Source organism: Elephas maximus, chromosome 4 (genome assembly GCF_024166365.1).
Source record: "Elephas maximus indicus isolate mEleMax1 chromosome 4, mEleMax1 primary haplotype, whole genome shotgun sequence".
Classification (NCBI taxonomy): Eukaryota; Metazoa; Chordata; class Mammalia; order Proboscidea; family Elephantidae; genus Elephas; species Elephas maximus.
Window position 1 is genome coordinate 166,731,984 of NC_064822.1, and position 72,089 is coordinate 166,804,072.

The 72,089-nt window shown below is 38.0% G+C and overlaps 1 protein-coding gene across 4 annotated transcripts; it reads left to right on the forward strand.

Moving 5' to 3' along the window:
• The first annotated feature begins 358 nt into the window (after positions 1–358).
• On the forward strand, positions 359–45,226 carry GAS2L3 (growth arrest specific 2 like 3). 4 transcript variants are annotated; one of them, XM_049884144.1, is made up of 10 exons: positions 359–463; positions 12,483–12,639; positions 15,744–15,791; positions 26,110–26,278; positions 27,393–27,508; positions 29,247–29,388; positions 35,989–36,052; positions 36,706–36,844; positions 42,007–42,114; positions 43,871–45,226. In XM_049884144.1, the coding sequence occupies exons 3-10, from the start codon at positions 15,768–15,770 to the stop codon at positions 45,107–45,109; spliced, it is 2,001 nt and encodes a 666-aa protein (XP_049740101.1). In that variant the 5' UTR covers positions 359–463; positions 12,483–12,639; positions 15,744–15,767; the 3' UTR covers positions 45,110–45,226. The 4 variants fall into 4 exon arrangements, with proteins under 4 accessions (XP_049740101.1, XP_049740102.1, XP_049740103.1 ...); XM_049884145.1 differs by having other exon boundaries at positions 12,519–12,639; XM_049884146.1 differs by lacking the exons at positions 359–463; positions 12,483–12,639 and adding an exon at positions 14,199–14,233.
• The last annotated feature ends 26,863 nt before the right edge of the window (positions 45,227–72,089 follow it).

The following is a 72,089-nucleotide window of genomic DNA, read 5'->3' on the forward strand; positions in this document are numbered from 1 at the left end:
GGACCTAAGAGCTCTTTGGAACACCAGTTGGGTGGGGGCGAGATAGATTCACCTCTCCTGCCTATCGGGACCAAGAAGAGGGGCTGTCGCTGAGCGGGCAGGAGGGAGAATTTGTTCGGTGACCAAGTCGCTTTGCCTTTCAGTGAGAAGCGAGGTTTGCAGCCCGAGTTCCGAGACTCCAGACTGCAAGCTTCTGGGCGGAAACCCACGGACTCCCGCCCCCACGGGGGCCCCAGACGACTGACGCGCTCGACTCGTGCTCCGGGCGGCCGGGGGCGGGGCCTCTGGCCACGCCCCCTCCCCGGCTCCTGATTGGTCCCTTCGAACCAGGCGGCGGCGCGCCGTGGCGAACCCTGAGGCTGAGGCGGTGGCGGAGGCGGTTGGTTTGGGGTGTGACGGCCCAGCACAGATTGCGCCGTGATGCTTTCCCGCAGGGAGAAGGGACCCTCTTGCGCCAAGGCTGGTGAGTACTCCCCTGTGTGCCCTCTCTTTTCCGCGCGAACTTTTCCTCACCGTCTCGGGGCTTCAGCGCCTCAGCCGGAGGCCTGACGGAGTCCCCAGCACTCCACAGAGTTGCCGCGGTGGGTTAGTGGGGCGGGGGTCCCTTGCAGGGCGCGCTGCGATTGGCTCGCTGCTGGAGCCGCATTCTCTGATTGGTTCTTGGGGCCGTCAAGGTGATGTGCCTGCCTTCACATGCCCACCCTTGTGCGTGAAGCGGGGCGACAGGTGTGCGGGGGGCGGTAGGTGTGAGAGTGTTGGCGTGGGGAGGAGATACCGAGCCGCTACCCGCCCAGCTTTAAGACCAAAGAAGTATCAAAGTCTGAAGCTAGTTGTTTAGGGTCTCCATGAGCACCTTCATCCCCAAAGCGCCTAGCACAGATAGGGTCACTTCATTGCTCACCATCACACGCGGGAAGAATTGATGAAGTCACTGACCGTATAAGGAGAACCACACAGTCTTCTGTCCTCTAGCAGCTTCTGTTCAAAGCAAGGTTTACAGTCTCTTGCCTATTCTCTCCAGTCCACGCAGGAACCAGCTCTCCCAGACGTAAGGAACAAGGGAATATAACTGGAGGCCCTAAATGATGCTTTCCCACCCACATCCCTCAGTCTGGAAGACTGCTTAGGAATTTCGGCTTGCAAAATAAAGGGGAGACTTACAGATTTCCTGGGAAATCGGAGGAAAGTTTGGAGAGTGTGCTTCCCCGTGCAGTCACCCCTGGGTTCCTTGCTAATCTTTTGAAACCAAGGGATTGAATATGATAAACTTAGAGTGCTTTGTGGTACGAGTTGGGGGGGGGGGGAGGGGGTGTGGAGGGTAGCTGATCCAGTCAATATTAATTAAAAAAGTTGGTTTTTGCGGGCTTAGTCTAGGTCAGAAGGAGCCCTGGTGGCGCAGTGGTTAAGCGCTAGGCTGCTAACTGAAAGGTGGGAGTTTCCAACCCACCAGCTGCTCAGGAGAAGAAAGATGTGGCACTCTGCTTCCCTAAAGATTTACAGCCTTGGAAACCCTATGGGGCAGTTTATTCTATCCTTTAGGGTCCGTCTTAGTGGGAATCGACTCCAAGGCAATGGGTTTGGTTTGGTTTGGTTTGGTTTAGTTTTGGTCAGTTTGAGTTTTGCTTAGTTTGTGTGAAGAAAAAAAAAAAAAACTGCCGTTGAGTTTTCCGACTCATAGCGACCCTGTAGGACAGGGTAGAACTGTCCCATAGAGTTTCCAAGGAGCGCCTGGTGGATTCGAACTGCCGGCCTTTTGGTTAGCAGCCATAGCTCTTAACCATTATCCCACCAGCGTTTCCAGTTTGTGTGAAGCATGCTAATAATTACTCTTTGTGAAGATAAGCAGTCTGTGAACCTGTATCTGATCATCTCTTCTGGCACTTAAATGATCTGATTGTCTCTCTTGGCATTTAAATGATCTGATCATCTTTCTTGGCACTTAAATGATCTGATCATCTTTCTTGGCACTTAAATGATTTGATCATCTCTCTTGGCACTTAAATGATTAGGAATTGGAATTCTCGCCACCTCAGATTTTCTTTGGAAGGGGACTGGGAGAAAAAGTAGAAGGAAACTCTAGTGAGAATCCTCTTTCGTAGATCCTGACACATGATGCTTACCTGACTCATTTGCTTCAAACGCTCATTAAAAACCAACTGGGATTAAATAGTAGGTATCTCTGCTTTCTTTGACATTATTGAATTAAAAGTAACGTTTCTTTTTAGCAGAGTGGCTAAGCACTGGGCTCTGAAATCAGACTTTACTTGGTACGTGACTTTATTGTTAGTTGCCACTCAAGAAAGCAGATCACCAGGTCTGTCTTCCCAGGTACCTCTGGTTGGGTTCACAGTGTCAACCCTCCCAGCTTGTAGCTGAGCAGTGACCTGTTTGTGCCACCCAGGGGCTCCATGCAACCTTAGGCAAGTCTTTTAATCTTTCTAAAGCTAAATTTCCTAGTCCGTAAAAGAAGGTTCTTACTTTATTGATGTGAGAGTTGTTGTTAGGATTGGGTGAAATAATCATAATCCATGTAGCTAGTTTTGCACAGGGCCTGACATGTAGTTATTATTACTTCTATCCTGTTTAAATCAGATTAAGATTTTTGAGCTATCACCAAAGGATAGGGAGAAACAGAAGGTAAAAGCATTGCCAGAGATGATGATAGTTATCATTCATTGGTTAAGTTAATACATGTAAAGCACTTAAAACAGCACTTGGCACACAGTAAGCACTCATAATTATCTAGCACATTAGTACCTGAAATGTGCCAGGTACTGTCTTCTAGGTGCTTTACTTATATTATTGTGAAATCTTTCAATAATCCCACAATGTAGTTCGTGGTGTTTCCATTTTATAGATGGGGAGATGAAGCTCAGAGAAGGGAAATAACTTACTAAAGTCAACCTGGAATTCACTCCAAAGGGTCTCACTCCAACATGCAGACTCTTTTCTGTGAAGTGTATTAGCAGTTATAAAGGTAGCGATCATACTACCTTTGTGTTTATATTCCTAACCTTAAGCAAAGTCAGCACACAGGATTACTTGCCTGTATGGACCAGGTTCATTCCTGCTGTGGGTATGGGTTTATTTTGAATACTTTATGAATTAGCAAATAATGAGAAGTAACTTGTGAAGGTTAATCAAAGTGTGTGATAAGAGAATAATGTCAACAATATGTTGTTGTTGTTCGGTTCCGATTCATAGCAACCCTGTGTACAACAGAAGAAAACATTGCCTGGTCCTGCACCATCCTCAGTCATTGGCATGTTTGAGCCCATTGTTACAGCCACTGTGTCATTCCATCTTGTTGAGGGTCTTCTTCTCTTGCTGACCCTCTGCTTTACCAAGCATGATGCCCTTCTCCTGATAACATGCCCAAAGTATGTAACACAGAGTCTCACCATCCTCCCTCCTGAGGAACATTCTGGCTGTACTTCTTCCAAGACAGATATATAATATGAATAAAAAGCTAAATGAGTCTGATGTTTGTAGAATTGATCAGTTCAGAAGTAGTGTTTCCTAATTTATATTTTTCCGTGTAGTTTTTGCTTGTTCACTGTTAATGAGGGAAATAAAGGACTAAAGGTTGATACATATTGATATATTTTACTTCCTTATAGTAAGATGTATGTGTGTATTACTTTTTTTCTTCCTATGGTTACTTTCCATACTGTGTTATTAGGTATACCTTTAAAAAAAAAAAAAAAATTATGTACCTAAAAAGCCATGTGATGTAGCATATAGAATTTGGGAGAAGAGGAAACATGAGTCTGTCAGCCAGTTTGTCTCACACTGAGTTTCCCCATTTTTAATTGGAATTTAATTGTCATTGAGAAATGTCTCAGAAGTAATTAACATTTACAAGATATAGATAACGATTACAATTTTATTTATTTAGTATTTCTCCCTATAAATACTCAAAAAGTTTTCTCAGGTGAATATTTTGTTGTAGAGTAAGGAGTTTGGTTACCAGGAAGTTCCTATTTTATGGTAACTTTTTGTAAGTGAATTACTAAGTCATGAAGCGTTACAATGTAATAAAATATACCAGATACACTAAATGTAATTTCACTTTTGCTGCTGGAAGCATCATGGGAATTTACAGTATCGTGACCATTAATCATTGCAGATATTGCTGAAGTGCCGACTAATACAGAGACTTCTGGGTACTATTGCACAACATAAACTTTTCTGTAAGAAGGAATTAGCTGTGGTGAAGGGCTCGCTTTATTTAAAGTTTAAGTACAAGGGCTTATTTTACCTGGATGGGTAACTGATTAATATTTTTTGTTCCAAAAGTAAAATTAACTGTTGAAAAAATTATTTATGTTTGTACAGAATTTTTTTCTTTTACATATCCATAATCTAGAGAAAATGTGTTATCCTGGTAAAATAAAATAAAACAAAAGAAACCTGTTGCCATCAAGTTAATTACAACTCATTGCAAGCCTATAGGATAGAGTAGAACTGCCTCATAGGGTTTCCTAGGCTGTAATCTTTAGGGAAGCAGACAGTCACATCGTTCTCCCGCAGAGCGGCTGGTGGGTTCAAACCACCAATCTCTTGATTAGCAGCTGAGCACTTAACCACTGCACCACCAGACCTCTTCTGAAGGTTGCTTTTGTTCACAGACCAAATCAGACATATTTTCTTATCAGTAGATACAGCTTTCTCTTTTCCTTCAAGGGGCTGAGTAAATCCATTGTGTGAATGTCCTGTAAGTTATTCAAGCAGTTTCCTGTTAATGGACGTTTAGTTGTTGTTCTTACAGTTCTTTATATTAGTGTTTGTGTATGGGACTGTACACTCTTTTAGTCTCTGTTTGTAGAGGTAAACATTTTCTCAAGTTCTTTTTTAAAATTGAGACTGAAGTGTCCCACAAAATTTATGACAAACTAATTTATCTCATATAAAAATTAAGCCATTCAGGTTGAAGCTCTGCAGACATTGCATGGGGAAAATTTCAAATAAAAAAGCAAAGATTCCCAACAAATAAATAGTCTGTATTTTGCAAATAACACATGTTTTGTTACACTGTAGGAATCTTATCTCTTTCATTTGCTATGGAAGTTGCTTCTTTTCTTAAATGAATATACCATTGATTCATCTTATTGTCATTTCACACTCCCTTTAGGGATAAATACAAGCATTTATCATATTCAGGAGTAATTCCTGTACTGACTTTAGCAGTGATTTCTATAAAGAAGTAGAAGAAGTAGATCACATTACCTTCTTAAGGAGCTTATAATAACTATACCATATAGTGCAATACCAAAAAAACCAAACCTGTTGCCGTTGAGTCAATTCCAACTCATAGTGACCCTATAGAACAGAGTAGAACTGCCCATAGGGTTTCCAAGGAAAACCTGGTGGATTCAAACTGGCAACCTTTTGGTTAGTAGCTGTAGCTTTTAATCACTATGCCACCAGGGTTTCCAATAGAAGCATATTATATATTGCTGTTAACGTAGATGGGGGGGCATCGGGGAGGCATTTTGGAGGAATGGAGCATCGAGGCTTACACCTAAAGGATAGGTAGGAGTGAGGAAGAGAGGAGGAAGAAGTGTTCCATGTAGACAGGACAGCATATGTAAGATCCAGAGGTGAGAGAACATGTGCTTAAAGGGTCTAAAAGTTCAGTATGGCTGAAGGGATCCTAGAAGACAGACCTTGTTTGCTTTGTTAGGGAGTTTGGGCTTTATCCTGTAGGCAGTGGGAAATCATTAAGGGTTTTAAGTAGGGAAGTAAAATGTGGTCAGATTGGAGTTTCAGAAGGATCACTGTATGTGAAGAACAGGTTGGAGGATTGTAAGGCTGGGAAAGGGTGACTGGTTGGAAGCTATTTCAGTAAACCTGGAGAAAGATGATGATGGCTTGAACTAGAGGAGCGGCCATGAGTAATGAAAGAAATTTTGGAGGGTGAAACAGCAGGATATGGTCACTGATTGTTTTGCCTGAGGGAAGGTAGGGAGAGGAAAAAGGGCCTAGGTGTGAGCAAGGAAGGGATCAAAGATGACTTGGTAACTTGAGTGGATATTGGTGTTTCTCCCTGAGAGACTAAACACAGGAAGCCCTTGCAAATATTTAAGTGAATGAATGAATAAATGATCTCAGACACTGCTGATGATGATGGTGACGCACAGCAAACACTTGGGCTTTACCTATAAATTTTGGATCTTTTTTTTCCCTTTTGAGCATGCTATATACAGCTAATGCCCTTCTCTCTCTCTCTTTTGACATACTGGAGTCGCTGCATCTTCTAATCATTTTGGATGTATATTGCCATTTCTGGGTCAAATGGCCTGACCCTCTGGGCAAATCATCCTTTGTTCACTTAAGATATGTATTAGTTTCCTATTATTGCTATAACAAATTACCACAAATTTAGTGGCTTAAAACAAAACAAAATTATTATAGTGATTATCTCATGAGTCTTATGGGGCTAGAACCAAGGAGTTGGTAAAATAAAGGAGTCTCCTTCTGGAAGTTCCAGGGAAGAATCTGTTTCCTTGCCTTTTTCCAGCTTCTAGAGGTCACCTGTGTTCCTTGACTCATGGCACCATCCTCCGTCTTCAAAGCCAGCAGTGTAGCATCTCCAAATCTCTCTCTCTCTCTGACTCTCTGCTTCCATGATCAGATCCCCTCTTTATGCTCCCATCCTCACATACCTTCTGCCCCCATCTTTTTTTTTTTTTAACTTTTATTGAGCTTCAAGTGAACGTTTACAAATCAAGTCAGACTGTCACATATAAGTTTATATATACCTTACTCCATACTCCCACTTGCTCTCTCCCTAATGAGTCAGCCCTTCCAGTCTCTCCTTTCATGACAATTTTGCCAGCTTCCAACTCTCTCTATCCTCCCATCCCCCCTCCAGACAGGAGATGCCAACACAGTCTCAAGTGTCCACCTGATACAAATAGCTCACTCTTCATCAGCATCTCTCTCCTACCCACTGTCCAGTCCCTTCCATGTCTGATGAGTTGTCTTCGGGAATGGTTCCTGTCCTGGGCCAACAGAAGGTTTGGGGACCATGACCACCGGGATTCCTCTAGTCTCAGTCAGACCATTAAGTATGGTCTTTTTGTGAGAATTTGGGGTCTGCATCCCACTGATCTCCTGCTCCCTCAGGGGTTCTCTGTTGCGCTCCCTGTCAGGGCAGTCATCGGTTGTGGCCGGGCACCAACTAGTTCTTCTGGTCTCAGGATGATGTAAGTCACTGGTTCATGTGGCCCTTTCTGTCTCTTGCTGCCCCCATCTTTTAAGGTCTCTTGTGAGTACATGGGACTCACCTGGATAACCCAGGATAGTCTTCTCATCTCTACTTAATTGATCTGTAAAGTCTCTTTTGCCTTGTAAGTTAACATATTCACAGGTTATGGGGATTAGGACATGACCATCGTTGTTGTTGTTAGGTGCTGACTCATAGTAACCTTATGTACAACAGAATGAAACACTGCCAGGTCCTGCGCCATCCTCAAAATCATTGCCATGTTTGAGCCCATTGTTGGAGACACTGTGTCAGTTCTTCTCGTCGAGAGTCCTTCTTTTCTTGCTGACCCTGTACTTTACCAAGCATGATGTCCTTCTCCAGGGACTGGTCCCTTCTGATAACATGTCAGAGTACATGAGACAAAGTCTCGCCATCCTCACTTCTAAGGAGCATTCTGAAGATCTGAAGAAAAAATTCAAGCCCTGAGATGCAATATTGAAGGATTCTATGAGCAAAAAATTGAACAATGCTGGAAGCATCAAAAGAAGATGGAAGGAATACACAGAGTTTCTGTACCAAAAAGAGTTGGTCTACTTTCAGTCATTTCAAAAGGTAACGTATAATCAAGAACTGATGGTACCGAAGGAAGAAGTCCAGGCTGCACTGAAGGCATTGGTGAAAAACAAGGTTCCAGAAATTGACAGAATACCAATTGAGATGTTTCAACAAACGGTTGCAATGGTGGAAGTACTCACTTGTCTATGCCAAGAAATTTGGTCAGCCGACTGGAAGAGATTCATTTTTGTGCCCAAAGAAAGGTGATCCAACAGAATGCAGAAATTATTGAACAATATCATTAATATCACATGCAAGTGAAATTTGCTGAAGATAATTAAAAAACTGTTGCAATAGTACATCAACAGGGAACTGCCAGAAATTCAAGCTGAATTCAGAAGAGGACGTGAAATGAGTGATATCATTGCTGATGTCAGATGGATCTTGGCTGAAATCAGAGAATACCAGAAAGATGTTTACCTGTGTTTTATTGACTGTCATGGATTGATTTGTGTCCCCCCCAAAATATTTATCAACTTGGTTAGGCCGTGATTTCCAGTATTGTATGGTTGTCCTCCATTTTGTGATTGATGTAATTTCATATGTGCTGTAGATCCTGATCTCTGTCTGTGGCTAATGAGGCAGGATTGGGTTATGTTGAAGAGGATTAGGGGTGAGATGTAACACTCGCAGATCACATCCCTGATTTAATGTAAAGGGAGTTTCCCTGGGGTGTGGCCTGCATCACCTTTTATCTTTCAAGAGATAAAAGGAGAGAGAAGCCAGCAGAGAGTGGGGGACCTCATACCACCAAGAAAGTAATGCCAATAGCAGAGCGCATTCTTTGGACTCAAGGTTCCTATGCTGAGAAGCTCCTAGTCCAGGGGAAGACTGATGACAAGGACCTTCCTCCAGAGCCTACAGGCAGAAAACCTTCCCCTGGAGCTGATGGCCCTGAATTTGAACTTCTGGTCTCCTAGACAGTGAGAGAATAAATTTGTCTTTGTTAAAGCTGTCCACATTTGGTAGGTCTGTTATAGCAGCACTAGATAACTAAGACTTTGCAAAGGTATTCGACTGTGTGGATCATAACAAATTGTGGGTAACATTGTGAAGAATGGGAACTTCAGAACACTTAATTACGCTCATACGGAACCTGTACGTAGACCAAGCGGCGGTCTTTCGAACAGAACAAGGTTATACTGAGTGGTTTAAAATCAGGAAAGGTGTGCATTGGGGTTGTCTCTTTTCAGCATACTCATTCAATTTGTATGCTTAGCAAATAATCCGAGAAGCTGGACTATATAAAGAAAAATGCAGCATCGGGATGGAGGAAGACTCATTAACAACCTGTTCATTATGCAGATGACAGAACCTTGCTTGCTGAAAGTGAAGAGGACTTGAAGCAGTTATTGATGAAGATCAAAGACTACAGCCTTCAGTATGGATTACGTCTCACCATGAGGAAAACAAAAATCTTCACAGTTGGGTCAATAACCAACTTCAGGATAAATGAAGAAAAGACTGAAGTTGTAAAGGATTTCAGTTTACTGGGATCCACAGTCAACACCCATGGAAGCAGCAGTCAAGAAATCAAAGGACATATTGCACTGGACAGATCTGCTACAAAAGACCTCTTTAAAGTATTGAAAAGCAAAGATGTCACCTTGAGGACTAAGGTGCCCCTGACCCAAGCCATGATATTTTGAATCTCCTTATATGCATTCGAAAGCTGGATGGAAGATTTCAAAGGGCAGCTTGAAAAGACAGCATAAAGTATTATGAAATTCGCATAGACCTGGAGTTAGAAAACCAAAAGAGAAGAAAGAATACGTTTGGCATTTCTTGAACTGAAAGAAGAAAAAAAAAGACATCTTTGAGGGTCATTATTCTATCACAGATGAATTCTATTTAAGATGTAATTAAAATGTGCTTGTCCACTGGGGCAGCCGTATGAAATTCTGAGTAGCACATTGGTCAGAACTTGCCCCTTAGTACAGCTATTCCGTCCTGTTCACTTGGACCTCCTGCCTGCACACCACTCTTAGTTGTTTTTTCCTAAGTGATTCCTCTGGTACACTGACCAGTAACCACTGTACATATTTCATCTTGGACGTGTTGGTGAGAGGCAAATTCATTTATCAGTTCAGGTCATTTAATAAATAATATGAAAAGTAAAAGGTAATTGGGATGAAAGGAGAGAGAAAGAATGGCTTAAGCAAACAATAACATATCTGAGGGTCCAAGAAACAGTGGCATGAATTCTCATTCACTTCCTCTTGAGTATTGTTACCATTTAAAGCAATCTGCCTCTCCTGGAGATAAAGTCAGACAACTGTCTACTATTTGACTGCTTCCAAGCTTTACTGTCACATTTCTTCTACATTAGAAACGCTACAGAGAAGGGAGACAACTCAATTTTGTTTTCTAGGTATTTCCACATTTCTTCCACCAAAACTGTTTTCTAAACTTCAGCCTTGAATATTTCTACAATACCTTTCCCAGCAGCAATTGAGGAACTTATACTTGGCCGAACAATGTACAGGAGTAACAGAATAGTACAAGGCTCCACACAAGCAAGAGTTTGGGAGAACTTCTTCGTGAATTCAAGAGCTAAAGGTATAATCAGAATTAATTCAGGCTAATAAAAAAAAAAATTTTTTTTTTTTTTAATAGGAGCCCTGGTGGCACAGTGGGTAAGCACTCAGCTGCTAACCAAAAAGTCAATGGTTTGAACCTACCAGCCACTCCAAGGGAGAAAGTTGTGGCAGCCTGCTTCCATGAAGATTTACATCCCTGAAAAACCCTACAGGGCAGTTCTACTCTGTCCTGTAGGGTCACTGTGAGTTAGCATCAACTTGAGAGCAGTGGTTTTTTTTTTTTTTTTTTTTTTTAAATCAGGAAGGGCTTCTTGGAGGAGACAAATCAAAAGTTATAAACCTGGATTAGTTGAGATGATAGGAATCTCTCTGACTGTTCCTTCCCTGTCTCCTTTGCTGGCCTTCTCTGATGTCTAAATATTGGATTTTCATGGGACTTGTTCTTAGATTCCCTTCTAAATAATCTCATTCCTTCCAGTAGCTTTCCTTCCCAGATAAGTGCTGACAATTTCTATCTCCTCCTGAACTTTCTACTTAGCTCTAGATTAATATTTCCAATTTCCTACCTGACATTTCCACTTTAATGTATTTAAAGGCTTTTCAAATTAGACATGACCAAAACACTGTACTCTTGACCTATCTATGCTCTGTCCCCTGCTTCAATCTGTTCAGACTCCCATCATCGTTATCTCAGTAATTGCATTACTATCTATTTAGCTTAAGCCAGAAACCTAGGAGTCATTCTTAACAGTTCGTTCTGCCCTTACAACCCTCTACTTCAGCGCTTCATACCTATTACCAAGTCCCATTGATTCTAACACCAATATTTATCAGATCCTTCCACGCCTCTCCAGTGGAGTCATTTTCAGGATTCTAGCCCCATTACCATCATTTGTCACTGGACCACTGCAATGTATCCATAGCTCTTCCTCCTCCAGCCATCTCTCCACCTCATTTATTTCTTGTAGGCTGTTTGTTTTGCTGTCATTGCTTCTACCCTTCTCTGTTTCTCCTCCTCTCATTGTTCTGTTCCCCCTAGTCTCTTTTTACTGCATCTCAATCCTCTCTTTTTATTTCCTTCTTTTCTCTGTTAAGCCCATCACCGTGTTAGTCTGTCTCCCTCAGAGAACTCTTTTAAAGCTGTGAATTAGATCGTGTCATCCCCTTGGTTAAATCTGTTCAGTGGCTTCTTACTGCACTTGGAATAAAGTCTGATTTCCTTTCCATGGCCTTGCATGATGGGGCTGCTGCCCAACTCGTCAGCCCCATCCTAAGCCACACAGTCTCTGTGCTTCAGTCATACTGACGACTTCTTTCAGTTCTTGGAATGCACCAAACTCTTTCCCTATTCAGAGCTTTGCAAAAAATATTCTATATGCATAGAACTCTTCTTCCTCTCTTTGCCTGGCTAATTCCTACCATTCTTCAAATTCATGTTTTTCCTGTAGCAAAACCATTTCTAATCACTCAATCTAACATAGGCCCTTGCAGTTTTTCTTGTGGCACCGTGTTATTTCTTCAGAACATTATGTGTCCATTTATGTATCTGCTTGTTTTTAATCTTTCCAACTGATATATTAGTTCCATAGGCCATGTCTGTTTTGTTCATCATTGTGTCTCTTGACTGCAGTGCCTACCTAATTCAATAAAGGTGGTGAATAAATGCTTGTTGAATGGATGAATGTACATGGTATGAAAATAGCCTAAACTATGATATAGTCACAGATATGAGTAAAACTGATAGAAAAGAGAGTGAAGAGACAGGCTGACTGGAGTCAAGGACCTGTATTAAATGCCTGAAGACTTTTATTCTAGCAAAGAAAATTGTAAATCACTTAGAAAACTTGTATCTGAGTTGTCTCCCAATTATGACGTGGGCATTTTAAAGCTTTTATTTTCATTTGTAACTGTATTTTTATGTTAATAAAAGCTTTCCAAATTATGTTTAATGATTTCTGAGTATTATTAACCTTGATTTATTTTTTTAATTTGATAAATTATATTAAATGAACTATAATTATGTCTCATCTTAGTATTAATAACATTAAGTCATTTAAGTGCAGACTATGTGTCAGATACTTTGTATGTGTCATCTCATTTAATCTTCACAACAGCCATACCAGAGATGTGGTGATATCCCCATTTTATAGATGAGAACACTGAGGCTCAGAGGAGTTAGCCACTCCAAGGTCATACAGCTACTGTCTACTGGAGGTGGAATTCAAACCAGATGTGTCTGGATACTTTCTACTACCACAGTGTGTCTTTCTGGTAAGTTATTTTAGTACACGTTTTTTAAAAAAGAAATGTGAGATATTTTTGGTATGGATATAGCATTTCTATTTCCTCTTATTAGGCAGTTAGGAAATATTTAACTCAAAATTTTAAAGCTGAAAAACAGTTGGCTTTTTTTTCCTGAATAAATCAGAGAGGATATATTCTTCAATTATTTTCTAAATGAAGCATTAAAAGTAGTGAAATATTTCTGACATACAGAAAGGCATGAAGATTAGCATAATAAACACCTGTGTGCTCTCCACTTACCTTGAAATAAAATATTACCAGTGCAGTTGAAAGGCCCCGTACATTCCTCCCCAATTTCACCTTCCTGCCACTCCCCAGCAGTAACTGCTCTCCCACCTTTAGTATTTATCAAATTCTTGCAGCTACATGTATCATGGCAGTAATCTTGTGGCTGAGCACTGCATGTATGTGGTGTACTGTGGCAGCTTATGTTATTATTTTCTCAAAGAAACTTATTTCTTTGCTTTTTTTGTCACTGTTTTCCTTGCTTGTCCCCAGATTTGTGCAAGGATTGAGCTATGTCACCTTGAGCTCTTCCCATCATTTCCTATATGTGGGTGAGGAATAAGAAAGTACTCAGTTTCAGATTCTGCAGCAGTGGTGTAAAGGGTCAGTTCAGTAGGTTGGCTTTCTTTCCAGCATGATCTGAGGTCAAATTGGTATGAAGAGCTTCACCACGAATAATCTTGTAGACCGCATGACTGAAATTATTTTTAAAATGAGTGTGTTAGGCCTAAATCCTGGTCAGATTTCAAGTGGATGAGCACAGTCTGTGTTTCTAACATTTTCCTCAGATTTTATAACTTAAGTATAGTATTCTTAACTTATGATCTGTATGTAAGTTCGTGTCTTGTGAAAGATTCCCAGCAGGGCTAGAGTGTAGTTTGGACTTGGTCATGTGAGAGGCCTTTTTTCCCCCCCTTTCCTCACATCTAAGGGAAAAGACTTTCTCAAATTGGTGAGAGTGGAAGTAGACAGAACAAAACAACAATAAAATTTAAATTAAATTTCTAATTAAGATGCAGTTCCAAAAATGAAGTGTTGATGGTTCAGTATAATTGGTTTATATGAGACCAAGACTTTTAGGGAAAGATAGAAAAGAGGAAAATTGGCGGTAAAATGGATCAGAAGCAAGAGTTGTGATTGTGATGAAGGTCAGGGACTGGGACTATCGAAATGAAGAAGCCACTCTTGAGATTAAACGTCTGAGGCACAAAAATGATTTAGAAAGACTAGTAAATGACTAGAAAGTATCATAACCAGCTCTTACTAACTGGGATATAGTGAGTACATCTTAATTAATTGATGACTGACTGATACAGTCTTACCAGCTGGTAAAAGTTTCTCAGTAAAAGCATGTGTTTGTGTATATTATAGCTTTTCATATATGAAGATACATTATAACTTATTTGAGTACTATTTTAATAAAGAATTTCTTTTTAAAGGTAATCCAGATGGTTATATTTTTGTCATCTTAAAAGTAGTTCTTTCCATTACCACAAGAAGTATGATTTGAAAAAAATATATGAAAGACTCTTCTGCAAAATTCAAATGACCCAAGGTTGTACACAAATTTTTCATTTCTTCCATAAAACTAGTTTTGTTGAATTTTCCATAGAAAGTGCAACTACTAAACATTCTTGTGATAGCTTCTTTGTGACTATGTCACTGTTCTTGATTTGCACACGCCTTATAATTTAGGCCTTCTTTTGTTTTGGCTTGGCAGTTGCAACTGTTAAAGCTCTTGTCTGATTATGTGGGACTCCTTATTTTAATAGGAGCAGCTTCTTTGCTGCCGTTTTTTAAAAATGGTCTCGGAAGCGTCTTACTGTGGGTCTTTGTTGGGGACAAAGGATTATTTATGCTAAAAGAAAATGTATTCCCCACTGAATTAGCTCGTGGGAAGCATAACAGGCTCATTAGTAATGCTCAATTGTACTTTGGCCTTTTGCTATGGTAGAATAAGAAGGAAAAATGACATCAAAAAGGACATTCTGTTGTCCTTCGCCTTCCTGCAAAGAAAATGTGCTGTAATATTAGACTCTTCACTTAGGCTTAGCTCAGGCTCAACTTTGGTACCAGAAGAAATGTTCCTGAAAGGAAAGCGGTATGTGTAGCCTGTGCCGTTTGTAAGGTATGTCATGTATAACTTAGAAAAGAAAATAACTTTTTCCTGGAAATTTATAGCATTAAAGCCTTATAAACCATTTTATTTATTTATTTTTTCTTAGATTGTTTTAGTGGTGAGTTATAACAAAAAATAGACTATTATGCTGCTGCTAAGCAATTTTTAAGCAATTAAAAATCCTAGGTTATATAGTCTATATTATTCTAAGCTTTATTAAACTCTTTTTTTTTCCTGAAAACACGTTAAGAAATTGTATTAACCTAACTTAATTCAAGTTGTATTTTTTCCTTATAGATTTCAAGAATATTGCTTTGAAGCTAAAATTGCTATTCCTTTTGTTTTTTTGTCTTCAGCACCTCTTGCAGAAAATACTTTATGAGAAATTATTATAGAAAGGCATCGAGTAGTTTTGTTTCACAGTTAAAATTGATTATCTTTTTTGTCTTCTGGCAGAATAAGCTTACAGTTGTGAATTTATAAAAAGTCCAGATGACCATATATGATTTCTGTGTGAAGATCAGATGAGAGATATTTGATATTTAAAGTCAGTTGTTTTGATATTTACATTATATTTATACATTACATTTATATTTACATTGTGTTTGCAGGGGAAAATAAAATTCTGGGGGATTTTATGCGAGCTAAGTTTTATTGTTAATTTTATTTTACTAAGCCAACTGCTTCAAGAATGAATTTGGTAATAGTGCCAGAAACTGCATATTTAAGTGTGTTTCAAGTTTTCCTCTTTCATGTGAGAAATACTTTTATAAAGTAAAAAGCAAGGAATGATTATTGATTTCTCGTATAGTCATACTATTCAACTAGAAGAAAAAGTTTTAGGTTTTTCCTTCAAATAGGGCACTAAAGCAGATTCTAAATTTTGTAATTTGGGGGATGGGGTGGTTGTCATTGTCAGCATATTAAGGTTTTGTTCTGTTTTCAGAAAACCAACTTCATTCCAATATAGATGACTATGCAGCCTGCAATTCAAGTAAGTGTTTCTGTTGGACAAATATTTCCTTAAATTATGAAATGAATATAATTGAATTATAGTAATTAGAAAATGCCAAAATCATCGCAATATGCTTTTATTCCACTAGTTTCTTTAAGCAACAAATTTTAATAATAGGAATAATATATTTTGACTTTCTAGTTTATTCTGAAAAGGATTCGAAGCTTTTGTTTGTACTGAATATTAGCAGTAATAAAGAAAACCTTAGAGGTGGTGGGTCCATCTTATTTATACCACACTTAGAAGAGAATTGAAGTATTTTGTAGCTTTCCCCCATTACAATTTAGTATGTATTTGCAGTTAAAAGAGCTTGCAGTGAAATAAATATTTGTATTTTAGATAAATCTGTGTGTGATTTGTACATGCCTGTACATGACTAGGCATTAAAAATTAAAATTTTAAGGAGGAGTTTTTAAAAATTTATTTGTCTTTTTTTTGGGGGGAGGGTCAGGTTGGGGTTATTGAGACAAATCAAAATAATTTTATATTTGAATAATTTCCAGAGTTGGTATTTGCTATGTTAGTCTTAAATCCTTTTACGTTTCCTTTCTTTTGAATATATATATATAAAAATATGTATATATGACATAATTATTAACTTAAAGATAAAAATTACATTGAAGATCTCCCTAGAAATATTCAAGTAGCTGATGATAAAATTTGCCTTTGAAAGTGACTTTAGAGTCAGTCAGATTTGAATTCTGATCTAGTTCTGCCACTCTGACTGTGAGGCTGTGTCAAGTTACTTTACCTCTCTAAGTCTCTGCTTCCTTGTCTGTATGTGGAGGATAGCAGTACTTATTTTGCAGGGAAGTTGTGAAGAATAAATGAGATAGCATGTGCAAAGTGCCTAACAGAATGTGGCTTGCATGGTAGGCACTTCAGAAGGTTGATGGTACCACTGGTACAACAAAATTATCCAGATGTAAAACTGGAGATTATAATAGTGTCATGGAAACCTTTCTTTTTTTAAGACGGCTTATCAAGATATTGGGAGACCTGGTGGAGAAATGGTTAAGTGCTTGACTGCTAACCAAAAGTCAACAGTTCGAATCTACCAGCTGCACCTTGGAAACCCTATGGGGCAGTTCTACTCTGTCCTGTAGGGTCACTATGAGTTGGAATCGGCTCGATGGCAATGGATTTGCTTATTTATTTATTTGGTTTTATCAAGATAATGAGCCCTGGTGGCACAATGGTTAAGCGCCCAGCTGCTAACCAAAAGGTCAGTGGTTCACACCCACCAGTCACTCTGTGGGAGAAAAGACCTGGCGACCTGCTTCCGTAAAGATTACAACCTAGGAAAACTTAAGGGGCAGTTCTACCTGTTATATGGGATCACAATAAGTCAAAATCAACTCCATAGCACACAACAATAATCAAGATAACAGTAAATGACAGCCTAGGGAATAGAATTTATTTATCAGAAGGCTAAGAACAACCCTGAATGTGATCCTGCTTGTACTGCCTATCAGCTATATTTTTCTACTCTAGTAATAAAGAATTCCGTTGTACTGCTTTCTTTTTGGGACTTGGGAGTCCATGGCAGTCTTTCATAAGGTTGTATCCTCTCACATTCACACTCACTAGATTTGGAACTCCTTCATACTCAAAACCATTTTTGATCTGTTTACTTCTATTTATTCCCTGTTCATCCAGGTCTCAGAAATGTCATCTGTTTGCTGTCAATTATATTTTCTTGATTCCTTATAGAATGCTTTCTTTCCTCACTGCATTGAGAATGTTTTTCTGCTTACCACACTAAAAAAAAAAAATCTTTTTTTTTTTTTTTTTTACACTAGTGGTCATTAATGTTTTCTTACCTTGTTGCTTTTTTCATAGTTTTGTTGTTCCCTGAAACTTTCTCTGATCTAGATTCCACAGATCCATCTCTACAGATTCTTCTCCAAGAGCCCCTTGACATCTCTTATGGAGGTTTTGTTTCTCTCCCTGTTGAATGTGAGATCTTTCTAGGATTTTCAGCTTTTTCTTGCAGAGAGTAGACATTCAATACATAGCTGTTATGAGTTGATTTCTTACTCGTTTAGTACATTAAGATCTTCCTTGCCCTTCTTTTCTGTCCTTCTTTCTGATTAGGGAATCAACATATAGTCTAGAAATCAATGGATAATAGTTCCTAACCTGTTTTTAATCATAGGATCTTTGAGACTGTGACAAAAGCTATGAACTCTCTCTTTAGGAAAAGGCACATAGGTACTTAGACATACATTTTTTTCCTAAATATAAGCAAGTTCGTGCCCTTTTCAAGTTGATCTATGTATCTGTGGATTAAGAATTTCTACAGTATGACAACTTCCTGTGTGTCTGAGAACAACTTTTATGCATATAGCTTGAATCATTAACATCTAGTTTTTAACAATGTTAATACTCTACTGATTGGCCCATGTCTTTTGGTTGCAACGATAGGAGAATACAAGAAGTATTCTTCTCTGTAATGTGTCAAGAAATTAGAATGACTCTTGTTATTGTAGTCTCTCCATTTTCACATGTAACTTTTTCAAAACCACCCTCTTCCTCATGTATACCTTTCCTTGCCAAACGTTTGCACCTGCCCTGCTGCCTTTTAGCTCAGCCAAATGGTAAAAAGACAAATAGCGTATTTCATTGACTGTAAAATGTCATTGATTATAAGGTGCATCTTGGTTTTGGAGATGAGATAATTTGAAAAAATAAGGTTTTAGAATTAATGAAAAAAATGTATTGCTCCACTGTTCCCAACAAAAATAGGCAAAGCTAGAAAGTTGAAACTGCCTGAGGTAATGATTGGAGCAATGGAAATGACCGAGGCAGGATTTATAGGATGAGAGGGCGTAACTAAGGAAAAGGTGGTGAGGAAAAGTTGAACTCAAGCTATTGCATAGGGGTGGATGGCATGTTAATTTGTAGGTTAGACTTTGATGCCACAAAGAGTCGTTTGCTGATTTGCATTACTCACTTATTCAACAAATATTTTTTACCAAGTACTGTGCGCCAGGCATTATACTGAGTCCTGGGATTACAAATAGAAATAAAAAATGTTTATGAGGGAAGAATTAGATAGTAAATCTTTGCTATTAATTAACAAACCAAACCTGTTGCCGTTGAGTTGATTCCAACTCATAGCTACCCTATAGGACAGAGTAGAACTGCCCCATAGGCTTTGAAGGAGTGGGTGGTGGATTTGAACTTCTGACCTTTTGGTTAGCAGCCGAGCTCTATAACCACTGTACCACCAGGGCTCCATCTTTGCTATATTCCCTTTGAAATAATTTTAAGGGAATTCAGGAAAATAACATCTTGTTTTTCTCCTAAAACTTACAGGATCTTCATATATTTAGGAGTACACACCCCACTCCTAGTATTTGAAATAATATCATTCAAATGACTTACGTTTGTGTTTGTCTTTGGGTATTTTTATTGGATTTCACTTCTCCTTGCCTCTTGTTCATTTTCTCTTTGCCCTTGGGATTTCCTTTTAACATGTTTGTTTCTCATCATACAAGATTGGAAGCAGTTTTTGTTTTTTTCAAAGACTGGATTAACTGTGGTGTTGCCGTGGCTTTTAGTTTGGTGTAGTAAGAATTGCCTTAAATAAACCTCACTACATTTAATATATTTTAGGGGGAATAATCTGTAGTTAAGAATCAATAAAGGAGTAGATTTTGTATTATCTTTATTTATACCTCTTTTTTAACCATTTAAAAAAATTAAAACAATCACAAATCTACGGAGTAGTTTAAAAGTGTCATATGGAGAAATTGCTTTGTCTGACCCATTTGAGAATAAGTTGCTATTAAGTGATCCATCAGTTCTGAATACTTTAGTGTATATTTCTCACAAACAAGGAGATCTTCCTACACAACCACAATAAAATCATCAGAATTAGGAAGTTAGCATCAATATAGTGTGACCATTTAATACTCAGACCACATTCAGCTTTCGCCAGTTGTCCCGACAATGCCTAGTTTAGAATCACATGTTGCATTTAGCTGTCATGTCTCTTTAGTCTTCAGCATCTGGAACAGTATCTCAATCTTTCTTTGTCTTTAATGACCTTGACACTTTTGAATATTACAGACTAGTTATTTTGTAGACTGTCTCTCAATTTGGGTTTGCCTGATATTTTCTCATGATTAGATTCAAGTTATGCATCTTTCACAGGAATATCAGAGGGATGCTGTCTATTATTGCAGCCTAGCAGGTGGCATGATTTTGATTTGTCCCATTACTGATGACATTCATCTTGATCACTTGATTAAGATGCCAGATTTCTCTTCTCTAAAATTATTTGTTTTCCCTTTGTAATGAGTATTTTGTGAAGAGTTACTTTGAAACTATATAAAAATCCCGTTCCTTGCCTAAATTTCAATTCATTTACTTATATCTGTATGGGCTTATGGAGCCTGGTGGTTAAGAGCCTAGCTGCTAACGAGAAGGTCGGTAGTTCGAATCTAGCAGCTGCTCCTTGGGAACCTTTTGGGGCAGTTCTGCTCTGTCCTGTAGGGTTGCTATGAGTTGGAATCAACTCAATGGCAACAGGTTTGGTTTTTTTGGTTTGGGCTCATGGTAATATATTTTATTCTATATATTATAATCCATTTCTATCATTATTTATTTTGATGCTCAAATTATGCTTGATTTAGCCAGGAGAAATCCCTTCAAGATGGCATCTGTATCCTTTCGACGTGTATCCCTATCATTCTTTCAAGTACTTCTTTGCTTTCTGGCAAAAGATATTTCAGGTTCATTGTTTACTTTTCTTGCTCCAGCCCTGGAGTCAGCCATTTGTCTTAAGAAGTCACTGGACAATGGTATTTTGAAGCCAAGATCTGGGCACTAGGTGCGTTTGTTGCTACTGAGATATTGATGTGTTCAGGCCCTCTCGGTGGATAGAACTAGGGAATAATTCTAGATACGTACATAAATACATATATATACACATGCATAAACACCTGCGTCTATATGTATCTATAGCAATTTAAAACCAAGATTTGACATCAATACCTCCCAATTCTTATCCAACACTATAGGATTCATTCTAGTTTTCTTTTATTCCATATTTGTTCATCTCTTCTCTGGCAGTGAGAAACCTGGCTCCATTTTGATAAATCCCCCTGTAACTACCACTCATCTGACAGCTGCCACTTGTCTGTCAGTTTTTCATACTGTGGTGGCTTCTATGTTGCTGTGATGCTAGAAGCTATGCCTCCAGTATTTCAAATACTAGCAGGGTCAACCATAGTGGACAGGTTTCAGCAGAGTTTCCAAACTAAGGCAGACTAGGAAGAAGGACCTGGCAATCTACAAAAAATTGGCCAGTGAAAACCTTATGAATGGCAGTGGAACATTATTTAATATAGTGCTGGAAGATGAGTCCTTCAGGTTGGAGGCAATAAAAATAAAATTGGGGAAGAACTATCTCTTCAAAGTAGAGTCAACCTTAATGACGTGGATAGAGTAAAGCTTTCAGGACCTTCATTTGCTGATGTTGCATGACTGAAAATGAGAAACAGCTGCAGACCTCCATTAATAATAGGAATGTAGAATGTACAGTGGATAAGTCCAGGAAAACTGGAAGTTGTCAAAAATAAAATGGAACGCATGAAGATATCCTAGGCATTAGTGAGCTGAAATGGACTGGTATTTGTCATTTTGAATCAGATATTCATACTGTCTACTTTGCCGGGAATGACAAATTGAAGACGTGTCAAATTCATCATCAGAAAGAACATTTCAGGATCAATCCTGAAGCACAACACTGTAAGTGATAGGATAATTTCTATACACCTACAAGGAAGACCAGTTAATATGACTATTCAAATTTATGCACCAACTACTAGTGCCAAAGATGAAGAAATTGAAGATTTATATCAACTTCTACAGTCTAAAATTGATCAAACATGTGATCAAGATACATTGATAATTACTGGGGATTGGAATGTGAAAGTTGGAAACAAAGAAAAGGATCAGTAGTTGGAAAATGTGGCCCTGGTGATAGAAATGACAGATCAAGTGATAGACTTTTGTAAGACCAAGGACTTCTTCATTGCAGATATCTTTTTTCTGACAACATGACGATGACTGTACAGGTGTAACTTGCCAAATGGAATACACAGGAATCAAATCGACTCCGTCTGTGAAAAGAGACGATGGAGAAGCTCAACATCATCAGTCAGAGCAAGGCCAGGGGCAGACTGTGGAATAGACCACCAATTGCTCATATGCAAGTTCACGCTGAAGCTGAAGAAAATTAAAGCAAGTCCACTGGAGCTGAAATCTGAGCTTGAATATATCCCACCTGAATTTAGATACCATCTCAAGAATAGATTTGATGTATTGAACACTAATGACTGAAGACCAGATGAGTTCTGGAATGACATCAAGGACACCATATATGAAGAAAGCAAAAGGTCATTAAAAAGAGGAAAGAAAGACCAGAGTGCATTCAGAAGAGACTTGGAAACTTTCTCTTGAACACAGAGAATCTAAAGGGAATGAAAGAAATGATGAAGTCAAAAGAGCTGAACAGAAGATTTCAAAGCGTGGTGCAAGAAGACAAAGTATTATAATAAAATGAGCAAACACCTAGAATTAGAAAACCAAAAGGGAAGAAAACACTCAGTATTTCCCAAGCTGAAAGAACTGAAGAAAAAATTCAAGCCTTGAGCTGAATTATTGAAGTAGTCTACTGGGAAAATCTTGAACGATACAAGAAGCATCAAAAGAAGATGGAAGGAATACACAGAGTCAGTGTACCAAAAAGAATTGGTCGACGTTCAGCTGTTTCGGAAGGTAGCATATGATCAAGAACTGATGGTACTGAAGGGAGAAGTCCAAGCTGCACTGAAGGCACTGGCAAAAAACAAGGCTTTAGGAATTGGTGGGATACCAATTGAGATGTTTCAACAAACGGCTGCAGCACTGGAAGTGCTACTCGTCTATGCCAAGAAGTTAGGAAGATAGCTGCCTGACCAACTACTGGAAGAGATCCATAATTGTGTCCATTCCAAAGAAAGGTGATCCAACAGTGTGTTGGAATTATTGAACAATGCCATTAATATCGCACACAAGTAAAATTTTGCTGAAGATAATTCAAAAACAGTTGCAGCAGTATATTGGCAGGGAACTGCTAGATATTTAAGAGGGATTCAGAAGAGGATGTGGATTGAGGGATTGACATTGTTGATGTCAGATGGAACTTGGCTGAAAGCAGAGAATACCAGAAAGATGTTTACCTGTGTTTTATTGACTATACAAAGGCATTCAACTGCGTGGATCATAACAAATTATGGATAGCCTTGCAACGAGTAGGAATTCCAGAACACGTAATTGTGCTCATGAGGAACATGTAGATAGACCAAGAGTCAGTCACTTGAACAGAACAAGGGAATACTGCGTGGTTTAAAATCAGGAAAAGTGTCCGTCGTGGTTGTATCCTTTTACCATACTTATTCAATCTGTATGCTGAGCAAATAATCTGAGAAACTGGATTATATGAAGAAGAATATGGCATCAGGATTGGAGGAAGACCCATTAACAACCTGTAATATGCAGATGATACAACCTTGCTTGCTAAAAAGAAAGAGGACTTTAAGCACTTATGGTTGAAGATCAAAGACTAAATAGTAGTATGGAATACACCTGAACATAAAGAAAACCAAAATCCTCGCAGCTGAACAGATAAGCAACATCATGATAAATGGAGAAAATACTGAAGTTGTTAAGGATTTCATTTTACTTGGATCCCCAACAACGCCTGCGGAAGAAGCAGTCAGGAAATCAAATGACATATTGCATTGGGGAAATCTGCCGCAATAGACCTCTTTAAAGTGTTAAAAAGCAATAATGTGAATTTGAGGACTCAAGTGCACCTGACCCAAGCCGTGGTGTTTTCAGTTGCTTCATATGCATGTGAAAGCTGGACAGTGAATAAGGAGAATTGGAGAAGAATTGATGTCTTTGAATTATGGTGTTGGTGAAGAATATTGAATATACCATTGGAGTGACAGAAGAACTAACAAATCTGTCTTGGAAGAAGTATAGGCAGAATGCTCATTAGAAGCTAGGATGGCTAGACTTTGTCTCATGTACTTTGCACATGTTATCAGGAGGAACCAGTGCCTGCAGAAAGACATCGTGCTTGGTAAAATAGAGGGTCAGGGAAAAATCGGAAGACTCTTGACAAGATGGATTGGCACAGGGTCTGCGACAGTGGGCTCAAACATAGCAATGATTGTGAGGATGGCACAGGACCAGGCAGTGTTTTGTTCTGTGGTACACAGGGTCACTATGAGTCAGAATCAACTTGATGGTACCTAACAACAGCATGTAACCAGTCTCCCATTGTGGTTGTTACCTCCCTTCTCCCTCACACACTGATGGTTACCCTTCTTACCTCACTTGGTGTTTTTGGGTTCTCTAAAGAGACAGAATAAGTAATACACACATACACAGACATTGATCGGTTGATTTACTTCAAAGAATTGGCTCACATGTTCAGGCTTGTGTCCTAAAATCCACTGGTCAACGTGTCTTTTTATAGTCTGCTCTAGAGAAAGTCCCTTTTTTCCCTTTGACCTTCAACTGTTTGAGCTCCACATGCATTGTGGTAGGTGATCAGTTTTACTTGAGGCCGGTAGATTTAATCACATGTAATTATAACAGCAAGTAACTAGTGTTTTACCAACAACTAGGCTCCATGGCCTAGCTAAGTTGACACATAAAATTAACCATCGTACCTGGGTTCTGACAGCCTGCACTGGGACATTCCCCCACCCCCACAGACACCCTTTTCATCCTAATCAGGGTCTGACACCCTGCACAGGGCTGTCCTCATGCATGAGGCCCATCTTACCTTTTTGAAGCTCTGACTCTCCATTCTACTCACCAGCCCCTCCCTCACCCATGAAGACTTCCTCTTCACTTGGGCTCTAATACTCCTTCCTGAATTGCTCAGGAAGGGGAAGGACAAGGGCTATTTATGGCTTTGTTAAAAACTGACTTTTTTTGTGATGACCTGATTGTTGTCACAATTTGAAGTGTTGATACAGCCTTTTCTATAAATAGTCTAATATTAAAGCGTATCTAATTATATTTCAAGGAAACCCTTGTGGTGTAGCAGTTAAGAGCTACGGCTACTAAGCAAAAGGTCAGCAGTTCGAATCCATTAGGCGCTCCTTGCAAACCCTGTGGGGCAGTTTTACTGTATTTCAAAATTTTGCAAGTGTTTTGATAGTATGTGTGTGTGTATTTTTATTCTAAACCAGAGGTTGACCAGGCAGTAAATATTTTAGGCTTTGAGGGCCAATAGGAAAACTCAAGACTATTATCTAGGTTCTTATATAATAACCATTTTAAAATATAAGAACCATTCTTCGCTTGTGTGCCATACAAAAACAGGTGGCAGATTGGATTTGCCCTGTACGCTGTAGCTTGCCAACCCGTTTTAAACCAAAGTGGAAATTCTTTTCTTTTTAGATGACACTCTTACTGTGCTTTAAAGTTTACAGAATGCTATTCATTCATTCAGCAAATATTAATTATTGAGTTTCTGTAGTACCCAATGCTAGGTACTACAAAGATACATCTTCTAAGGCAGGTATCATTAACTCATTTTATAGCTGAGATGCTGAAACTCTGGTTGAGTAACTTGTTAAAATTACTCAGCTAACAAGTCAAGGAAAAATTCTTATTTGTTGACCTTTACTCACTTTGCTCGATAGTTTAATGTGTTCATTAATTAAGGATTCACTTATATGGACCACAATATTGAATATTGAAAATGTCTCAAGTATCTGGACTAATAGTTTGCTTGTATGAGCTCCTGTAGTTTTATGTGTATACATTTTCTGTGCATTTTTCACCATGTATTGAAGAGCAGCAATGATTCATATTTATATATTTTCTATGAGCTGCTGTACTTTTATACATGCACCGTATTTTTATTAAAATAACATGTACTTTCTATGTTTGCCAAATGTGCCTTCCCCCTGCTAGGTATTTTCATATGCGCTGCTATGCCAAGTTTTTTACATGTTGCTGTAAAAAAAAATTAGCATAGCACACTTAAGAAAATACCTCATGAAGGGGGAAGGCGCATTTGGCAAACAGACGTAGAAGGCGCATTTATTTGCTTAAAAATACGGTATATTATATATGGTTTATAATTCATCTTTATGTATTTCCTGTGAGTTGTTGTGGTTTTATGTGTATATTATGTTACTGTTTATAATTCAGCACTTAAAATAGATATAGATTATGATGACTTTTAACAAAGGTTGATTGATGTTCTCTCTAGGTGTGGTTTGGAGAAGATCTGCCTCTAAGTCCGCGAAGTCCTCTGACTCCCAGACATGGACCAGGCTTGGCTGATGTTTGTCAGTATGATGAGTGGATAGCTGTGAGGCATGAAGCCAGCCTGTTACCTATGCAGGAAGACCTGTCAATCTGGTTATCTGGTTTATTAGGTAAGGCTTGAAAAGAGACCCAAAATTGTGTTCTCTTGCTTAATCAATATTTATTGAGAACCTTATCTTCTGTCAAGGGTGAATGTTCTAGAGGCCTGGGATACTCTAGCGAATAAAATATTCAATGTCTTTGTTCTTAACAAACTCTGATTTACCCTGAAACCTTGAGGCTTGAATAGTAAGAAAATTTGAGGTTTAACTGAAGAGGTCAGTAAACTTTGAATAGTACCATTTTCATTGTTAATATTAGATTTTTTTTTTTACGTATATAAGTCTGATTTTTAAATCTCTATTTGATTTTTTTTTTTTTTGATTAGTTATTTTCCTTAATCTTTATAAGGCATGGGACTTGTTAAAATGATTAGTATCTCTGAGGCTTTGAGGGGTAGAGGCATATGAAACCTAGGAAGAGGCCTCAGGTTGAGAATATTTGGCATTCTTGTAGTTCTTCACTCAATTGGAGAATGTGATGAGCGCTCTGAACTTTCTCTCCAGAAAAAATTCATATTTAATACAGAATTTCATATAGCATCCCAAGGTTTTCATGAAAGAGTATATCCTAAAGCCCACGTGTGACCCTCCCAAAATAATTAAACACACACCAAACGCTCCCTCTAATCATCTGATACCAATTTCATGATTTGGATAATTTTTAAAGTCCACTATGCAATAATAATGCATCTATAAAAGACATGTTAGAGGTGAAAAGTTGGTGTTCTCTGCATGTTCTTGTGTGATTATCTGTAATTTTTGAATTGCAACAAAGTCCATCATTTGTAGAGCATTTTTCTCTTGTGCCAGCAGGAGTGATGTACTGTGAATCAAAAGTGAGCCTTAGCAGTGAATATTAAAAAACAAAATACTTAGGGTTTATAAAATGAGACAAAACAGATATCAATTTTCTCTGTACTTCCCCATCACAGACACTTTTGCTTCAGTTGTGTTTCATTTAGTTTGACATTTGTTTTAACGCTTCCTTCCAAGAGTAAGTACTTGGAATCTGATCAGATATTTGTCTAGTGTTTCAGCTATAACCTGATTCTGTTTAAATTTTTACCATATTGTTTGAATTTACTGTTTATAGAAGAATCATAACTTTGAAGTATATTTTTAGGTACTGAAGTTAAGGCAGAAAGATTACTGGAAGAACTTGATAATGGAGTACTGTTATGCCAACTGATTGCTGTTCTTCAGGACATGGTGAAAACGTGCAACTCTGAAGAATCAGGGGTAAGTAAATGTTTGAGTGAGGCGAGGAATGGTAAAAGAGAGGGTTGTTGTTATTGTTAGGTGCCGTCAAGTCGGTTCCGACTCATAGCGACCCTACGTACAACAATGAAACACTGCCCTGTCTGTGATTTTATAATTTGTTTATGTATATTTCTTATTATTTCTACAAGGTTGTAAACTTCCACCCCAGCTAGCTGGGAGACACTGGATAATTTACTTAACCTTTCTGGGCATCTGGAGGATGTCTTTATTTGTAAAATGGCAATGTTAACGTTTATCTCATATGATGTATTTGTGAGGGCTCAATGAAATTAAATGTGATAATATCTATATGGTGCCTAGCATAGTGCCTGGTACACAGTAGAGATCTAGTAGCTAGCTCTTCTTCATAATAATAGTACCTTCCTTACAGGATTGTTGTGATGGTTAAATGAGAAAAGAGCTTATGATAGTTCCCGGCACATATTTAACACAACTGTGGTTGTTACCTTCTTTATACTCTTCATATATTGCCTTAGTGGTAAGTTCTATAAATATTAATTGAATAAATAATTTTTTTAGATAGGTTTCCTCTGTGGACTCTGCAGTCATGATTTGAAGTGGATAACATTTCCTTTCTTCATCAAATATAGGTGTTTTCAAGAGTTTGGGGTCTGGATACTGATGTACTGTTGGTAGAAATATAAAGCAGTATCATCTTTTTGGGGGGCAGTGGGTGATATACGTCAGTCACATTGAAAAAGTGCGCACGTGTGTATGCATACATGCACACCCATCAGACAACAGAATAAGATGTTTTAAAACATTTCATAGATGTAGGTTATGTGTAGATACATGCATAGAGATACCAAAATGTGGATGAGAAGATTTTAGGTGATGCTGACCATATTTGTATTTGGCTGTATTGTTTTGTTTTTGCATGATCATATATATATAGTCAGGAAAAAAAAAAAAACTCACAAGGCTGTTTTAATCCTGGAAAGTAATACCAACAGGAAGAAACTGGTAACAGTGGCTGTCTCTAAGGAGAGGAACCAAGGGGTAGAGATGGGAGGGAGACGTAGTACCCTACCCTATTGTACCCTTTGCGTGTTTTTAAGATCATGCACAGATGGCTTATTCAAACAAAAATTTTAAACAAAAAACTCTCAGCCTTAGGAGGGCAATCTAAATACTCTTGGGCCAGATAATTAAAAAAAAATCAAGATTCTCTAACACACCATCAGTTTTCAAAGAACTTGAACTAAGAATGGGTTACTACTTCCTTATTAGGTAGTTTCTTCAAGAGGCTCAGAACCATGAATCTGAGATTTATGAATCTGCATTTAAGGAAGTAAGCAAAAATGAGCATGTCTGTTAACCTTTAACATTAGCAGTAATGTTGTTTGTATTCAACTTGAGCTATGTATCGAGAGATGTACCATAGAAATGTTCTTGGAATTATTAAAATGCCATTATTTTTGTTTTTAATTATGATTCTTATGTCACTTTCAAAAGAGTAAGGTTAGAAAAGCTTGATCCTCCTCCTAATTTTGACCAGATTGTTTTCCTAGGAATCATTTTCTGGAATATGCTTAATGTAAAATAATTTTTGAAGATAACTTTTTTCTCCTAATGTTGTATTCTTTTTAGTTATATTCAATGAGTTGAACTTTTATTTGTAGTATTGAAATGGTTCCCTAATGAAAATGCCAATGATGCATACTTAAAGGTTTTCTTTTCTTTTTGTCCTTTCCAGAATTTTCCAACGAGAAAAGTACCCTGTAAGAAAGATGCTCCATCAGGCTCATTCTTTGCTAGAGACAATACTGCCAACTTCCTTCACTGGTGTAGGCACATTGGGGTTGATGAGACTTATCTCTTTGAATCTGAAGGTTTAGGTAAGTTTTGCTATTGTTACTGTTTTATTTTGTTTTTTTAATGTTTATTAGGGTATTTTTGTTTTCCTCACTTCTAATTTTCCTTTTCAGATTAGGAGTTAAATGGCACATCTCATTTTCCTAGAAAATTTTATACTTTAAATATATGTGAAGTAATTGGAAAATCAGATTCTAAATCAAGTATATTAAGCTTTTTACTTGTAGTTAAAGAAAGAGTTTATATATCTAGAATGCCCTAAAATATTTTACTTCCTAAGAAAGTCAGTTTCAGGAAGGTTCTGGACCATTGCTAATTAATGCTTTCATCAAGAATTACTCTACCAAGTATAAATTTCTAGCAATTTCTCTTTAACCAGATAATTACAGAAATAATAGAAGGCCAAGTGATGTGTGCTCCCAATTTTTAAATTTACCTTGTAAACAACAGCTGCCAACTTGATTATCTAAATGGATTAATGCTTTTGGCAATTCATTGTGAAAAGTCATGTTCTTCTAAAGAACTATTGACATATTTTCTCATTTCCTTTAAGTCGACAGAAGCATCTGTGCAGTGACTGAAGTGGTAGTCATATGACTAAGTTTCAGACTATATATATTTTTTCGCAAAGTTTATATATATACACATACACATGTATACACATATGTATGTATGTATGTGTGTGTATATATAATTTTTTTTTTTTTTCCTTTCAGAATTTGTAATGTTATAGTAACAGTAGCATACCAGGGACGGGACCATGGTAGCACTGATAGAGAGTAGTATTTTATCACTGACCTTGTTTAGAATTGCTGGTTCATAAAAAAAAAAACAAACTTAACCTTTAGTGGATTTTATTATTGTTTTTAAATTCTTTACTGTCAGTGCACACTCTTATTGCCTGCACACAGGGCAGGCCACTCCCACTGCCACCACTTTGGTACACTGCTGATACGATCAGGAGCGGATTAACCAGTAAGCAAGGTACGCACGGGCTTACTTGTGTTTCCATATTAATCTGTAGTGCACAATTTCACATGGCTTTCACCATATCTGTGGTGAGAAACAGGTGAAATTTGTGTACTACAGATGAGTAAATAAGCACAAGTAAGACCATGCATACCTTGTTTGCTGGGTAATTTGTTCCTTATACATCTATCCAGTGGATTGCTATTCACCGACCCCCTCTAGTTTATACCGTGTTTCAGTCCAGGTATGCTGACCTTTATTGACATGGTAGTTGATTTAATATCACATACAGCTTCTAGAGATCAAAGGGAAGAGGAAATGCTTTGAATCTCTAGTTTCCAGTGTAGTGCTTTTGAAAGGATATAAGATTGTTGTGTATTTCTCATTCTCAGTAGAAGGCATCTTCTAACTGTCCCGAAGGGCAGTATAGGACCAAATAAAGCATTGTCAATGATAGGAATTAAACTGATGAGCTAATGTTTCACTCTCCAGAGTCTTGGAGATGAGCCTCTCAGTTTTTTATATTTTGCTAGGAACTCAAAGCAACTTCAAAATGTTTAGAAAAAAAGTTTAGTAAAAATTTCAGGATAAACGCTTTTATTAGTGTGGCTTTTAAACTCAAATATAGGCCTTTTTATTGTTTTGAAAGAGTACACTCTGCGCTTGGGGCATATCATAGATGCTGTTCGTAAATCAAACAGCAACTGCCATTTCCACTGGGGGAGTCAGTATATATGCAATTCGTCACATATACCATTATTAGGTTAGTGTCTGGAAGTTTGTAGTGTTTCTAACTTTAAAGACAGGAACAGAAAAGACAGACAACCCACAAATACTCTATCTGTGCATTTAGCGTGAGTTTTAATGATCAGTTTGTTTGTTTTCCTTAAGGAAATCCCTTTTTACTTGTACTTTAACTATTAGGCTTAGCATTTAAGATCCTTTTTTAATAGAGCTAGATAGACTTTATATAACATAAAGTTTACCATTCAGTGGCATTAGTATATTCACTGTGTTGTGCAATCATCACCACTGTCTAATTCCAGAACATTTCCATCATCCCAAAAGGAAAACCTGCAACTGTTAGCTATTAGTCCCAGTTACTCCCTCTCCCCCATACCTTGGAAACCACTTACCTACTCTCATTCTCCATGGATTTGCCTATTCTGGACCTTTCATGTAAATGGAATCATATAGTAACGTGGCCTTTTGTGCCTGACTTCATTCACTTAGCATAATACTTTTACACTCATCCATATTATAGTACGTATCACTGCTTCATTCCTCTTAATGGTTGAATATTATTCTATTGTGTAGATATACTACATTCGGTTTATCTATTCAGCTGATGGAAATTTGGGGTATTTCCAATTTTTGGCAATTATAAATAATGCTGCTATGAACATGCATGTACACATTTTTGAGTTAACCTATAATTTCCATTCTCTTGTATACATACCTAGCAGTAGTTCTATGTTTAGTTTTAAACATTAAGGAATTTTTAAGGAATCACCAAACTGTTTTCCACAGTGGCTTCATCACTTTACATTCCTGCCAGCAATGCATGATAGTTCATTTTCTCCACATCCTTGCCACTCAGGTTTTTGATGATAGCCATCCCATTAGGTATGAAGTGGCATCTTACAGTGGTTTGGGTTCGAATTTCCTAATGAATAATGATGTTGACCATTTTCTCATGTGATTATTGGATATTTGTATGTCTTCATTGGAGAAAAGTCTACTCAGTTCCTTTGTCCATTTTTTAATTGAATTATTTGTCTTTCTATTGTTGACTTTTAATAGTTCTTTATATAGTCTCAATACAAGGCCCTCACCAGATGCATGATTTGCAGATATTTTCTACCAGTCTGTTGATTGTCTTTTCACTTTCTTGATAGTGTCCTTTCATACACAAAAGTTAATTTTGATGAACCCAGTTTATCTATTTTTACCCTGATTGCTTAAGTGTTTGGTGTTATATGTAAAAAAGCCATTGCCTGACCCAAGGTCATGCAGATTTTCACCTGTTTTCTTTTAAGAGTTTTATAGTTCTAGCTCTTACATTTAGGCCTTTGATCCATTTTGAGTTTCTTATATATTTATATTTGTGTAAGGTCTTGTTAAGTTAATATTTGTTTAAGGTGTTGCTGTTAGGTGCTATCAAGTCAGTTCCAACTCACAGTGACCGTATGTACAATAGAACGAAATACCGCCTGGTTCTGAGCTATCCTCACAATCATTGTTATGCTTGAGCCCATTTTTGCAGCCACTGTGTCAATCCATCTCTTTGAGGGTCTTCCTCTTTTTCACTGACCCTCTGACAAGCTGGATGTCCTTCTCCAGGGACTGGTCCCTCCTGATAACATGTTCAGAGTATGTGAGACATAGTCTCCCCATCCTTCCTTATAAGGAGCATTCTGGCTATACTTCTTCCAAGACAGATTTGTTCGTTCTTTTGGCAGTCCATAGTATATTCAACATTCTTCGCCAGCACCATAATTCAAAGGTATCATTTCTTCTTCAGTCTTCCTTATTCATTATCCATCTTTCGCATGCATATGAGGCAATTGAAAATACCATGAATTGAGTCAGGCTCACCTTAGTCCTCAAAGTGACATCTTTGCTTTTTAACACTTAAAAGAGGCCTTTTGCAGTAGATTTGCCCAATGTGATACGTTGTTTGATTTCTTGGCTGCTGCTTCCATGGGTGTTGATTGTGGATCCAGGTAAAATGAAATCCTTGAAAACTTCAGTATTTTCTTCATTTATCATGATATTGCTTATTGGTCCAGTTGTGAGGATTTTTGTTTTCTTTATGTTGAGGTGTGACCCATACTGAAGGCTGTGGTCTTTGATCTTCGTCAGTAAGTGCTTCAAATCCTCTTACTTTCAGCAAACAAGGTTGTGTCATCTGCATAATGCAGGTTGTTAATGAATCTTCTTCCAATCCTGATGCCGTGTTCGTCATATAGTCCAGCTTCCTAAATTATTTGGTCAGCACACTAAGAAGCACGTTCCTCACATGTGTTATTTTTTGTTTCATAGTCCTGTCTAATCTTTGTCTGAAGATTGGGCTTCAGGACTGGTTTCAGTTCTGGGTTAACAGTGCATCTGGGGATCATAGTTTCTGGGGTTCCTGCAGTCTCTGTCAGACCATTAAGTCTGATCTTTTTACCTGAATTTGAGTTAGCATAGATCTTGAATTATTCTTTTTGGCAGTGAATGTGACACTATTCCTCTTCAATTTGCTATCCCCGGCAATGTTGACCATAAGGTTGTCCAATTCAGAATGGCCCGTACCAGTCCATTTCAGCTCTCTAATGCCTAGGATATCAATCTTTACATGTTCTATTTCATTTTGATGACTTCTAATTTTATTAGAGTCATGCTTTGTACGTTTCATGTTCCAGTTATTAGTGGATGTTATCAGCTGTTTCTTCTCATTTTGAGTCAAGCCACATCAGCAAATGAGTGTTCCGAAAGCTTTACTCCATCCACATCATTAAGGTTAACTACTTTGAGGAGGCAGTTCTCCCCCATTCATATTTTGAGTGCCATCCAACCTGAGGGGCTCATCTTCTGGCACTATATCAGAGAAAGTTCTGCTGCTATTCATAAGGTTTTCACTGCCCAATTTTATTAGAAGTAGATTGCCAGGTTCTTCTTTCTAGTCTGTCTTATTCTGGAAACTCTGCTGAAACTTGTCCACCATGAGTGACCCTGTTGGTATTTGAAATACTGGTTGCATAGGTTTCACTGTCACAGCAGTACACAAGCCACCACAGTAAGACAAACTGACAGATGAGTGGTGGATGGTGTAAGGTCCAAACCTGTTGCCGTCAAGTTGATTCCGACTCATAGTGATCCTACAGGACAGAGTAGAACTGCCCCATAGAATTTCCAAGGAGCGCCTGGTGGATTCAAACTGCTGACCTTTTGGTTAGCAGCTGTAGCTCTTAACTGCTATGCCACCAGGGTTTCCAAATTCCTTTTGCCTGTGAATACCTAGTTGTCCCTGCATCGTTTTTTGAAAATACTGTTCTTTTCTCACTGAATTGACCTGGCATCCTTGTCAAAACTCATTTTACCATGGATTTATTTCTGGACCCCAATTTTACCTCATTGGTCTATATGGCTATCCTTAGGTCAGTGACACACTTTCCTGATTACTATAAATTTATGGTTAAGTTTTAAAACTGAAAGTTTGAATCCTCCAACTTTGTTTTTTTTGGTTATTTTGTTCTTTGTCCCTTGCATTTCCATTTAGGATCAGCTTTTCCATTTCCCGGGGGGGGAAAAAAAGGCTGTTGGAATTTGATAGAGACTACATTGAATTTGTAGATCAATTTGGGAAGTATTGCCATCTTAACAACACTAAGTCTTTCAGTCTGTGAACACAAGATGTCTTTCCATTTATTTATATTTCTTTAATTTCTTTCAACAGTGCTTTGTAGTTTTCAGTGTACAAGTATTACATTTCTCTGGTTACACTTATTACAAAGTATTGTATTCCTATTGAAGCTCTTGTAAATGGAACTGTTTTCTTAGTTTCATTTTCAGATTGTTTATTGCCAGTGTATAGAAATTGATCTTGTATCCAACAACTTTGCTGGATTTGTCTATCAGCTCTAATAGTTTTTTTGTAGGTTCTTTAGGGTTTTCTGTACATTGGAACATGTCATCCATGAACAGAGATAGTTTTCCTCCCTCTCCAATCTAGATGCCTTTTATTTATTTTTCTTGCCTAATTACCTTGGCTAGAATATCCAGTATAATATTGAATAAGAGTGATAAGTGTGGGCATCCTTGCCTTGTTCCTGATCTTGGGAGGAAAGCTTTTAGTCTTTCACCATTGTGTATGATGCTTTCTGTGGGTTTTTTACAGATGCCCTTTATCAGACTGAGAACATTCTCTTCTATTCCTAGTTTGTTGAGTGCTTTTATCATGAAAGGGTGTTAGATTTTGCTAAATGCTGTTTCTGCATCAATTGAGATAATTATGTGGGTTTTTATTCTTTTATAAATGTGGTATATTACATTGATTTATATGTATTGGACCAACCTTGCATTCCTGGGATAAATCCTCCTAGGTCATGGCATATAATCCTTTTTATATGCTCTTGGATTCATTTCGGTATTTTGCTGATGATTTTTTAATCTATATTCAGAAGGGATATTTTTCTGAATATTCTGTAGTTTCCTTTTTTCATGTCTTAGTCTGGCTTTGGTATAAGGGTAACATGGATGTCAGAAAATCAGTTAGGAAGTGCTTTTTCCTTTTCTATTTTTGAAAGCGTTTGAGAAGGCTATCACTACATAGTCGTATGTTAAAAATAGTTTAGAACAAAATTGAGGTGATATTATCTCTACTAACAGTTTCTCTTATTGAGAGATCTGAAGTATATAGTTTTTTAGAATTAAAATGCTACACTAATGAGGGCCCGTGGCAAGTTTTCATTCTCTTCTTGTTAGCCTGGTTTTTTAAAATATTTATGAAAGATAACAATATAGAGAGAAAATTAAAGTGCCTTTTCTAAGCCTTCTCTATACATTAAAACTGCTATCTTTATTGTCTTCTCCTTTACTCTCTTCTGTGTCAGAATTTTTTTTTTTAATTATTTTTGCTTTTTAAAATATGTGGTCTTATTTTTCAGTTTTGCACAAAGATCCAAGGCAGGTGTATCTTTGTCTTCTTGAAATTGGTCGAATTGTGTCAAGGTATGTGTCCCACAATATTTCAGAATTTCAATATTATAAACATTTTCTAAACTACTTTAATTGAGACCAGTATCTTCTATAAAGAAAAGAAAGTCTTGAAGTAAAATAACCCAATTTCCTATTTTTTTCTTTGATAACTTTGTTTTCCTGAGCTGTGCCATGTGTCGACATCTGCTTTCTCATATAAAAAAAAAAAATTTTTTTTCTTTATTAATAATAAATTATAAAAGTGATTACTTAAATTTCTTAGATTAAGACTAGGGTAAAAACATGTAGTCTAATATCAGTTCAGGTAAGGAAATGGCAAGTCCTGGGTACACAAAAAGGATCTGATAATAAGGCTAAGGCTTGGTGTCCTCCATGGCTCTCCTAGCCTTGTCTTTATTCACAAGCTGGTTATAACAGTGCCTCTCAGGATATCAGGTTGAATATTGGTTGGAAGCATCCAGTAGTCAGATATATGCTATGATGTGAAGATTGTAATCCAGATTTTAGCAATTAAAAAGCATTTCCAGACATCCCAGTGAGACATTTGCTAGAAGAAAATCATACAGACTTTGCTTTAAAAATAAAATGTAATCTGTCAAGATATACAGGGAAGTGCTTGGGCCAAAATTTGATTGAATGATCAGATCTCCTGGTTGCTTTTTCAGATATGGAATTGAGCCACCAGTATTAGTAAAACTTGAGAAAGAAATTGAGCTAGAAGAGACCTTGCTTAATACTTCTGGGCCTGAAGAGTCCATCAGCATTCCAAAATCATGCTGCCAGCATGAAGAGCTACATGAAGCTGTAAGTAATTGCCACACTTTCTTTTGACTATGATGTCTCATGTTTTTTATCTGCTTTTAGTTTGCTACAGGTGATGTTATGTTTAAAAGAAAGTGTTGCTTATTCAAAATACACACCAACCTTTACTTCCCAGTGAGTTCATCATACTATATGTTAAAGTTGATTTCTTGTTGTTTGTGTAATGGAGAATGGCTTTGTAGCTGGGTGTGGAACAAATAGGCTGGAAGCAGATCCTGAAGAGTACCATAGGCCATGAGGATTCATTGTTTCTTTTTTTAACTTGGCAGTGTTATAAGCTGATTTACATAGTATAAGGATTGTTCTCATGGTCAAGTAGAGGTTAAACTGGTTTATTCTAATAATCTGGGCATAAGATGATGAGAACCTGAACTAGAGCAGCAGTAGTGGGGATGGAGAGAAAGGAACAAATATAAGACATATTTAGGAGGTAAAATTGGAAGGAATTAGTGACTGATTGAGAGTGAGGGAGGGAGAAAATCTGGAGTGATTTCCAAGGCTTCTAAGTAGATGGTACACTGATATTCGGAGACTACAGAAGAGGAAAAGTTGTGAGGGCAAATTTTGTTTTGAACATTTCCCCTAAAGAATGTATATAAACTTGTTAGATGATAGTTACAACTGGAAAGTCTTCTTAACTTTACCTGTTCATCATTGTGTAGAAGGTAATAGAATTGCAGTTGCTTAGGCTGTGTGTCTTCTGCATTGACCACCATATAGTAAATGATGGAGGTGAGCTGAATATTGGACACTTTCTATTTAGATTAAAAAAAAAAAAAATTTTTTTTTTTTTTTTGGTTGCTTATAATAATTCATGGTCTTTTTTGGATTGTAGTTTTTTATGAAAGTGCTTAAAAACCAAGAACTAGACCCATTGTCCTTGAGTTGATTCCAACTCATAGTGACCCTATAGGACAGAGTAGAACTGCTGCGTAGCATTTCCAGGGAGTGCCTGGTGGATTTGAACTGCCAACCTTTTGTTTAGCAGCCAGACTTTTAACTACTATGCCACAAGGGTTTCCATGAAAGTACTTAGAATACAGAATTATTTAAAAAATAATAAGAAATATGAAAAAATAATTCCTTAGTAATAAATATTTAGGAAGTGTTGTTTTACTCGTTTTATTTAATGTAGTAAACCAACCACCAATTGCTGTTGAGTTGGCTGTCACTCATGGTGACCTCAAGGTATGTCAGACTAGAACTGTGCTCCTAGGGGTTTCAATGCCACATTTTTTGGATGCCTATAGTAAAACAAGACAGGTTAAGAAAATGTCAACCTGAACAATTCTTAACAGGCCAAAAAGTATGTTACTGATATATAGGATGATGTGAATATGAATATATGAAGCAGTGATAATGTAGAAGGTAAAAAATGAAATTTATTTTAAATCTCATATAACCTAAAAGAAAGATATTGGGGAAAATATTTGTATTAAATAGGAAATAAAATTTGTTTATTTCATTATTATATAAAGATACCAATTTGATAAGAAAAACATTTTCTGTAGAAAAATGAGCAAAGACTATTGCTTACGCAAGAAGAAAATACGTATTAAAACTTGCTGATGATCCAGGAAATCAGATTAAAGCAGCCATGAAATACCATTTGTCCCAGTAGCAAAATTTAAAAAAATTATGAATTCTGGTGCTGGTAAATTCTTTATTTAGGGATCGTTATTGGCAATGGAAAATGACATAAACCTTTGGAAAACAAATGAAATGAACAAATAGGTATCAAGAGCCACAAAAGTGTTCCTTTTTCATTTTTACTGTAATTCAAAAAGGAAAAAAAATAGCATGAATGTATTTATTGCACTATTTATAATGGTGAAAAATTGGAAGCACTGTAAGTACCTCAAATAGACCAATGGCTAGATAAATTAGGATTCATTATTTTATTAATTTTATTTTTTGACTTCATCAAAGAGAAGTTTATTTCCTCACAGTAAAGTAGGATAAAGTCCCAAATTCGGGGCATCAGCTCCAGGGGAAGGCTTTCTCCCTCTGTCAGCTCTGGAGGAAGGTCCTTGTACTGAGTCTTCCCATGGTCGAGGAGCTTCTCAGATGCTGGGACCCTGAGCCCAAAGGATGCTGTCTGCTCCCGGTGCTGCATTCTTGGTGGGGATGAGGTCCCCAACTCTCTGCTTGCTTCCGTTTCCTTTTACCTCTTGAGAGATAAAAGGTGGTGTAGGCCACAACCCAGGGAAACTCCATTTACATTTGGATCAGGGAGGTGACCTGAGTAAGGGTGGTGTTACTGTTGCAGGGCAAGACTTCCCAGCTTAGACCAAGTCCTATTTAGGTTCTTGCCTTCTACTGACCAAGAAGGACCAAGAGAGGCTCAGAGGTTCTGTTATCAATTGCCAGTCTGACACAAAGGGTCCTTGTCTTTTCCCAAGTAAGAGTAGACGCAAAAGACAAACTTTATCTTTAGCAAGCTTTATTTTGCTTGAGTCAAGCAAAAGGTGTCAGCGGGGATCTAAGCCTCTCCAAAAGACTGACTGGAAAAGGGAAGCAAGGCTAGGGCTTATATGGGTTCAGTGGAGAGAACAGAGTAATGAATATTTACTGGGCTTCTTTCAAGGACCGGGTACTTCTCAGAATGGCAGTGCATATTAATTAGGTTGCACATGCATCTGGAAGGATTCGTTATTTTAACAGTAATCATTTCATGTGACCATTATGAAGACTGTAGCAACAACAAAATGTCTATTTTGTGAAAAATATGTATATTCAGACAAACTGTGGAAACAAGGAGAATGAAGATAATTGATAGTTGGGTAGTACCTTTGTAGATGATTCTAATTTAACTATTCTCTTTATTGTTATAATGTTAATTATGCAGAAAATAAAACCAGAAGGTAACATTTCTTATCCACAGCTCTTACTTGTTTCAGGCTCACCTCCTTGTTTAGACTGTGGGGTAGTGTTGCTTTGTACTGTTGAATATAAGTGATGTTCAGGCATTTTATTTTAAACAAGAAAAATTAGTGACTTTCATGTTTGCATTCTTGTTATGAAAACTAAAAAAGAACACATTTCTCTAAGTGTATATGTGTTATAGGAATGCATTTAATGCCCACCTATAGATACGTGATGTACAGAGATCATGAAGTCATGTTTAAAATAAGGAACCAAAACCTGTTGCTACTGAGTTGATTTTCAACTCATAGCGACCCTGTAGGACAGAGTAGAACTGCCCCATAGGGTTTCCGAGGCTGTAAATCTTTACGGAAGCAGATTGCCACATCTTCCTCCTACGGAGCAGCTGATGGGTTCGAACTGCCAACCTTTCAGTTACCAGCCGAATGCTTCACCACTAAGCCACTAGGGCTTCTTAAAATAAGGGACAGTTATTATTTAAGTCATTGTTTAGGGTCCTGTTAAGAAATACACAACCGCAGCTCTGGTACTTATGAAACTTTTACTGACTGAAAGCAGTGACTGAATTAAAGGGAGGTTGCCTCCTTTCAAATTACTTTGGTTAGCTAATAATGTATAAATACGGATTGACACAGTGGCTGCAACTGTGGGCTCAAACAGCAGTGATTGTGAGGATGGCCCGAGACGAGGCAGTGGATAGTTCTTGTGTATAGCGTCACAGTGAGTCAGAACCAACTCAACCACACCTAACAACAACAACAATTATAAACTCCTTACCCAAGTTCAGGTTGTCTTTAGCCATTTTATGTGTGTGGTGTATGTTTGTGTATGTGTGTACACATACCAGCTGTGAACAAAACTTGATTGAATGACTTATGAAAATCAGTTGTTTGTTTATAAGCACATAATTTTTTTTAAATGGATGATGTAGGGATATAAATTATGGACCCTTGTGTTTACCATGGTAAATCCAAGTGTCCATTCATTTTGAGTAGATAATTAAAATAATCATGTAAATATCTATTAGTGCTCAGCTGAATTGGGAATATCTGAAGAGACTTTCTTTAGCATAATGCCTAAGTTTAATTGAATCTGTTTGTTTAGTATACAAAAAAATAGTCATGACCTTGCTTTTTCAAGAATGTAGTTTTGGGAAAAATCAAATATTTTCTATAATGACTAATATCTGACTTTTCTCAAGATATTTTAACAAATATCTTTAATAATCAATTTAATTCAATTTCCATGTTTTAAATATAGAATTCTTGAATTTTTTTTTACATTTACTGCAGTTTCTACCATATTTTACATTTACTGCAATTAGAAATTCTATGAGCTCCTTGAAGTATAGAAGTAAGACACCCCCACCCCCCAACTCTTAAGCAGCTATTGAATCAGAGTGAGCACTTTTTAAAAAATGTTTCTTGGACTGAATTTTTAAAAAATTTTACCCAGTCCTGGATGAATAGATGTAAATATGTCTGTATCTATTAACAATAGCTTTGGAACAAATCTAAATTTTCCTGCACAATATAAGTTTAAACCCATTGCTATCAAGTTGATTCTGACTCATAACGACCCTGCAGGGTAGAGTAGAACTGTCCCATAGGGCTTCCAAGGCTGTAACCTTTACGGAGGCAGACTTCCACATCTTTCTTCCGAAGAGCACCTAGTGGGTTCTAACCACAGACCTTTTGGTTACCAGCCCAGTGCATAACCACTGAGCCACCAGGTCTCCTTAATATAAGTTTAGCATGTTGTTGAGGGACAAGTGAGAATACCCACTTAACCTGTATGTAACTGGCCTGTCCCTAATTTGACACAGATATATTAATTTAGGGCATAGAACAATTCAAGTTTAATAGTGACCTTACACATTTTCTAAAACTCCATAAATGTGTTTCACATGGACTTCATTGTCTTATGTCTTAAACTTTTTCAAGCTTTTTCTGGCACTAAGAGCCAGATTGCACTTGGACAGAGAGAGAGGCTTGGACTTCCGTGACTGCTGGCTTTTATGTTAGACTGGCTAACATCTAGTGTCAATATTTGTCAACAAGTAAAGGGGAAGAGATATTAAATAGTTGAACTGTCTTTAATTTTTATCTCTGAGTTTTATTTTCCAAGCTATCAAATACACCTTGCATTTTACCTTTAAACAAGGCACTTTTTATAACCAGCATTAAATGAGTTGGAATCGACTTAATGGAAACTAACAACAACAACAAATTTTGTTATTTATTTATTTTCAATCTCAGGTTAAACATATTGCTGAAGATCCTCCTTGTAGCTGTTCTCATCGGTTTTCCATTGAGTACTTATCTGAAGGACGGTACCGACTAGGGGATAAAATACTCTTTATCAGAGTAAGTCCACCATTTATGTCCTATTTTAAGCACAATTATTGTTTTGAAATTGGATTTATTGCTTTACCAACCTCCTTTTGCCTCCCTTTTACCTTTTTAAAAATTGCAGTAGAGGGTGCTATTAAGGGAAGAATTTTACTGTACAGGGGAAATATGGAATACTTGCTTTCCTGAGTATATAATGAGTTTAGATAAAAGCTTCTAACATAACAAATAACTAACTTTAGGATAATTAGGAGTATTTGGACATTGAATATAATTGGGGGAGAATCTTTGTATTCCTCAGGTAACTTACTCAATTTTTCAAATTTTCTGTGAAGGAATAATTTTCCATTGTAAAACGAAGGAAAGAAAAAAAAACAACAAAGTAATACATCTAATAAGATTAAATATTAGTAGTACCAAAAAGAAATGGAAACATTGTCCTTTGTAATATATACACTGGGCCTGAAGTGTAAAGCTTTTCTCATTGACTTAACGTCAGTATGTATGCCAGGGTGCTGATATACATGTCCGTTTCCTTCTGTTGTCGCATCTGCAGATGACTCATTGCCCCCTTTGCTGATGAGGAGATTCGAGCTTCATCTGTTCAGCATTTTGTCCTCTCCTGATATGAGAGCTCTTTTATTTCTAATTTATGAACATAATATAAAAGTCTTTTAAAATATAATTTTACTGTCCACATTTCCTGTCTTATCGTTACCCCCAACTCCCACCCAGCCCAAACAGAAACATAGCTACATGCACTTCCTATCTTTTATATCACTTTCCTTTTTTTAAGGCAATGTGTTGTAGTGATAATGGACAGAACAGGGATCTTGGAGTTAAAACTTGCTGGACAATCTCACACAATTGTGCAGGTTTGCCTGCTGAGTGGGGCCACATCAGCAGAGCCAGAATATATCTTTTCCCACATAACTACCATCTGGGTTCAGAGCAGCCCAGTGTGCTGGAGCCCAGGCCAAGCTGTGTGCCTTGGAACAAATCCCTTAATTTCTCAGAGCTATAATTTCCTCAGCTGCAAAGTAGAACTAGTAATAAATTATATCAAAGTTTTCTAAAGACCAATAGTTTAGTTTAACTACCTGGTAAAGAATGTCTGCCTTGAGCAAAACTGACAACAGCAACTCAAATGATTATATAGGAAATCTTAGGGGCAGTGAGTTTATGTTAATGGGGAAGGAACATTTTGGAAAAGGAAGGCGAGAATGGTTGAACAACTAGAAAAATGTAATTAATGTCACTGAGTTGTCCATGTAGAAATTATTGAATTGGTTTATGTTCTGTTGTCTATATTCTCAACAATAAAAATAAAATAAATTTTTAAAAATTGATATAATGCATATGAAAGTAATTTATTAAATTGCAAAGTATAGGCTTTAGTTGTTAACTTTCTTCCATAATTACTTTTTTCTTTACTATGAGGCATTTTCCTCCTCTCCTCTTTCTCTCCTTTCCCTTTCCTGTCTTTCTCCTTCTTTCAATATTCAATTCTTTGTTGAACAACATTGTCCTTGTGGTAGGTTAATAAAACTTGAAGTTTTAGAATGCAAGGTATACGGAAATATCTTCCCTACAAATTGGAGGACTCTGTATTGTTAATTTCATAATTCAATTTGAGTTATATTTATTAAATTAATAATACAAGAAGGAGACTGTCAATTTGTAGTGAAGCTGTTGGCAAATACTCTGAAATGTATAGATTGTAAACATCACAACTTTACAGCTTCATTTTTTACTTTCTTTTTGGGGGCAGATGCTTCACGGAAAGCATGTCATGGTCCGTGTTGGTGGAGGCTGGGATACTCTTCAAGGATTTTTGCTTAAATATGACCCCTGCCGAATATTGCAGTTTGCTACACTAGAACAAAAGATTCTAGCATTTCAAAAAGGAGTTTCTAATGAAAGTATACCTGATTCACCCGCCAGAACACCTCAGCCTCCTGAAATGAATCCTTTGTCAGCAGTTAGCATGTTTCAGAAACAAAATTCAAAACCTGGCACACCAGTTGGCGTTCCAAGGAGCAAGGAGAAGCAGGTACATCCACCAGGTGTGTTGCCGCCGGCAGCATCTTCAAGGAAAGGAGGGCAACCAGGTTCTGTATCAGTCCGTCCTAAATTGCAGAATTCTCCAGCAGCATCTTCTCATCTCAAATCTTCAAAAGGCATAACAAAGAAACCACAAACCCCTTCAAACAATGTGTCATCTAGGAAATGCATCTCATCACCCAGTATTCCTAAAGCTAGACTTATTCCAGCCCAAAAGTCAAGAGAAGTGCCTGATTCTACACTTTTGCCAAATAAGTGTTCTGGAAAAACTGAACCACAGCGTTTGAAGCCCAATCATATTTCTTCCAGTGATAATGCAGTATCTCACCCTGCAGCACATTTAAACCCATCATCAAAGTGTCCAAAGCTACCCAAAGCAAATATACACGTAAGGCCTAAACCTTCTCCTTCTTTCCAGGCCCCTGCAAAAATGACAAAATCCAGTTCCAAAAGCGCAGCCGCCAGGTCTCAACCACCTGATGGGGCCCCACAAACAGGGGCAAACCCTGCGCAGAAACTGAAATCAGCCTTGAATTTAAATCAACCTGATTGTGAGTCCTCAATTTCTCCTGCAGAAGCTTCACAGGAACCAAAAGATAAGAAATTGGTTTCAGTTGCCAAAAAGCAGCCTCAGAATAAAATTACACACCAGCAAGCAGGGCCCAGCTCCTTAAGGTCCCCTGGTCGTACCCCATTGGCCATTGTGAGTCTTCCTCAGTCTTCTGCCAAAACACAAACTGTAACAAAGTCAGCACAGACGGCCACTAAGGGCCAGTGTTCAGCTAAATTAGGGCCTCCAAAAAGTGGCAAAACCCCAACTTCAACCAGGAAACCCGCCTCATCTGGCAAGGAAGCAGTTAGTGGAGATAAAAAACCTACCGCAAAGAAAAAGGAAGATGATGACCATTATTTTGTTATGACTGGAAGTAAGAAGCCTAGAAAATAAATCTGTATGTCATTTTAAGGAAACAGGAAAGGAAGGGGAGTGTGTTACCTTCACATCTGAAAATTTTCTACCGTTGGTTTTTGTCCAAATAGATGCGAATATTGAGTCAACAAGATGGGGGGTAGAGTTGGGGACAGGGCTCAGGGTTGGGGAATGGGGTGAGGAGAGGGCATCTCAGAATTCACATATCTGAATTCACCAGAAGGTTCTCTCTTCAGGCAAACAATTATAAAATCACCACAAGGTTCATATTAATAATAGACTTTTGTATGGTTTTCAATCCAAAGCATTGTTGTTAATGTCTCCATTGAGGAAAATGTAAAAGTCAAGCAACACTACTAGAATTATATTTGCTGTATTTATGAATATGTATTAAATATATGGGGCTTCTATGCCGGCTAATAGCAACAGTGGTGCTCTTAACATTAGTCATTGCATTTTAGCAAAAAAGCAACGGTTTGGCACTTACCTTCCAAAAGGCGCCTAATTTCCTGCTCAGGATTGTCTGATCAAACGATCCTAAGTACCAGTGGCTGCTGCTGACAGCTTGACGCACTACTCTGGGTTAGGTGGAATTCATATTACTGAAAATTTTTGTAAGCTTTCCGAATCAGAAGGCACTGGTTTTTCAGCTAGCATATATTAACACTGTAATATTATGTTACTTGTATTTCCAGTAAAGAAAAAAACAAGTTAATTTATTGAAACATAAACTGAAATTTGCTAAGGAAAAAAGCCAGATTTTTCATACATTACCTATAAAAATGTACAGACATTTTCTGTTGAGATGGATATTGTGCAATGTGTAAGGGGAAACTGATTTAGTAGCTTTTAACATATTAGAAATATTTTTTAATAATGCAATTTCATTTGAGTACAGATGAGTTTTTACATTAAAATAATGTGCTTTAACATCAAAATTATGTTTAACAATTTTAAAATTAAGGTTATATATACAAGGATCTTAGAGTGATGTTATGTAAAATTTCTCTTACGTGTTATTTTTCAATAGCACAGCGATAACAGTCTTAATTAGAATCTTCCAATTATGTTCATTTCCTTTAATAAAGTCATGTTGCCTTCAGTTTTCCAGTGTCAAGTACGTGTGCAGCGTTTTCTGTTCTGTAGGCAGATTCTCTTAAGAGACATACCCAGATCATGTAAGGACTGCATAAACTCCATCAATCTAAAAATGATATTTGTAAATAATTTGCTTTTTAACGGATTGTTACTGTTTAACATTTATTAATGTACTTTGAGAAGTTTTAAGGGAGTTTTTAATAACTTTACAGTATTATTGTTATCACAATTTTGAGGTTCTTGTTTCCCTGTCTGCTTTAAACTGAAATGCATGTTTTCTGAAGAAAAAAAATAATAGCTTACACAAATGTATAATCATAGATTAAGCATCTTAAGCTGACTAGTAATGTTCGGTAGCTTATGAAGCAAGAAAGCTTTGTCTAAAAATAAGTGCGGAACACAACTAAAATCAAAAGTATGTGCAGGCTACTCTTTGGAATAATTCTTCTCTTTTAAAAGAAATAGTCACTAAATGTTTGGTTTAGCTCTACAGATCTGGATATTGAGAGAGATAATATTTACATCTTTGGAAAGTGAGGCCAGTTTAAGAGATGCTAGAAATTTTATTTGTGATCAGACAGGAACAATTTTACCTTCAAGCATTTTATTTTCTTGTAAAACCAAGTAATACTTCTATATCAGTAACTTCTAGAACTTAAAAAAAAGTAAGTGGTATTACAGCCAACTTATCAACACAATTCGATTTTACTATATGTAAACAATACCTTTTGTTTTGAGAATTTGGGGGAATAAAAATATCTCATAGGCTTCTGGCACAAAGTCCAAAATTAACCAAAGAATTGTTTTTGATAAGGTGGAAGTCAATTTATAAATAGATCTATTTTTCCACAACGGTGAATTGCTCCAACTATATTCGTATGGAATGTTTTTATTTATGTATAACTTAGCCTTTCATAATTAAATGCTACAGCTGCTATCCAAAGGGTCAGCAGTTTGAATCCACCAGACGCTCCTTGGAAACTCTATGGGGCAGTTCTACCCTGTCCTATAGGGTCGCTATGAGTCAGAATCGACTCGACGGCTTTGGGTTTTTTTTTTTTTTTTTTTCATAATAAAGGTTTTGTTTGTATAAGCAATGCCAAAAGACAATTACCTTAAAAATATTTTAAATGCTCTTAAATAGCAGGTATTTCTAGTCATTTTTACAATTTTTAAAACAGCTTTTATATTACTGAAGTTGGAAGGAAGTTTTCATTCCTTCATAGTATAAGACTTTAGTTTTTAATATTTGATAAAATGACTATTTTAATTACTGAAGTACCTGGTAGAAAAAAATAACTGGTTTCAAAAAAGAGTAAAATAAATTTTTAGTTTTATTTGTTGTAATACTTATATGACTAATATGTCAAATTAATCTTCAGAGGAAAATGAAATGCTGATTATTTTTACATTGAGCTGAGAGTAAGCATTTAAAAGGCTTATATATTCAAAGTACCTTGGTAAATTAGATGACCTCTAATTTTATTCTCTACACTGAGTTTACAATTTTGAATTTTTTGGGGGGGAAAAAAATTATTCTTTCTGCAGTCTGTCTCCATGTGATTTAGAATCTGTGAATTCTGTAAAAGGCTTGAATAACATGTTGTGATAGGTTCTTACATCTAGGTTCACATAGTGACTCCACTTGAACCCACATTTATGTATGTTCTTCTCTTGTGCCAGCAGTATTTGTATCAGATTTTAACTTACATTTTCTCGAGGATTAAAATTTAAACGTGTGTAAGGTTCTCAATTTGCTTTTTTGTGTATTCTGAATATATTTGGATCACTTGGTTCGTGTGCAAAATCATCCCCTTGCACATTTGAAACATTCATAATTTGAGGATAGTTTTAATTCAGTTGCTATTAATTAAAGCGCCCTGTTTATACTTATGGGACTTACTTCACAGCTCCCAGGAGATTATAGGGCCTTGCCATTAATAAACAGTATTTGTCTCCCCGGTGCTTACCGTCCCCCAGTAAGTATAGCTAATACATAATAATCTCTGAGATAATAGTAGTAGTTCATTGGCTATTGAAGTAGACTAGATCACATAAGCATTGTGTTCACAGAAGGCTACTGATAGTAAGCATCACCAATTCTTATAATCCTGTTTAATTTCACGCTTTGATACAGACAGAATCATCTTTAAATACCATCTTTTTCCTAAATTAATGACTAGAGCAATTATGGAAAGCATTTAATACCATATGTATTTCCTGTGATCTTTTTCCAAAAAGTAACAGAAAAATACCACTTAGATAAAATTCTTATTGTATTTTGTTAACCATTTGTGAATGTCATTTTTAAACTTAAATTTACTTTTTGAAATTTTGAGGAAACTGTTAAAATAATTACCGGTAAATCAGAAAACTACAGATACCAATTTTGTTAAATTTAAGCTGTTTTCCTATAAATACACTATACTTGCAGAAAAACAAACAAAACTTGAGGGAATAATAATCATGCACATAATTAGCTTTAATGGTGTTTATAATAAAAAAAAAATCATACTTTTAATGATAGCATAGCCATAAAATAGAATACCGTTTTGTTGTTCTTGTTAGGTGCTATCCAGTCAGTTCAAACTCATAGCAACCCTGTGCACAACAGAAAGAAACACTGGCTGGTCCTGTGCATCCTCACGGTCATTGCTATGATTGAGCCCATTGTTGCAGCTACTGTGTCAGTCCATCTTGTCGAGGGTCTTCCTCTTTTTCACTGACCCTCTACTGTCCCAAGCATGATGTCCTTCCCCAGAGACTGGCCCTTCTGATAACATATCCAGAGTATGTGAGATGAAGTCTTGCCATCCTCCCCTCTAAGGACATTCTAACTGTACTTCTGGGATAGATTTGTTCATTCTTCTGACAGTCCATGGAATATTCAATAGTCTTCACCAGCATCATAATTTAAAGGTATCAACTCCTTCCTTACTCATTGTCCAGGTTTCATATATATATATATGAGATGATTGAAAGTACCATGCCTTGCACTGCCACACATTAGTCCTCAAAGTGGCATATTTACTTTTTAACACTCCGAAGAAGTCTTTTGCAGCAGATGTAGCTAAAGCAATACCTGGTTTGATGCCTTGAGTGCTGCTTCATGGGCATTGATTGTGGCTCGAACGAAAATGAAATCCTTTACAACTTCAATCTTTTCTCCATTTATCATGATGTGGCTTTTTGGTCCAGTTGTGAGGCTTTTTGTTTTCTTTGTGTTGAGGTGTAATCCATACTAAAGGCTATGGTCTTTGACCTTCATCAGTAAGTGCTTCAAGTCCTCTTCACATTCAGCAAGCAAGGTTGTATCATCCGCATATTGCAGGCTGTTAATGAGTCTTCTCCAATCCTGATGCCGTGTTCTTTATATAATTCAGTTTTCCCAGATTATTTGCTCAGTGTATAGATTGAATAAGTATGATGAAAGGATACAACCCACATGCACACCTTTCTTTAAGCCACCCAGTATGCCCTTGTTCTGTTCCGTTCTGTTTGAACAACTGCCTCTTGGTCTCTGAGCACAATTAAGTGTTGTGTAATTCCCATTCTTTGCAACGTTACCTATAATTTGTTATGATCCACGCAATCGAATGCCTTTGCATAGTCAATAAAACACAGGTAAACATCTTTCTGGTATTCTCTGCTTTCAACCAAGATGCATCTGACATTGGCCATGATATCCCTTGTTTCCCATTCTCTTCTGAATCTGGCTTGAATTTCTGGCAGTTCCCTGTCAATGTATCGTTGCAACTGTTTTTGAAATATCTCCAGCAAAATTTTACTTGCATGTGATATTAATGATATTTGATAATTTCTGCATTCTGTTGGATTCTGTTGGATCACCTTTCTTTGGAATGGACAGAAATATGAATGTCTTCCAGTCGTTTGGCCATGTAGCTGACTTCCAAATTTCTTGGCATAGACAAGTGAGCACCTCCAGCACTGCATCTGTTTGTTGAAATATCTCAGTTGGTATTCCGTCAATTCCTGGAGCCTTGTTTTTCTCCACTTCCTTCAGTGCAGCTTGAACTTCTTCCTTCAATACCATCAGTTTTGATCATATGCTACCTCCTGAAATGGTTGAATGTAAACCAGTTCTCTTTTGATCATTGACTCTGTATTCCTTCCATCTTTTGATGCTTCCTGCATCATTCGATATTTTGCCCACAGATTCCTTCAATATTGCAACTCAAGGCTTGAATTTTTTCTTCGCTTCTTTCAGTTTAAATGCTGAGCATGTTCTTCTCTTTTGGTTTTCTGTCTTCAGGTTTTTGCACATTTCAAAATACTTTGTATTTTCAAGCTGCTCTTTGAAATCTTCTGTTCAGCTCTTTTACTTCATCATTTCTTCCATTCCCTTTAGCTACTCTATGTTAAAGAGCAAGTTTTAGAGTCTCTTCTGACATCCTGTTTGGTCTTTTCTTTCCTGTCTTTTCAGTGATCTTTTGCTTTCTTCATGTATGATATCCTCGATGTCATTCCACAACTTGTCTGGCCTTTGGTCATTAGTGTTCAATATGTCACATCTATTCTTGAGATGGTCTCTAAAATCATGTGAGATATACTTAAGTTTGTACTTTGGTTCTCTCGGACTTGTTTTAATTTTCTTCAGTTTCAACTTGAACTTGCATATGAGCAATTGATGGTCTATTCTGCAGTTGGACACTCGCCTTTTTCTGACTGATGATATTGAACTTCTCCATCATCTCTTTCCATAGATATAGTTGATTTGATTCCTGTGTATTCCATCTGGTGAGGTGCATGTGTATAGTTACCATTTTGGTCATTGAAAAAAGGTATTTCCAATGACTAAGTCATTGGTCTTCCAACATTCTCTCATTTGATCTCTGACATTGTTTCTATCACCAGGGCCACATTTTCCCACTACCAATCTTCTTTCCAACTTTCTCATTCAAATCACCAGTAATTATCAATGAATTTTGATTGCATGCATGATCAGTTTCAGGCTGTAGAATTTAGTAAAAATCTTCAATTTCTTTATCTTTGGCATAGTGGTCGGTGGATACTTGAATCAATAGTCATAATAACTGGTCTTCCTTGTAGGTGGATGAATATTATCACTGACAGCATTGTACTTCAGAATAGATCTTGAAATGTTCTTTTTGGCAATGATTATGACACCTTTCCTTTTCAATTTGTCATTCCCAGCATAGTACACCATGTGATTGATACAAAACGGCCAATACTGGTCCATTTCAGCTCACTAATGCCTAGGATATTGATCTTTATGTGTTCCATTTCATTTTTGATGACTTTCAATTTTCCTAGATTCATACTTTGTGAATTCCATATTCTGATCATCAGTGGATGTTTGCAGCTGTTTCTTGTCATTTTGAGTCATTCCACATCAGCAAATGAAGTTCCTCAAAACTTTACTCTATTCATATCATTAAGACCAAATCCACTTTGAGGAGACAGCTCTTTCCCTGTCACATTTTGAGTGCCTTCCAACCTGCAGGGTTTATCTTCTGGCACTATATCAGACATTGTTCCACTGCTATTTGTAAGGTTTTCACTGGCCAATTTTTTCAGACATAGACTGCCAGGTCTTTCTTACTAGTCTGTCTTAGTCTGGAAGCTCCACTGAAACCTATCTACCCTGGGTTACCCTGCTGGTATTTGAAATACCGGTGGCACAGCTTCCAGCATCACAGTAACATGCAAGCCACCACAGTATGACAGAGTGACAGACAAGTGGTGGGAATACAATAGAATACTATACAGCCATTGAAAATGATGTAGCCATTATGTGTTTTTAAAACAGTGCCCATGATGATGAAGTGGTAGTTTTTAGAGATTGCAGTGATAAATTATAGTAATTTTCTGCATTCGGCCAGGACCAGCACAGTACCTTGTACACAGTATGTAGGCTCAAGAAACTTGTCTATTATAATTTACCTCTTGTGGCAAATCTTTTAGGATTTCATATTTAATATGACCAATTTTCTTAAATTACTTTAGGCAAACTATTTCAGGAATTACCTTTTTATTTTGGAATGAACAATAAAATAGAATGAATTAATGTTGGATATGATTGTGTGTTACTCTGACACACATGGGGTCACCAGGGTAGGAACTGACTCAACAGCAACTGGCTTTGGCTGAGTGTGGAGAGTGCTACAGGGCATAGAGGAAGAAGGCAATCATGAGATTTTTAGCAAATAATGTGTAACACACGTTATTTGTGTAAAAATGCAGTACATTCAAGAACCTTGGGTTTATGTAGTACTTTAAAACTCACAAAACACTTTTAATTACACTGACATACCCAATCTCTATAATTTCATGTTGTATTCTAGTGATAACACCACTAGAATACAACAAGTTCTATGAGGTCAGGAATTTTATCTGTTTTGCTTACCACTTTGTTGCCAGAACCTATAGCAATTCCTGACAGAGTAGGCATTCAGTAAGTATTTCTTAGTAAATGAATGAACTGTTTTTACAGATGAAGAAACTAAGGCTCAGGAAAGTTGACAACCAAATTCACTCAGCAAATAAATGATGGGAGCCTGAATGTGATGCTTTTGTCGGATTCTAACAAACAATAGTAAATATTGTAGGAATGTCCCTAAGTGAAGAATCAGTAAAAGGAAAATACTCGCTTTTTAAAAATTTTTATTGTGCTTTTAGGTAAAAGTTTATAGCTCAAGTTAGTTTCTCATGCAAAAATGTATACACATATTACTATGTGATCCTAGTTGCAATCCCTGTAATGTGGTAGGACGTTCCCGTTTTCCACCCCGTGTTTCCCATGTACCTTTCAAACAGCTTGTATCCCTTTATGCCTTCTCACACTGCCTCCAGACAGAACCTGCCTATTTAGTCTTGTGTATCTACCTGAAACCCTAGTGGTGTAGTGGTTAAGTCCTATGGCTGCTGACCAAAGGGTTGGCAGTTCAAATCCACCAGGTGCTCCTCAGAAACTCTATGGGGCAGTTCTACTCTGCCCTGTAGGGTCGCTATGAGTCGGAATTGACTCGACGGCACTGGATTTGGTTTTGGTTTTGGTATCTCCCTGAACTAAGAAGCACACTCTTCATGAGTATTATGTTTTATAGTCCAGTCTAATCTTTGAAGAGTTAGCTTTTGTCTTTGTTCTGGGTTAACAGAGAGTCTGGGGGCCATGTCTTCGGGGGTTTCTTCAGTCTCAGTCAGACCATTAAGTCTGGTCTTTTTATGTGAATTTGAGTTCTGCACCACACTTTTCTCCTGCTCTGCCAGGGATTCTCTGTTGTGTTCCCTGTCAGGGCGATCATTGGTGGTAGCTGGACACCATCTACTTCTGGTCTCAGGCTGTTGGAGTCTCTGGTTTATGTGGCCCTTTTGTCTCTTGGGCTAATATTTTCCTTGTGTCTTTGGTGTTCTTCATTCTCCTTTGCTCCAGGACCAATTGATGCATCTTAAATGGCCACTCAAAAGCTTTTAAGACCCCAGACACCACTCACCAAAGTGGAATGCAGAACATTTTCTTAATAAACTTTGATATGCCAATTGACCTAGATGTCCCTAGACCCCCACCCCTGCTACTCTGTCCTTTGAAGTGTTTGGTTGTGTTCAGGAAACTTCTTAGCTTTTGGTTTAGTCCAGTTGTGCCGACTTCCCCTGTATTGTGTGTTGTCCTTCCCTTCACCTAAGATAATCCTTGTCTATTATCTACTTAGTAGACAAGAAAATTACCTACTTAGAAAATTCACTCTTACTGATATTTTAACTTGCGTTTCCCTGATGACTAATGAGGTTAAGCAACTTTTTCATATTGGCCATATGGATATACTCTGGAGAGACAGAGGTTATCAGCTGCTATATAAGAGGCTATTGGGTCCCTGACAATGTTTCACTATCGAGGAAGCAGAATTAAAACAACATATGATAACGTTGCCAGTATTAAAGTATTAAATCTGGACCTTCAGTAAGTGTATTTGTCAAGGCTCTTTCAGTTGCAAGTGATAGAAACCACCTTAAATCCATTTAAGTCTGAAAAGGACAATTTATTGGTTCACATAATTGAAAAGTGCAAAGCAGTCTGGCTTCACACGTAAGTGGATACCGAGGCTCAAATGATGTTGTTTAGAACCAATCTCTCCATCTGTTGGCACTACCGCTTTCTGGGTTGGATTCCTTTTCACCATTTAGTGGTAAAGATGCCACTGGCAGCTCCTGGTTTGCTTAAAACCTTTGTTTAAAACTTTAGAAGTAAAGAGATGATTTCTGTTTATCCTTATCCATATAAACTGAAGAAAGACTATGATTGGGGCTGCTTAGGTCATGTGTCTGCCCTTGAATCAGTCACTGTATTTGATTGGCCCTTCTGAGTCATGGGTCTGCCCCTATGGCAGGGAAGCTGGGGCAGTTCCCAAAAGGAAAGTAGGGATTTGTTACTGTAAGGAGGGAACAATGCTGGGTAGGCAAAGGATTTCTATTTTGGAGAAGAGGCAGACTAATGCAACTAATGGCTGTTGGCTAATATTCTCTGAGGAGGCTTAATTGTGATGATTTATTTATTTTTATTGAAATATAATAGACATACAGAAAGGGGTACATCTTAAATATACAGCTTCATTTATTATTGCAAAGTGAAAACTCCTGTATAACCACCATCCAATTCAAGATACAGAACACTGTACCTCCTCCCAGTCATTACCCACTAAAGGTAACCCTATTCTTACTTCTATCACCATAGATTAGTTTTGCCTGTTTTTGAACTTCATATGACTGGGTTAATACATTATGTACTCTTTTGTATCTGGTCTTTTTTTGCTTAACACATCTGTGGTGTTACATGTAGCAGTAGTTCATTTTTTCATTGTATAATATATAATGTATTAATATTCCACTGTATGCCTGAACTATAATTTATTTATCTGGTCTACTGTTGATAGATATTTGGCTTGTTCCCAGTTTAGGAAATTACAAATAATGCTATACCCTTTTTGTCCATGTTTTTTGGTGCAATTATAATGTACAATTGCACGCAGGCATGGAATTGCTAAGTTACTTGCTTATGTTTAGCCTTAGTAGATATACCTTAATTGTTTTCCTACGTGGTTTGCATTTGTTATATATATATTGCTGCAAAACACTATTACTACAAACTTAGCAGCTTAAAATAACACATATTGTCCCTGCTAACCAAAAGGCCGGCAGGAGTCTGGGCACAGTTTACCTTGGTCCTCTGGTTCAGGGTCTCACAAAGCTGCAATCAAGGTGTTGTCTAGAGTTGTGGCCTCATCTGAGGCTCAACTGGAGAAGCTTATGTGGTTGTTGGCAGCATTCAGTTTCTTGCAGGTAGCCAGACTGAGGGCCTCTGTTTCTTGTTGGCTTTGGGTTGGAGGCCACCTCAGTTCTTTGTCATGGGGCTCTTTCCATATGGCAGCTCACAACACGGCAGCTTGCTTTTTCGCAGCCAATAGGGGAGTCTCCTATCAAAATAGTTAGTCTTATGTAATGTAACCTCATATACATGCTCACATCCTGTCATCTTTGCTGTAGCCTGTTGGTTAGAATTAAGTCACAGGTCCTGCTCACACTTGAGGATCACACAAGGATGTGAACCCCAGAATGTGGGGCCCATGGGGTCACTCTAGAATCTCTCTGCCACATGGTTGTACCAATTTACACACTTAGCAACATAGGAGAGTTCTAGTTACTCCACATCCTTATAAATGTTGGTATTCTCAGTTTTACGAAAAATTTAGCCATTCTGGTAGGTGTGTAGTGGCAACTTATTGAAGTTTTAATTTACATTTCCCTGGTAAATAATGAAGCTGATCACTTTTTCAATTGAATATTGGTCATTTGGACAGCCTCTTTTGTGCCTATTTAAGCTTCTCGCCCTTTTTTTTTTTTTTTTTGGTAGGGTATATATATCAATGGCACACAACAACAAATATATATATATATATATATATATATATTTGTTGTATGCTATTGAGTCAATTCTGATTCACAACGATCCCATACATATATGGAGCCCTGGTGGTACAGTGGTTAAGTGCTCAGCTGCTAACCAAAAGGCTGACAGTTTGAACCCACCAGCAGCTTCGCAGGAGAAAAGACCTGGTGATCTGCTCCTGTAAATATTACAGCCAGGGAAACCCTATGGGGCAGCTCTACTTCTGTTACATGCGGTTGCTTTGAGTTGGAATTGACTCGATGGTACCTTTAGAATCAACTGTCAATTTTTATAAAAATACCTAGTGGGGTTGCTTAATTGAATTTTATTTAAAGGATACAACTTTTAACATATCTATACTTTTTCACTAGCAGGTTATTTGCTCTTCATGTTAATATGATACAGAAAATAAGACTTAAGTGGTGTTTTAAAAACGTACTGGACTATCAGCTGCTTTTTTCTGAGAAAAATTTACTTGATTTAATTACTCTTTATTTTAAAGATTCTAAACTTGAATAAATCTAGAGACTAGTGTACTCTTTTGCTTTTAGTTTCAATTTTTAGTTTAATTAATATTTATCAAATGTTTACTATGTTTAAGCATTGTCCTTGGAACAATGCATTATTGGGTTCAATCCTCAGAACAATCCAGTGAAGCAGAGGTGCTCTGTAAATATTTGTCATATGAATGAATGAATGAGAGAAAAATAAATTTAGCAAAAGTTACTTACATTAGCAGTTAAAATCAATTTCCCGACAGTGCAATTGTTGTTGTTGTTGTTGTTAGGTGCTGTCGAGTCGTTTCCAACTCATAGCAACCCTTTGCAAAACAGAGCGAAACACTGCCTGGTCCTGAGCCATCTTCACAACTGTTGCTATGCTTGGGCCCATGCAACCACTGTGTCAGTCCATGTCGTTGAGGATCTTCCTCCTTTCCACTGACCCTCTACTTTACCAAGCATGATGTCCTTCTCCAGGGACTGATCCCTCCTGATAACATGTCCAAAGTATGCAAGATGTAGTCTTGCCATCCTTGCTTCTAAGGAGCATTCTGGCTGTACAGTGCAGTAGAAATAGATATTGGTAAAAAGGTACTGCACATGTTGCTAGAATCTTTTTTTTTTAACATTTAAAAATAAATTGTTGTCTCTGAGTGAGGGTGTTTCATATGCTTCTTCTGAAAGGGATAAATTTAAATTTCTCTTGCACAACCCTGAAAATGTGATACAAAGTTGTATCATGTAGATTCCTTCAGGGGCACACAATTGTTGAAGAATAGGCCAAAATTCTTCCTTACTTATTGGAAGAGGAATTGAATATGACATTTAGAGGTTTTTTTCTTTTGATCCCAAGCACTGAAACAAAATGAAGGCAAGTGCCATAAATAGCAATTTGCAATTGTTTGCATCAGCAAAAAAAATTTGGAAGTTCACGAAGCCCCAGGACTCCTTACCGGTAAAAGCATCTAATTACTGAGAAGTACAGTCCTTGAATTCTGTAAAGCTCAAAGGGCAAGTTAAGGAGGGAGAGTAGTTTGGAATCATAAGAGGATATTCTAGAAGATGATGAGAGGTGCTGTTCCCCTGACTTTACTCACCTCCCCTCCCCACCTCACCTCTTCACCTGGTTCCCTGTTATGCTTCATGTCCCAGCTTAAACATCAGCTTCTCAGAAGCTTCCTGAACCTTCAAGCCAGGTATGGATGCTGCCAGTGTTTCTTCTCATTTTGCATTTTTCTTGTTGTCGCATTGCACCAAACATTGTAATTTCCCGTTTACTTATCTAAATCCCTAACCAAACCTAGGGTGGGAACTCTGAGTCCCGCTTTTTCAGTTGCATCTCTTGCATTCTGAACAGTTTCTAAACGTATGTGGGAGGAGAAGAAATATCATTTTACTTACAGAAATAAGCTCTCATGTATTGGGTAACATAAATCTTGAGCTTAATTTTGTTGACCACCTACTATGCAAAGATTTTTTTTTCCCCCGAGAAAATATCATGGTAGAATTTGAAGAAGCCAAAAATATAATTTCTTTATTTTTGGAGATGAGAGGAGATAAGAGAGGCCTTGAGATTATGGATCCTTTAGTTACATAAACACTTACTAGAGACTGCTGCAATACAGAAGAAAAATGTTGGAAACTTCAATTTATTATCCAAGGTTTTGTTTAAAAAATATTTTAGGTTGTGAGAGGGTGCTCAGGGCATAGCATACCGACTTAGATTAGCAAGGGTCCTGTCGCTACCTAACTGAATCCTCACATTAAACAGATAAGGAACTCAGGCCAAAGAGTTTCTTGATAGGCCTGTTAGTTACAGAATTAAAACCAACCCCTGATAGCAGAGTGAAGTCAAAATGGTAGAAGAGGCTGGCCCCCTTTAATAGGCCCTAAATGCATTGGGTCTGACCCAGCAGGTTCCTTGTATTACCTGTATTTATGACTGATTCTAAAGCAATCTAGCACAATGCAGTGAAATACTCTACATTCATTTGCTCATTTTACAAACACTTTTTCTGAATAAGCACTTTGTGCCAGACACTAAACTAGGGATGTAATGGTAAGACCATTGCTCCCAAGCAGATTACAGTTTTCATTAAAATGGTTTAAAAAAATTTTTTTTGAGTTGACAGTGATGTTCTTTTTGATTGTAGACTGCTCAGTTCTTTCATGGTGATTTATTTTACTCATGGGATAGATACCTTAATGAGAACAGCTTGTCTTGTCTCATACTGCTTCAGATCAGGAGCCCATAAAAGAAAATGAAACACTGAGCCTCAAGAACAAGAGTCATTTGCTGCTAAGAATGGTTACTCAGGAAATAGGGTAGTAAGAATCAATTCCTCAACAAGTGATAGAAAAGAAAGGAATCTGAGCTTCCTCTGGGTAAGCCATTACTTTCAAAATTCAGAAATGAATATCTCTAATATAAGGATTGCATCTCTAACTCTCCAGAAAATTTCCTGTAATGCTGGAGATTGATCTTCCGCCATGCCCCCTCCACCCCCACCCCACCACCATTAAGGCTCCACCCTTGTCTTAACAAATACTCCACATTAAAGGTGAAATCTTGGACCAGCTGCAAGTGGGCAAGTTGGTGTCCCTCCAGTCACCTCAGTTGTATTGGAGAAGCACAGCTTTGAGCAGATGCTCCCTGTGATTTGACATCTCAGCACCTTGTCCTGCTGCCTCAGAAGATGACAGAAGACACTTGTCCTATAAAAAAAATTATTTTAAATCACAGAACAACGCCTTCTGGGCCTTTGCAGCATCTTTCTGGCAGCTCTGTAGCCCCAAGGGGTCCATAGGCATCCTGGGAGCACCTGGTGTGTTGATTCATCTCTTGTGATTGCAAGGAACAGAGATTCACTTCAGCTTTCTCTAATAATGGGTTGTTTTACGGATATACGGAACCAAAAGGACAACAGGAATCTGACAGGAAACCAGAAATAGTGTACAGTGAGCCTCAGAAGCTGAAATTAGAGAGTCATACAGGAGCCATGGAAGCTCTAGAGAGGGATTATCTCATCTCCCTTTCTACATCCCCAGTTCCCACTCTTCACTCTGGTGGTGGTATTGTTAGGTACCCTTGAGTTGGTTCTAACTCATAGTGACCCTATGTACAACAGAGCAAAACACTGTCCGGTGCTGTGCCATCCTCACATTGTTATGCTTGAGCCCCTTGTTGCAGCCAGAGTGTCAATTCTTCTCATTGAGGGTCTTCCTCTTTTTCACTGACCCTCTACCACTCTGGTGCTTTGCATAAACACAATATAGAGCTGGCCTCTAAGTTTCCACTTTGCTTTGTGTGTTTTCTTGAATCTTCTCTAAAAACAACTACCTGATACTCCTCACATTTGCTGGCTTAGACAAAGTCTCAAGAGAGAATCTGATTTGCTTGGTTAATTGTCGTTTCTTTTGGGGCAGAGCTTTTAGCTCCAAGCCACTTCTTAGGTCCATAGTCAACCAGTGAAGCAGCTGCCCCTAGATCATGAACCCATCTCCCTTGACCAATCAACAGTGTTCAACAGGTAGGTCACATGATCTAGAGCATGGCTACCTCAGCTTGGGTCATTTGTCTTAGCTGAAACTATAGCCTGACAGGTTTCCTTAAGGATTGGGCATAATTGGGGGTGGAGCCAAAATGGCGGAATAGACAGACGCTTCTGTCGAGGCCTCTTTACAACAAAGACCCGAAAAAACAAGTGAAACAAGTATATTTGTGACAAGCTGGGAGCCCTGAGCATCAAAGGCAAGCTTAGACAATGAATTGAGGGGCAGGGGGAGGAAGAGGCTGTTCAGAAGTAGAGAGGAGTTACCTACCGGACCTGAATCGCAGGGTGCCCTCAGGCACCATTCCTGGAGCGGCTGCAGCGGCAGCAGTGGTGGGCTGGACCTAGCGTTTGGCTGCAGTTTCCTCAGGGAGAAGCAGCCAGCCACACAGCCTACTCACACCCCCGGAATCTGAGGAGAACGGCATCCTCTCGGCAAAAGCTAAGTACTTGCGTATATTTTACCGTGCCCCCCACTCCCAAGCCGGCTTCGGTGGCTGAATCCCTGGGCCTGAGATACACCCTGTTGAGCACCTGAAGCTGTCCTCCCCACCTTGGGGAAGGAAAAAATTTGTAACTGGGGGGAAAAGATAATTTGCTAGCTCCATTAACCAGGGGAGCTCAGGACAGAAGTGGTTTCTGTCCAGGCATAAACTGTCCATGGGCCTTGAGCACCTTTCCCTTCTGCATGGACCTGTGTGGGCCTATTTCGGGAGAATAGGCCCTTGTTGGCACACTCCAACCATTTCAGATGTGCGGTGGAGAGGTGTGTGTTTGATGTTTGACGTTGCTTTCCCTATTAAACAAGGTCCTCACCTACCCACAACAGGGGCCTAAGGACTGGTAGCTCCAATCAGGTCACCCAGCCACCAGCAACAGGGGTCCAAAGACAACTGGTACCTCTCAGTCCTTACAACAAAAACTTTGGGTGACCATGGTCCCTCTGCAGAACCCACCCACCAGCACGCTCTAGGGAACAAAGACGCGTTTTCCTCAGAGACACTTGGGGGTCGGTTCTCAGCCCCCTGCCTTGTTCAGAGCGTGACCCCCTGCTGCAATCAGATACTGGTATATATGCCAATCACCCCCACCCCTGTAAGACTGTAGGACAGAGCCTGTACTACACACTTGATATCAGCTACCTGGAAACCTGAGCTGAATTCATACAAGAAAACTGAATGGACTCCTAGACTGATATACCTGATAACAGCTCTAGCCAGCTGGGGGCAGGACACCAGAGCTCCAAAGGCGAAAATAATCAAGCTAGCTTACTCAAGCAACCCATAGGGGTATACCAAAACAAAACAAAGCAAGCAGCTACGACATAGTAAGCAAGCATAAACTAATACAATAACTTATACATGGCTTGGAGACAACAGTCAATATCAAGTCACATAAAGAAATAGGCCATGATCGCCTCAATAGTCTCTCAAAACAAAGGATCCAGGGATCTTCTAGATGAAAGTGCGTTCCTGGAATTACCAGATGCGGAATACAACAGTTTAATATACAGAACCCTTGAAGACATCAGGAAAGAAATGAGGCAATACACAGAACAAGCCAAGGAACACACAGATAAAGCAACTGAAGAAATTAGAAAGATTATTCAGGAACATAATGAAAAGTTTAATAAGCTGGAAAAATCCATAGACAGTCAGCAATCAGAAATTCAGAAGATTAACAATAAAATTACAGAATTAGATAACTCAACAGAAAGTCAGAGGAGCAGAATTGGGCAAGTAGAAGCTAGAATTTCTGAACTCGAAGATAAATCACTTGACACTAATATATTTGAAGAAAAATCAGATAAAAGAATTTAAAAAAGTGAAGAAACCTTAAGAATCATGTGGGACTCTATCAAGAGAAATAACCTATGAGGGATTGGGGTACCAGAACAGGGAGGGATAACAGAAAATACAGAGAAAATTGTTGAAGATTTGTTGGCAGAAAACTTCCCTGATGTTGTGAAAGATGAGAAGATATCTATCCAAGATGCTCATCGAACGCCACATAAGGTAGATCTTAAAAGAAAGTCACCAAGACATATTATAATCAAGCTTGCCAAAACCAAAGATAAAGAGACAATTATAAGAGCAGCAAGAGATAAAAGAAAAGTCACCTACAAAGGAGAGCCAATAAGAATAAGCTTGGACTACTCAGCAGAAACCATGCAGGCAAGAAGGCAATGGGATGGCATATTTAAAAAACTGAAGGAAAAAAATTGCCTGCCAAGAATCATATATCCATCAAAACTGCCTCTTAAATATGAAGGTGAAATTAAGACATTTCCAGATAAACACAAGTTGAGGGAATTCGTAAAAACTAAACAAAAATTACAAGAAATACTAAAGGGAGTTCTTTGGTTTGAAAATCAATAATATCAGGTACCAACCCAAGACTGGAACACTGGGCAGAGCAACCAGAAGTCAACCCAGACAGGGAAATCCAAAAACACAAAGCAAGAATAAAAAAAAGAGAAAGAAAAAGCCCAACACAGGGTAACGGCGATGTTATTATATAAAAGAAGACAACATCAAAATAATAAAGAGGGACCATCATACACCTTCCATATGGAGGGGAAGATACAGCGATACAAAGAAATTAAAGTTAGTTTTAAATTTAGAAAAATAGGGGTAAATAATAAGGTAACCACAAAGGAGACAAACTATCCTACTCATCAAAGTAAAATACAAGGGAAAAATACAGACTCAACAAATATGAGGAAAGGACAATATATATAGAAAATCTACTCAGCACATAAAATCAAGTGGGAAAAAGAAACTGTCAACACACAAAAAAAGACATCAAAATGATAGCACTAAATTCATACCTATCCATAATTACCCTGAATGTAAATGGACTAAATGCACCAATAAAGAGACAGAGAGTGGCAGAATGGATTAAAAAACAAGATCCGTCTATACGCTGCCTACAAGAGACACACCTTAGGCTTAGAGACGCAAACAAACTAAAACTCAAAGGATGCAAAAAAATATATCAAGCAAACAACAATCAAAAAAGAGCAGGAGTGGCAATGTTAATTACTGACAAAATAGACTTTAAAGTTAAACCCATCAGAAAGGATAAGGAAGGACACTATATAATGATTAAAGGGACAATACACCAAGAAGATATAACCATATTAAATATTTATGCACCCAATGACAGGGCTGCAAGATACATAAAACAAACTCTATCAGCATTGAAAAGTGAGATAGACAGCTCCACAATAATAGTAGGAGACTTCAACACACCACTTTCGGTGAAGGACAGGACATCCCAAAAGAAGCTCAATAAAGACACGGAAGATCTAAATGCCACAGTCAACCAACTTGACCTCATAGACATATACAGAACACTCCACCCAACAGCAAACCAAGTGTACTTTCTTTTTTAGTGCACATGGAACATTCTCTAGAATAGACCACATAAAGCAAGCCTTAGCAGAATCCAAAACATTGAAATATTACAAAGTATCTTCTCTGACCATAAGGCCATAAAAGTGGCAATCAATAACAGGAAAAGCAGGGAAAAGAAATGAAATACTTGGAAACTGAAAAATACCCATCTCAAAAAAGACTGGATTATAGAAGACATTAAGGATGGAATAAAGAAATTCGTAGACTCCAATGAGAGTGAAAGCACTTCCTATCAGAACCTTTGGGACACAGCAAAAGCGGTGCTCAGAGGCCAATTTATATCAATAAATGCACACATCCAAAAAGAAGAAAGGGCCAAAATTAAAGAATTATCCCTACAACTTGAACAAATAGAAAGAGAGCAACAAAAGAAACCCACAGGCACCAGAAGAAAACAATAAAAATTAGAGCTGAACTAAATGAAACAGAAAACAGAAAAACAACTGAAAGCATTAACAAGACCAAAAGCTGGTTTTTTGAAAAAATCAACAAAATTGATAAACCGTTGGCCAGACTGACAAAGAAAAAAAGGAAAGGAAGCAAATAATCTGGATAAGAAATGAGATGGGCATTATTACAACAGACCCAGCTGAAATTAAAAGAATCATATCAGATTACTATGAAAAACTATACTCAAACAAATTTGAAAACCCAGAAGAAATGGATGAATTCCTAGAAACACACTACCTACCTAAATGAACACAAACAGCGGTAGAACAACTAAATAGACCCATAACAAAAGAAGAGATTGAAAATGTAATAAAAAAAACTCCCAATAAAAAAAAGGCCCTGGTCCGGATGGCTTCACTGCAGAGTTCTACCAAACTTTCATAGAAAAGTTAACACCACTACTACTAAAGGTATTTCAGAGCATAGAAAAGGATGAAATAGTACCAAACTTATTCTATGAAGCCACCATATCCCTAACACCAAAACCAGGTAAAGACACCACAAGAAAAGAAAATTATAGACCTATATCCCTCATGAATGTAGATGCAAAAATCCTCAAGAAAATTCTAGCCAAAAGGATTCAACAACATATCAAAAAAATAATTCACCATGACCAAGTGGGATTCATACCAGGTATGCAGGGATGGTTCAACATTAGAAAAACAATTAATGTAGTCCACCACATAAATAAAACAAAAGACAAGAATGACATGATTTTATCAATTGATGCAGAAAAGGCATTTGACAAAGTTCAACACCCATTTATGATAAAAACTCTTACCAAAATAGGAATAGAAGGAAAATTTCTCAACATAATAAAGGGCATTTATACAAAGCCAACAGCCAACATTACCGTAAATGGAGAGAGCCTGAAAACATTCCCACTGAGTTCGGGAACCAGACAAGGATGCCCTTTATCACCACTCTTATTCAACATTGTGCTGGAAGTCCTAGCCAGAGCAATTAGGCTAGATAAAGAAATAAAGCACATCCAGATTGGCAAGAAAGAAGTAAAAGTATCTCTATTTGCAGATGACATGATCTTATACACAGAAAACCCTAAAGAATGCTCAAGAAAACTACTGAAACTAATAGAAGAGTTCAGCAGAGTATCGGGATACAAGATAAACATACAAAAATCAGTTGGATTCCTCTATACCAACAAAAAGAACATTGAAGAGGAAATCACCAAATCAATGCCATTTACAGTAGCCCCCAAGAAGATAAAATACTTGGGAATAAATCTTACCAGAGATGTAAAAGACTTATACAAAGAAAACTGGAGTGCACTTCTGCAAGAAACCAAAAGAGACTTACATAAGTGGAAGAACATACCTTGCTCGTGGATGGGAGGACTTAACATAAATATGTCTATTCTACCAAAAGCGATCTATATATTGAATGCAATTCCGAGCCAAATCCCAAGGACATTCTTTAAGGAGATGGAGAAACAAATCACCAATTTCATATGGATGGGAAAGAGGCCCTGGGTAAATAAGGCATTACTGAAAAAGAAGAACGAAGTGGGAGGCTTTACTTTACCTGATTTTAGAACCTATTATACCGCCACAGTAGTCAGAACAGCCTGGTACTGGTACAACAACAGATACATGGACCAATGGAACAGAATTGAGAATCCAGACATAAATCCATCCACATAGGAGCAGCTGATATTTGACAAAGGCCCCAAAACAGTTAAATGGGGAAAAGACAGTCTTTTTAACAAATGGTGCTGGCATAACTGGATATCCATCTGCAGAAAAATGAAACAAGACCCATACCTCGGTCCATGCAGAAAAACTAACTCAAAATGGATCAAAGGCCTAAATATAGAATCTAAAATGATAAAGATCATGGAAGAAAAAATAGGGACAATGTTAGGAGCCCTAATACATGGCATAAACAGTATACAAAACATTATAAATAATGTAGAAGAAAAACTAGATAACTGGGAGCTCCTAAAAATCAAACACCTATGCTCATCCAAAGACTTCACCAAAGGAATAAAAAGACTAACTACAAAAAAAAAAAAAAACTACAGACTGGGAAAAAGTTTTTAGCTATGACATTTCTGATCAGCGCCTGATCTCTAAAATCTACATGATACTGCAATAACTCAACTGCAAAATGACAAATAACCCAATTAAAAAATGGGCAAAAGATATGTATAGAAACTTCACTAAAGAAGACGTTCAGGTATCTAACAGATATACAAAGAAATGTTCATGATCATTAGCCATTATAGAAATGTAGATCAAAACTACAAGAAGATTTCATCTCACTCCAACAAGGCTAGCATTAATCCAAAAAACACAAAATAATAAATGTTGGAGAGGCTGTGGAGAGATTGGAAAACTTCTGCACTGCTGGTGGGAATGTAAAATGGTACAACCATTTTGGAAATCGCTTTGGCACTTACTTAAAAAGCTAATTTTTTTTTTTTTTTAAAGCTAGAAATAGAACTACCATACGATCCAGCAATCCCACACCTTGGAATATATCCTAGAGAAATAAGAGCCTTTACACGAACAGGTATATGCACACCCATGTTTATTGCAGCACTGTTTACAATAGCAAAGACACGGAAGCAACCAAGGTGCCCATCAAAGAAGGAAAGGATAAATTATGGTATATTCACACAATGGAATACTATGCATTGATAAAGAACAGTGAGGAATCTGTGAAACATTTCATAACATGGTGGAACCTGGAAGGCACTATGCTGTGTGAAATTAGTCAGTTGCAAAAGGACAAATATTCTATAAGACCACTATTATAAGAACTTGAGAAATAGTTTAAACTGAGAAGAAAACATTCTTTTGTGGTTACGAGAGGAGGGAGGGTGGGAGAGGGGTATGCACTAATTTGATAGAAGATCAGAACTACTTTAGATGAAGGGAAAGACAACACACAATACAGGGAAGGTCAGCACAATTGTCCTAAACCAAAAGCAAAGAAGATTCCTGAATAAACTGAATCCTTCAAAGGCCAGCGTAGCAGGGGCAGGGGTCTGGGGACCATGGTTTCAGGGGACATCTAAGTCAACTGGCATAATAAAATCTCTTAAGAGAACATTCTGCATCCCACTTTGAAGAGTGGCGTCTGGGGTCTTAAATGCTAGCAAGCAGCCATCTAAGATGCATCAATGGGTCTCAACCCACCTGGATCAAAGTAGAATGAAGAACACCAAGGACACAAGGTGACTACAAGCCTAAGAGACAGAAACGGCCACATGAACCAGTGACTACATCATCCTGAGACCAGAAGAAGTAGATGGTGCCCAGCTACAACTGATGACTGCCCTGACAGGGAACACAACAGAGAACCCCTGAGGGAGCAGGAGAGCAGTGGGATGCAGGCCCTAAATTCTCATAAGACCAGACTTAATGGTCTGACTGAGACTAGAAGGACCCCGGTGGTCATGGCCCCCAGACCTTCTGTTGGCCCAGGACAGAAACCATTCCTGAAGCCAACTCTTCAGGCATGGATTGGACTGGACAATGGGTTAGAGAGGGATGCTGGTGAGGAGTGAGCTTCTTGGATCAGGTGGACACTTGAGACTATGTTGGCATCTTCTGCCTGGAGGGGAGATGAGAGGGTGGAGGGGGTTAGAAGCTGGCGAAATGGACATAAAAGAGAGAGAGGAGGGAGAGAGTGGGCAGTCTCATTAGGGGGAAAGTAATTGGGAGTGTGTAACAAGGTGTATATGGGCTTTTGCGTAAGTGACTGACTTGATTTGTAAACTTTCACTTAAAGCACAATAAAAATTATTAAAAAAAAAAAAAGAATTGGGCATAATTGATTTGTCTAGTAGCCTTGGAAAACAAGTCTAGAATTTCATACACCCAGTATCCTCTTGACTGAGCTACCTAGACAGGTCTTGTTGTGCATCAAGGAGCCATCAAGTTCTAGCATTGACCTTGATGCAAATGTGTCCCCTGTTGTTGTTGTTAGGTGCCATCAAATCAGCTCTGACTCATAGTGACCCTATGTACAACAGAACGAAATGTTGCCCAGTCCTGTACCATCCTCACAATAGTAGGTATGTTTGAGCCTGTTGTTGTGGCCACTGTGTTAATCCATCTCATTGAGGATCTTCCTCCCTTTCACTGATCTGCTTTACCAAAGTCCCCCTCCAGATCCAAATCTGCACTTTCGGTGGCTAGAAATGCTCAAAACCAGAGAAGTTACTCAGGATGGGTATCAGTAATTTCCAAGTCAGCAAGGTTATGCTCCACTCTGGATCCTGGAGAATCACTGACGCTCCTGAATGGACCCACAGAAAAACCCTTTTCTGATTCTCACTTCCCATTTTCTAGAGAAGCGGCTCTAACCTTTACACTGTAGTGTCAAAAAAACAAAACAAAGCAAAACAAAAATAAAAACAATTCAATCAGTTCATTAAAACTACCAATCAAACCAGTGCTTGGGAATCATGTAACTAAAAGAACAGATTGGTTGACTTGTTCTCTTGGTGGTTTTGGTATTTTGTGGACACAGTTTGAGATGTTCAGATTTTATTTTATCAGACACAATCATTCTTATCACTGAAACTGTGTCCCGACATGACTTTTAGTGACTACTTGAAAGTGTTCAACGACTTTACCTGTCCTGAGTCTTTGATTGTTTTTTCCTCCTAAGAAATTCCTGTTAGATGAAATGGCACAACCTTAAAAGATATATTAAGATTGATTTTTATTTGACAATACAGGCTTTAAAGCTGGTAAGGGTGTTAAATATATTTATTGCTTACTGTGCCTCTTTGCCACCCAGTACAGCAGGATTTTCTGCTGTTCCTTACAATTCTCCCCTATTGTTTAAATGGTTGCAAAAAGAGCCATTAACAGATTTCACCACCATATTAGAATTTCTTCCTAAAACTGAAGGGATTCTGGGGTCACACAAAGGAAATAGGGAAGTGAGAATGAGGAAAAGGCTTTGGAAGATCCCAGTGTGGACCCACTGAGGGAAATTTGGTGATTGTCCAGGATCCACGGACAGAATGTGGCCTTGCTGATTTGGACATTGATGATACTCACCCTCAGAACTCACTTTGTGCCAGACACTGTTCTAAGTGCTTAATGTATAGTAAGTCATTTAATTCTTACAACTCTGTGAAGCTGGTTCTATTAATATTCCCATATTCTAGATGAGGATATTGAGGCACTGAGAAAGCCATTTCTTCCATCCTCTGCTTGTTGAGAAAGGTCTGCCTCTAAATCATCTCAGACAAATACTTGATCACCAGCTATTTAGCTTTCTCCAAAATATTTCCACTGGGCATAAATATGTGCTGGTAATGGCTGTCATGCACGTCTCCTAATTAGGCACGTTGGGCATGTGCCCAATGTGCCTAGTCTGTGGTATGCTGGTGTGCACCGGGTAACAGCCTTTGGCATCCCCCAGAGCCAAGACCAACCAACTATGCCCTCTCTTACATCTTCAATTTCTCTCTCTCCTGGCTTCTTAATTCTACAAACATGCTCTGAAGTCTCCCCGTTACACTTCCCTCTTTTTCTCCCCATCCTTCATCCACAAATGACTACCACGTGTTAATGAGGATGGGCTACGCTTTGCTGCACAAACAATAAAACAATCTTTGTGGCTTATATAAGGCTATTTCTTTTTTTTTTTTTATTAACTTTTATTAAGCTTCAAGTGAACGTTTACAAATCCAATCAGTCTGTCACATATAAGTTTACATACATCTTACTCCGTACTCCCACCTGCTCTTCCCCTATTGAGTCAGCCCTTTCAGTCTCTCCTTTCTTGACAATTTTGCCAGCTTCCCTCTCTCTCTATCCTCCCATCCCCCCTCCAGACAACAGCTGCCAACACACTCTCAAGTGTCCACCTGATGTAATTAGCTCACTCTTCATTAGCATCTCTCTCCCACCCGCTGACCAGTCCCTTTCACGTCTGATGAGTTGTCTTCGGGGATGGTTCCTGTCCCGTGCCGACAGAAGGTCTGGGGAGCATGGCCACCGGGATTCCTCTAGTCTCAGTCAGACCATTAAGTATGGTCTTTTTATGAGAATTTGGGGTCTGCATCCCACTGATCTCCTGTTCCCTCAGGAGTTCTCTGTTGTGCTCCCTGTCAGGGCAGTCATCGATTGTGGCCGGGCACCGACTAGTTCTTCTGGTCTCAGGATGATGTAGGTCTCTGGTTCATGTGGCCCTTTCTGCCTCTTGGGCTCTTAGTTGTCGTGTGACCTTGGTGTTCTTCATTTTCCTTTGCTCCAGGTGGGTTGAGACCAACTGATGCATCTTAGATGGCCGCTTGTTAGCATTTAAGACCCCAGATGCCACATTTCAAAGTGGGATACAGAATGTTTTCATAATAGAATTATTTTGCCAATTGACTTAGAAGTCCCCTCAAACCATGTTCCCCAGACCCCTGCCCCTGCTCCGCTGACCTTTGAAGCATTGATTTTATCCCGGAAACTTCTTTGCTTTTGGTCCAGTCCAATTGAGCTGACCTTCCATGTATTGAGTGTTGTCTTTCCCTTCACCCAAAGCAGTTCTTATCTACTGATTAATCAATAAAAAACCCTCTCCCACCCTCCCTCGCTCCCCCCTTCGTAACCACAAAAGTATGTGTTCTTCTCAGTTTATACTATTTCTCAAGATCTTATAATAGTGGTTTTATACAATATTTGTCCTTTTGCCTCTGACTAATTTCGCTCAGCATAATGCCTTCCAGGTTCCTCCATGTTATGAAATGTTTCACAGATTCGTCACTGTTCTTTATAGATGCGTAGTATTCCATTGTGTGAATATACCACAATTTATTTATCCATTCATCCGTTGACGGACATCTTGGTTGCTTCCAGCTTTTTGCTATTGTAAACAGAGCTGCAATAAACATGGGTGTGCATATATCTGTTTGTGTGAAGGCTCTTGTATCTCTAGGGTATATTCCGAGGAGTGGGATTTCTGGGTTGTATGGTAGTTCTATTTCTAACTGTTTAAGATAACGCCAGATAGATTTCCAAAGTGGTTGTACCATTTTACATTCCCACCAGCAGTGTATAAGAGTTCCAGTCTCTCTGCAGCCTCTCCAACCTTTATTGTTTTGTCTTTTTTGGATTAATGCCAGCCTTGTTGGTGTGAGATGAAATCTCATCGTAGTTTTAATTTGCATTTCTCTAATGGCTAATGATCGAGAGCACTTTCTCATGTACCTGTTGGCTGCCTGAATATCTTCTTTAGTGAAATGTGTGTTCATATCCTTTGCCCACTTCTTGATTGGGTTGTTTGTCTTTTTGTGGTTGAGTTTTGACAGAATCATGTAGATTTTAGAGATCAGGCGCTGGTCGGAGATGTCGTAGCTGAAAATTCTTTCCCAGTCTGTGGGTGGTCTTTTTACTCTTTTGGTGAAGTCTTTAGATGAGCATAGGTGTTTGATTTTTAGGAGCTCCCAGTTATCGGGTTTCTCTTCATCATTTTTGGTAATGTTTTGTATTCTGTTTATGCCTTGTATTAGGGCTCCTAGGGTTGTCCCTATTTTTTCTTCCATGATCTTTATCGTTTTAGTCTTTATGTTTAGGTCTTTGATCCACTTGGAGTTAGTTTTTGTGCATGGTGTGAGGTATGGGTCCTGTTTCATTCTTTTGCAAATGGATATCCAGTTATGCCAGCACCATTTGTTAAAAAGACTATCTTTTCCCCAATTAACTGACACTGGTCCTTTGTCAAATATCAGCTGCTCATACATGGATGGATTTATATCTGGGTTCTCAATTCTGTTCCATTGGTCTATGTGCCTGTTGTTGTACCAGTACCAGGCTGTTTTGACTACTGTGGCTGTATAATAGGTTCTGAAATCAGGTAGAGTGAGGCCTCCCACTTTCTTCTTCTTTTTCAGTAATGCTTTGCTTATCCGGGGCTTCTTTCCCTTCCATATGAAATTGGTGATTTGTTTCTCTATCCCCTTAAAATATGACATTGGAATTTGGATCGGAAGTGTGTTATACATATAGATGGCTTTTGGCAGAATAGACATTTTTACTATGTTAAGTCTTCCTATCCATGAGCAAGGTATGTTTTTCCACTTAA

Excerpts from the sequence above, each read along its gene's own strand:
- GAS2L3 (XM_049884144.1), top strand. The coding sequence starts at position 15,768 with ATGACTATGCAGCCTGCAATTCAA. Across the intron at positions 29,389-35,988 it reads CTTTGAATCTGAAGGTTTAG|TTTTGCACAAAGATCCAAGG; the intron begins GTAAGTTTTGCT and ends CTTATTTTTCAG. Across the intron at positions 36,845-42,006 it reads ATGAAGAGCTACATGAAGCT|GTTAAACATATTGCTGAAGA; the intron begins GTAAGTAATTGC and ends TTTCAATCTCAG.